The 72,089-nt window shown below is 36.7% G+C and overlaps 2 protein-coding genes across 2 annotated transcripts; one reads left to right on the top strand and one right to left on the bottom strand.

The window, feature by feature from the left end:
* The first annotated feature begins 32,914 nt into the window (after window positions 1-32,914).
* Window positions 32,915-36,034, top strand: LOC143582521 (multiple C2 domain and transmembrane region protein 10-like). The gene is given in 2 exon segments (XM_077065061.1): window positions 32,915-33,382; window positions 33,384-36,034. Coding segments are annotated over 2 exon segments (2,985 nt in total). The 3' UTR covers window positions 35,901-36,034.
* Window positions 36,035-57,077: 21,043 nt separating this feature from the next.
* Window positions 57,078-59,862, bottom strand: LOC143582523 (protein FAR1-RELATED SEQUENCE 5-like). Its single transcript, XM_077065063.1, has 6 exons — window positions 59,144-59,862; window positions 58,800-59,058; window positions 58,497-58,696; window positions 58,315-58,396; window positions 57,555-57,596; window positions 57,078-57,434 (listed from the first exon to the last, which is right to left on the bottom strand). Exons 1-6 carry the CDS (start codon window positions 59,860-59,862, stop codon window positions 57,078-57,080), a joined length of 1,659 nt encoding a protein of 552 aa, XP_076921178.1.
* Between the last annotated feature and the right edge of the window lie 12,227 nt (window positions 59,863-72,089).

The raw sequence follows: 72,089 nt of genomic DNA, 5'->3' as shown, positions 1-72,089 counted from the left end.
ATCAATCCATCACACCCCAACCTAAGGAGGAAATGCGGGGATGCGAACCGTGGTTTACAGCTCACAAGGTACTATATTAAATTATACAATATGACAATATCTATTTAATTTATTTATTTCAAATTTCAAAGTGCACAAGTTCCAAACAATATAATGATAATCCAAAACAAAATAACATTTAAATATTATTTATTTTTAATGTCTAAAGTCTCTCTATGTGTTCCTCACCTTAGCTTCAAATCAACTGACAACCTTCATGTGCGTAAAAAATTAACAGAGATTTGTCAACAACACCTGTTGAGTGAGATGATCACCAGTTTTGACTCTAATAATAATATATATAATAAATGATAAATAATAAGTGCATAAAAAAAATAATGTGAGTAATAATCAATCAAATCGTGAGCAAATAATGTGTCAGTTTACCGTTGCCTAGCGAATTGGGCATTGGCTATTATGACTAGCATATAAATGTGATTGTCGGTTGACCATCGCCATGCGAATCGGGCTTTGGCTACTAAGACTAGCATATAAATGTGATTGTCGGTTGACCATCGACATGCGAACGGGCTTTGGATACTAAGACGGCGTATGATCATACTATAATGTGATTATAATGGACCTCTCCGAATGCGATAAAATAAACACCTAAACAAGTACCGACAAGCATTTCATTGAAATACACACAATATTTATGTTTGCGAGTGTGTGTATATATATGATATAAAAATATGAATTATATACGCATACATCCCCAAATGTTTGAAAACAGTAAAATAAAAGGGGGATGATATCTCACCTTATTGCTTAGGCGAGTGTGCGAGAAATTAGAATAAAAACACTATTAAACGATCGAACCGTCCTTTAACGTGCAGACCGAGATAAACAGAACACACCTAAAACTTATAGATAATAAACTATGATTAAAACCGAGAACATAGTCGCTAGAATCGATCCAAACAAATGTCTAGAACACCGGTTATGAGATATTTAACGTTTAAGTGAGCAGGTACTGGTCAGAATCCACACAGCAAGTTGGAAGTCGCCTTTTGGTCAGTAGCCTTAAAATCTTGTAACGAAAACAAAAGTCTTCTAGACCGAAAGTCGGTTCCGACCACAAGTGTTGGAAATCGATTGGTCAAAGTTTTTGACTAGTTTGCCCTTAAACGGGTCAGAGTCAAATCGACCCGTCAATTCCCCTCAATCTTAGAAATTGATTGAGGGTTATCGACAAGTGAGTAATAAGGAATCATTCTTTAGTTAACAACTTACCCGGAAAATGCTTGAGTTGATGGGAAATCGAAGTCAAAGGTCAGAATACCGTCAAAGTCAAACTGCAGCTTGTAAACTTTGAGTGATATAGCAAAAACAAGGGTGTAAACGTTAGTTTATTGGATGTAACGGCTGGGAAAGTAGTATTCAGTAACAGTCTAGGGTTGGGAGTTGTGGTTTGCTTATATAATTAGTAGATCAACTTGTTGAACAAGAAATCGACTCGTTAAGGAAACCGAATAATGCATTGATGATAGAATCGGGTCTAATGATCTCCAAAATCTTGATGGCAACACAAGGAATGAATCTAGACACTTCATAATATCAGATTAGTTAACTTGTAGCTTAATTTTCGTGATTTAAGGTCGTTTAGGGAAAGATTTAGCATTAAACGAGAAATGAACAGGATTTTGGCTTATTTATGCTTGCTTCGCGCTGCGCGAAGGATCAAGGCCTCCTACTTCACGCCACGTGAAGTGGGAATTTTATAAACTTTTTATTTTTGGCAGTTTAAGTCCCTGAAGTTCCAAAAATGAATTTTAAGCCTTCTTAAGCGATTTTAAGAGTTTCTAAGTGCTATTTAGCATATTTGAAAATTAAAAAATTATAAAATAAATTAAAAACAATTAATTACTAATAAATGTATGATTTTATTGATATGAAAGATTCGCATTATATTCAGGAATCGGGTAAACAAATACGAATACGAAAAATTCGAGATGTTACAACGACCCTATTGTTCCGATGGAGAGAGCTATGATTAGCTTTTCGGGAAAGTTCAAAACAAACAATTTCAATGAAATCTTTCAATTTCTTAATTTACTATGGTCTATGCATTCCTCTTATATGTTGATATTGTTAAAAAAAAGAAAAAAAAACTCATTGGTAACCTCGTCGGTATAGTACACATGTGTAATAGTGTGAATTACATATATGCTCGAGATAACCTTACTCGCATAAGATATCATGCTCGAGATAGTAAATACCTTGCTCGAAGATCCTGAGTTTACTCGAGTTCCATACTTAGCTATTTCAGAGGATGTTGAGAAGATTCCAATCTTCTTGGTCAAACTTTTTGACCCAAATCTCCCCCTAGATTGGAACAAACTCAAATGCACCAAAACACATTTGGATTACATACACTTTGTTTAAAATACACATCAAATCTTTGAAAGCAATAAATTACATTACTTCAAAAGAAAGATTACACATGAGAATTCTGCCTCAAGGGCATTACACATCAAAACACAAAACATAAAGTACAAAGAAAAATAAAATTACAAGCAATACAAATCATAGTCTTTGAAGCTTGATTATTGCATTTTCAGCTTTGATTTTGTCTTTTGGCCCTGTTTGTCTTCCTGTTTCTCACGGCTGCTGCTCTTTGTTGGAACATGTCTATTTCTACATGAAATGGGTGATCAACACACAAATCCTGTTCCATGATGTCAGTTAAATCACTTACATGCAAGCATTCCAACTCAGAGTCAAAATTCAATTATACCAAGAAGCATACCATCAAATTTTTAACCCAACAAAAGAGAAAATTATCTTTTGTGCCCCTTTGCTGGATGGCCGTTGGCACTATACAAGTCTCATTCATAATATACCATGCTTCGAGATGTTATTATACAAAAAGATTCAACAGCAATCGGGACATTAATATTAAATTTAAACATGTCATGACCCAAATACTGAAATCCAACAAAATTCCATGTCGAGATAGGATAAACTTATACGACTCATTGACATGTTTAAAACTATAATTATTTAACACAATCCAGACAAGAGATTCATTAAAATCTTTAAAACATACAACACGTAATCTAAACAAATATTTTCCAGAAGTAAATACAAGTCTAACTTTTACATTTTCCATCCTAAGTACAGATCTATCATTAGCTGGTTCAGGTTATTCAAACGATTCTATATCCTTGCATAGTTGCATACTTGACTCGTATCACCCGAGTCTACACACCATGCAAGCATGTTAACCCGTACATAAAAGGATTCAGAAATAAACAATACATAATTCTTAACTGAATTATATTTAGAACATGTTGAAGAAATTTAATCATTTAAATTGTTCTTCTATACACAATATATACAACAAAGATAAACCTATTTAAATAATTATGGTTTTAAATAGGTTTATCTTTGTTGTATATATTGTGTAGTCTATAACCCAAATCAATTAATTAAATGAATAAACAAACTTGGTAATCTTATATGCGACTATAGATGAAGAAAATGCATCATGGATTATTCTCTGAATCGTGAAGCACTTTCAGATAACCTATTTGTAGGTTATCCACAATTATTTATCGAACAAGACACAAAATTCTGAGCATGGAATTGAATTTTTATTGCTATTGATGAAGATCTAGAGAGAACCTAGTAACCGTGGTTCTCCTCTATTTGCTTGCGATCAAGAGATTGATACTCAGATTGGAATAAAATATTGGTCAATTATAAAATCGATTCCACATCTCACATGAGCCCAAATAAAATTAAGCCAGGCCCACTTCACATATCACTTAAGCCCAAGTGAATAAATATTAAAGCCAATGCTATTATAAAGCCCAAATAACATTTAGAATTAAATCAAGCCCGCACTCCCCGCGTCGCCTAACTCGTTTAATATCAAAGGAAAATTGGAAATAAATAATTCCACTTTTTTGTGTATTGGCCGATAATAATCCCACCTTTAAAAATCACTAGCAATGGTCCCACCTTCTAACTATTTTTATCTTATTGGTCCTCCGTTAAAAAATACTTAACATCGTTATGTTTTTTCCCTAGTTTCAAACCGATGTTTTAGGGCTTTTTATCGGAAGAACGATATGAGTCGACTGATGTAAAACTTATTTCGAAAGGTGATTCAAATGGCTTGATTTTTGTTAATTTGAAATTCAAGCACCCTAATTGAAACATTGTTTCATTGTTTGGATCACCATTTCGAGATAAGTTTTACATCGGTCGACTCGTATCGTTCTTCCGATCAAAAGCCCTAAAACATCGGTTTGAAACTAGTGAAAAAACATAACGACGTTAAGTATTTTTTAACGGAGGACTAGTGAGACAAAAATAGTTAAAAGGTGGGACCATTGCTAGTGATTTTTAAAGGTGGGATTATTATCGGCCAATACACAAAAGGTGGGATTATTTATTTCCAATTTTCCAATATCAAAATGTTATTTACTCAATCAACAAGTTAATCCAATAACACTAAGACCTACTGGTATACTCTAACGCCTAACATAAATTAAGATGACTTGACACTTTAGAGATGGATAAACCACTCCTCACTTGTGTTAAATTTGTTAAAAAGGACCATGGATTATGCTTTTCACGGGTTAAAAAACAAAGAATAATATATTAAATTAACAATTAATATGAGTGAGCTGGAGTTAAATGGATTATTCTATTTTCTTTGAGTGAGATGGAGTGAAAGATAGAAAAATGAGTGATGTGATGTTTGTGTGGAGTTAAGAAGGATTAAAGTATACCACATGGCCTAAAATAACCAACAAAAAACACCATTCAAAAAAATGTAACTTACATGGTCTTAATTTGTTAAATTTGACCGTATTAAAGCAACTAAACGAAATGCTAATAAAACTTTCAAGGGTTAGAATTATTAAATCGATCAATAGCTTAAGTTGTGAATTAATTGAAAAAAAAAAAACAGTCATACTAAGATTAGTATCGTTGGTAGAATGTTTTGAAAACCATTACATACCGGTTAAACCGGAAACCATGCAAATGGCCTGTACGTTTTAACCTGCTAAATTGGGCAAACGGTTTATAATTTAAACTGTTAGTATTACGGGTTTATACCATTGTATTAGTATAAGTAAAAGGGAAATGTTATTGTTTAAACTTTAGACCAAAGACTTTTAGTGGCTCTTATGTACCTCCGATTAAAATTTTAACTTATCAGCCTTTACTATACCATCGAACCGATCAGTTTAAACCAAGTGGTTTTTCATATGCATTGGAATGATGTACATTTATATTATTTTTTGAGGTGAAGTATTTTTATGGAATTATAACTAGTCAAGTCAATAGAACCAGTTGGTACAACCAGTTATATTATTTCTGGGCACAATCAGGATCAAAAAACCAGTTTTACAACATGTTTGGTGATAATGCAATTCTTTTTTATTGTTGTTAACAAACACCATACGTGAAGAAGCACAGATTGAACTGGATATTCCGAATCTATATTTCCCCAAGTGTGAATATACTAACCACTTGATGAGATCAGATTCTAGCTAATTCCCTGCAAAACAAACACCGCGAGTCTCGTCACGGGAAGGACAGGATGGGGGGTCTTCCCGGAACCACCCTTCGGCGTGAGAATAAGTATTGTACAATGGATAATAAAGTACGAGATACCAGTAATTGCTCTGATCGTGTGAGAGTGAATGAATACCTCATGGAGATGATTCGAGTATTTATAGCGGAGGGTAGAGGGAAGGTGATTGATGGCGTTTTCACTATCAAGATATTCCATATCTACCTGAATGGACATGTGTCTCACGTCTATAGGACACGACAGCCTGGCTCCGTTTAGGACGGTTATCGGGTTGTCCAGCTATCATCCTTTTATTGGTTGATGTTGCTGTCAGGGAATGTTGGAATAATCTTTTAGAAATAGTTTGTTACAAATGCTCTTCCACATCACGTGAGGCCCTTGAACGTGTGGGTCCCTTGTGTGATCCGTGGGTTCTTTCCGCGGATGCTCAATGGTAATCCATGGATTGTGTTGGAGACCCGCGAGGTGTATTCCTTAGTTTGCGGGTAGTTTTACTACCTTACATCTATAAGCCCCCCAGTCCATTGTTTCTTCCGTGACGTGATGTCGCAGATGGAATTATGGACTCACTGCTCTGTTCCTTGTCATCAGGTGATTCTTTGACCCGCGGCTTTCGGATTTTTCCATGGACTAGGGTTACTGTTCAATAATTTGAGATGTGACGATTCCAGTCTGAGCCTTGTCTGGCGTAACTTTCGAGATATCTGCACGTGTATTTAGGCGGCTGATTCAAAATCATTTTGTTTTTTGTTTGTTCCCGTCTAACATGTCACTCTCCGGCTGGACAATGACTTTATGGTGAGCTATTCCCCTTCATATCGCATTAATTGTGATGGGTATATAAAAGGGGGAGCGTTTCCATTGTCTCTTTACTTGCAAAAATTTTCCTTAGATTTTCATCGGCTTTCTCTGCAATTTCTTTATTGATACCATCATAGCTCGTTGTGAAGTTTTCATCTTTGCTTTAATGACTGGTGGTAAACAAGACGGTCCTCCGTCCATAGTCGAGAATATTTCGATTAACTTGAAAGAAAAAGATTTCCAGGACATCATTAACCTTTATGGGTTGCCGCCGAAATGGGGTCGGAGCTCCCTGCCGCTGGTTCTACTGCCAACAAGCCCCCTCCGTGCAAGATTGCCCTCTACGGCGAGTTCTTCACCACCGGAAATTTTTGGTTACCGATTACGAAGTTTCTAAGCCGCTTTCTCACGCTGACAGGGTTCACATTTCCCAGATGCACCCCTTCGGGCTTATGTTGCTATGTCACTTTGAGTTTTGCCGCCAAGCCTTACGGGAGGTGCCTTCCGTGGAGCATTTCTGCACTTTTTGCCACGACAGTTGGTTCAGCTACGCCGTTTTAAAGAAGGCCATTTGGACTGAGCCACGTTGGAGCGCTCATGAGTGGAAGACCAAGTTCTTCTAGATTAACAAGGATGTTATACCAGAAGCTATGGTATACCGTTCGTTAACCACGAAGTTCTCTGACCTTTCCATGGCTAATTCCCACAATCAACCGTGGTATGATACTTTGATGCGTACACCAACTCCAATGGGTTTGATCCCGAAGTCCGCGCTCGTGTTGGTAGGAATGAACTGAATGTGGCCATTCCCATACAAGATTCCTTACTATTCCATGGATGATGGAGGTAACTTGTCTTTTCTTCTCTCTCTTTTTTATAACTCGCTTTTATTTCAGCAGATTGTGCTGTCTTTGTTGTCCTCATTCCCACCATCTCTTAAAGTATATTCCGCCATCCACTTGAGATTGCGCAATTGCCTATCCTTGAGCAGACAAAGGAGAATTTTAATTTTCCGACCCGTGGACGCCTTGAACCTGTGGTCAGCGAGGCTGTTTATGCCCACGGTGTGAACATACTAAACCCTCACCCACTTACCGTTATGCATCCCAGGGGACGATTATCCTATCTTCTGGTGAAGATTCTTCTGCTAATGAAGGTTCATCGTCCCCAGATACAGATTATTCACCGTTTAATTACGCGGGAGTTCTGCTTGTTATTACAGATCTCACCCGCAAACGCAAGCGGAAGGCTGATATAGCTAGCGGGTCTGGCCAGGGCGGGGCTTCTGATTCCTAGGATCCCGCTGGTGGGGAGGCGTTAGAGGTCATAGAGAAAGCCCCCAAGGCTCCCAAGAAGTCCAAGAAGATTCGCCTTCACGAACGCATCGTTCAAAACACCACCGAGGAAACCTTAGGTATGTGAATCGCGTTTGTTGATTTTTCTCCTACTTCTTTGATTTACCATTCTTTAGTTTTACATGTTCCGCTGAGCTAGTGTTTACTGCACTGCCTCCTTCTACTCCACCTCATCCGCAGCTTGAGGTACAGGTTACTGAAGATACAAGAGAGGCCCCAGAAAGGGTAGTGGCAGGGACACAGGATGCAACTCACGTGGAGATTGTTACTGAAAATCTCTCCATCTCCGTTAGGAGGAAAGATGGGGGGCCTACACAGGCGTCCATCTCCAACCCTCAACAGAAGGGTTCCTTTACTTTCCTCCCCTCCTTGACTCTTGGCCCTGACACGCTTTTCTCATATCTCAATGCGTGCCAAGAGTTCTTCGAGCACTGCCTCCCCCCCCTGGCGAACATGAACGTAATCATGATCGCACCCGGGAAAACTTGGCACAGAGCTTTAACTTCCATCCAGCCAATGTTGTGTCTACTGGGCGCGAGATGTTTGAGGGGTGGATTATAGGAGGGGGAGAGCTAACCCGAGCCGCCGTGAGGTTGAAGGAGGCAGAAGAGGCAAGAGACGCCGCCCGAGCGGATGCTCGGGAGAAAGACGCTGGCATCCAGACTGTCTAAAGAGACAAATTCCAGAAAGACGCTGGTCTCCTTTCCACCCAGGATGAAGAAATTCGGCATCTAAAAGCCGAGCTCTCGGAGAGGGATGGGCGGATCTCCAATGTTGAAATTAACACGGCCCTCCTCTCTGAGGAAAATAAGAAGTTGAAGGAGGCGCATGAAAAGGTCGTCACCAAGAATCATTGGCTTCTCAAATATGGCTTCCCCATGGTAACTTATCTTCCATGTTCCCTTTGTGATCCTGTTTTGTAATATGCTAACCCTGTTGTTGCTTAGTACAGGTCATCGACTACATCAAGGATGGTTCTAAGCTTGGTGATTGCCTGGCGAAGCTCCTTCATGGGTTGGCCGTAAAGCTGGATTTGAAGAGTGCTTATCCATGGCCCACGAAGGTCGTCCGTCCTAAGAATTTTCGCTTCACGAGAAAGAAGTCGACAGCAAGTATAATGCTAGTCTTGATGCCTTCGAAAATCTGACCTTTAAAATTAAGGACTTTGTAGAGACGCACCGTCGTGATGAGTACTGCGTGGCCGATCTGTGGGTGCACCTCACGGCCCTCTACGGCAAGGCAGAAGATCAAGGGGAAGCTTAGCTTATAGGATTTTGTTTTTGTTTTTGTTTTTGTTTTTTTTCTTGAAATGTATGATCTTTAAAGCAATGAATTTTAATTTTCCTTTATTTACATATCGCGTTGTTTACTTCTTCAGCTCTGTATGTCAGGATAGTTTTTTGTAGAATAATACTTCCCCCGCCTTGCTCGTTCGCGGATATGTATAGTTTTTCCTTCTTATTTGTTTAATCATTCAGTTCGTCCTTAACAGCCTGTAACTAGGAATACGCCTAGTTTTTAGGAGGTGATGGGACATGACTGTTTTGATCAGAACGAGGATTTGACAGTGTAAGGCCCCGAACCCGGTGACCCTACTTTAGCGTCGGATTTACTCATAAACACAGTTCTTCAAATCAGAGTTTATTAAAACTTTTTGCGGAATATAAAACATCAATCATTTGTTACAAAACATTAAATCTTTTCTTTGATACCATAACACAAAACTTTATATTTAAAACATCTTTACTTCTTCCTTCAGATGCCAGCCGTTCAATCCATGCCATGTGTCATCCTCATGCTAACGCTATAATCAGCTCACCTGCGTGCATACTAAAAGTCAGCTACGCTGAGTGAGTTCTAGTTAATCGAACGCCATACAATACATACACATACATACATATCCGTAGATACATATCCATACTTCACTAGTTACCCTTCTGTTCTACTTACATACTTGCTACCATACATACATACATATCTACAATCACTAACCTCAGTCTACCGAGAGTACGTTCATAGTTCACCGTCTATACCTGTACTCAAGGTCGTGAACACGTACAAAGGTCCGCAGTCCTTACCTATGTTCACCCTTTATGGTACGTGCAAGGTCCGCAGTCCTTCCCTATACCATCCTACATCCACAACACGTACAAGGTCCACAGTCCTCCCCTATGTTGCAACCTAAATCATAGCACGTACGAGGTCCGCAGTCCTCCCCTATGCTACCACAATACAACTACAGCACGTATAAGGTCCACAGTCCTTTCCTATGCTGATGCCTATCTATAATACGTATAAGGTCCGCAGTCCTTAACTACGTTGTCGTCTATTATCTGTAACACGTATAAGGCCCACCGTCCCTATCTACGTTTACATCTATCATCTACTTTACGTATAAGGCCCGCAGTCCTTAACTACGTTTACATCTATCATCTACTTTACGTATAAGGCCCGCAGTCCTTAACTACGCCATCACCAGCCGAGTCGATGTCCGACAAAAGCTAGAGGGATTTGCCATCCTAACTTACTATGTCGAACGTAGAACTCACATACCATTCGTGTACCTATATACACATACTTCACATATACAATAATTACATTATAGCATAAGAACACTCTAGGCGTTCTTTACATCATTCATTTAACAACCCTACCCCTTGTCGATATGTGCAATATCCGAAGATCGTTCACGCCCCGACAAGTATTCATTTGTAATGTTCATACATCTTCGATATATAATATTCGTATCTTTATTTTTAACCTGACTGTACGCGCAATATCCGAAGATCGTTCGCGTACCGACAAGTAATCATTCATATCCATCACATATATCACATATGGCATACACTTATCACTTAGGATAAATGTATTAACAACACATCGAGTATGCACACAGCCCCGAAAACATAACAAGGAATGGGGCTAGAAACTCACCTGAATACTGTTACGCTCTCCGTTAATAGTCATTCCCCTCTTGAGCTGTGCACGGCTAACTGTATAATATTTACACGTATCAATTAGCTACTACTACTTATGTTGCGTTTCTATCTTTATATGACCCACAACGAACGGGGGTCCGGGGGCAGCGCCCCTGGTAGCGGGGTTCTAGGGGCGGCAGCCCCTAGCGGGGTCCAAGGGGCAGAGCCCCTGGCTGGGGTTAAGCTGCCAGGTTAGCTTGGAAAAATTTTATTTTCGATAACTGCCTTAACACATTTTCCATTAGGTTTTTAATTTATTTTCTAAACGAACCTCACTTCAGGCGAAGTTAAACCTCGGGCGAACTTGGCTTCAGGCGAAGTTAAACCTTAGGCGAACTTGGCTTCAGGCGAAGTTATCCTTAGGCGAACTTGGCTTCAGGCGAAGTTATCCTTAGGCGAACTTGGCTTCATGCGAAGTTATCCTTAGGCGAACTTGGCTTCATGCGAAGTTATCCTTGGGCGAACTTGGCTTCAGGCGAAGTTATCCTTAGGCGAACTTGGCTTCAGGCGAAGTTAAACCTTAGGCGAACTTGGCTTCAGGCGAAGTTAAACCTTAGGCGAACTTGGCTTCAGGCGAAGTTATCCTTAGGCGAACTTGGCTTCAGGCGAAGTTATCCTTAGGCGAACTTGGCCGTAGGCGAAGTTATCCTTAGGCGAAGTTACGCTTGAAGGCGAAGTTCATCAGGCGAACTTAATCTTGCAGGCGAAGTTGTCGCGCTGCAGATCTGTTTGCCTATAACTCCTTTGTTTCTTAGCCAAATAACTCGATTTTGGTACCCACGGAACCGTATGATCGGCGCCTACAAACCCCAACCATCAAATCGGCCTAAAATCGACGTTTTAGGGGTCCGATTTGGGCAGTTGGGTTTCGGGTCCGGTTAACCCATCCAATCCTAACCATTTTCAGTAATAATAGCTTTGTTAGATTAGTTCTTACCTTACCAACTCAGATCTATCAACAAATCTCGGGTCTCGGCTTCGAATCTAGATCGGTTAGAATGTGTGTGTTTTGAGGGTGTAAGGAGTGTGTGTTAGGGAGTTTGGTGAGAAATGAGATATTTTGGGATTTTGGGGGTATTTATATCCCTGAAATCCCATTCTCATTTAACCTATCTCAATTAACCCAAGTCCATAACCCACTTCCATTACCCGACACTAGCCCGACCCATACCAACTCCTATTCTTTTATTTATTTCCTGATAACCCGAGTAAACTTCCCATCTATTAATAAGTAATATAATTAATATTACCTTTGAAATTTCGGGATGTTACAGACAGGTGTATCATTTTGACGGCTATCATTGGGAATTGTTTTGAAACTTTTCAGTTTCCCGCCTGACGTGTCACGTTACCATTAGCTCTTAATTTACTTTTACTTTTAATCGCATTAATTGCCATCAGTATAAATACCAATTGATCTTTCACTTCTTTTACACCTTCTTCGTCTTCTTGATTCTGATATTTATTCATCCAAACCCTAATCGTCGTCATTGCTCGTTGTAATTGATTTTTAGCATACTACATGATGTCTACGAAATCTGGGTTTCTTACTATCGACCATATCCCAATTGACTCGGGAGAAAAGGAATTTCGAGATGTCGTAAATGCATATGTGATTGCTCCAGAGTGGGAACCAGAATTCCCAGCTCCTGGATCTATGGCTAATAAACCACCTCGGGAGAAGATGGCTGTATATGCTGAATACTTTTCATACTGGAATCTCAGATTTCCGATTACCAGATTCATGGGGAACCTGATTACCGGAAATATGATTCATTTATCCCAATTACATGCGTCTGGGTTGATGCGCATGCGACATTTCGAGTTTTGTTACATGGCGCATGGCATCATCCCGAAGGTAGAAAAACTTACAGTTTTCTACAAGATGCACTGTAAAGGTGGATAGTACAATTGCCTGCTTACTGACAAGAATGCAATTGGACTTGAAACATCCTCTGGGGACCCTTACTGGCAGAGCAAATTCTTTTGGATGTGGGAGGACGTGGTCTCGCTATCCATGTCTCGCCGTCCAACTGATCGACCGCTTCCCTTGATTCTAGGTATTGAACGTCCTAAAGGGCAAGGCTGGTAAAATCTGTTAACCGGCAGCCCCACACCTATACATCCTATCCCTAAAGCCGCCTTAGTGTGAGCTTGGATGAGTCGCTTGTGGCCATATCCGGGTACTATCCCCTTCTTTTGTAAACCCAATGGATGTAGGTATTCCTTGGTGACCAAACGATTGTATGGGACCTAAGGGCCCTGAAACCGTTAGTCGATGTACACACACATAGCGCTCATACGGTCCAAGATACATGGGGAAAGCAGCGGGATATGTAGTGCAAGTAGCTGGTTAGTAGCCCTGCTCCTAGCAATCTGCTTGATCCACCCAGCAATGATCCTCACCCTGATATCGCAGGTAAGACGCGATGTAGTCGGCAAAGTTGCAGTGCTCGGTCCCTGCTCCTCGCAAAGCATGATGGAAGACTATGTCACACACTTTAACAGGACCAGGTCCCTATCTGTGACGATCACATGCGGCTCCATACAATCTTAGAGCAATCCTTTAACTTTCTCAACGGCTCATGTGAAGTTCTACTGTCATTACCTTGATATAACTGCATTTGCAATATCGTGCGACTTCAATGTAGACGTCACACCAATAAACTAAGCAAATGGCCACCTGTACATGTTGGTGTTGTACGTCTTGTCAATCAACATCACATGGTGGAATGCCCGGCACATTGTATATGACTCAGAATGATAGAAAAAAATATCCTTCGTCCTATTAATGGAAGGATTTTCCCACGTCTGGTACACAAACCCGGTAGTATAAAGAAAGTTTTCAATCACCTTAATTAGGGTTTAATAAAGCTTTAATAACTATTTTAAATATTCGTCTTAAAATCATAACATTTGGAAGGTTTTCATATACCTGCATCGGTCTCGCCATTTTTTTTTCATATTTAATCTTCCTTAGGGCATTGTATATGTCCTTCCTAATACATCTACTATCGTGAAACTGTTCTCATATGGCTGTATAAACTTTGTCCACCTTCAAACCCTTCCAGTGTAACGTCGCAACCAGATCAAGTTGCGCGTTAGACGTTTTCCTAAGATACGCGTGCCCCTCCTAAAAGACAACGAGGTCGTGGTTGTGTGTTTCGTCTTTTACATACAGCTTCCAAGAATCACTTTCCGCATCGTAACTCCCTATGAGTTTAAAGGGACAACACTTTTTTATACTCCCGATACGCTTGGCCGTGGCCTTTATTTTGTATTCTCCACCACTATTGCATCCAAGGTTCACACCATGATTCATGGACTGTTGGACCACAAAAACCCACATATGCTCCCGCCCTCTCTTCTTAGTCCATTCCTCCAACTCCTCGCGAGAACAAAAGTACTGAAACTATTACAAGGTCACACTAAATACGTTTTAAAAAAAAAAAATAATAAGTAAACAAGTTAAACAAAACAGATAGTGTCATACTTTATCCGTTTTCTACGAGACTGTGGCCTCGCGTGTCTAATCGTCATTAACTTCGTTTGTCCTCAAATGTATGGACGACTCGCTATTTGAGTTGTTAGTTTATTGAAAGGTGTCGTGAATGTAATTCAACCCTTTTACTAGAAATTGGTATGATGGCCAACTATTGTCAAACGTCATTTACGTAGGTAACTGGGTCAGGGGTGTCTATATGTATTCAACGTGCTGTCCCCCCCCCCCCCCCCCCACGAAGGTAACTACCGTATATGAAATACTCCTAATAAACATAATGTTAACATATCTTATTTAGAAACTAACTAACGACTGTTAAATTAAATGAGGATATCTTTACCAGGTTCAAATCCGATAAGGCTGACTGCTGGTTAAAATCTACAAACCCTGGCTCCTCATTCAAATATGGAATTTTTGACTCCTCGTTTGAACCCGGAAATCGATAGTCCCACAATGACATTTTTTTCTTCTAATATGAAAGTGATACATGAAAATAGCTTGATTATGGTGGTGTGTTAAAATACATGGCAAGCTGGTGGAGGTTAAACAATAAAAAATGGGGTGGAAGTAGTGTGTGATATAGAGGTAGAGCCAAGATTTATAGAAATCAAATTTTGCCCTTATACGTCGCAAATAGCACTATACGCGGTGCATTGGGTACACATGACAACCTGCGAGTAACATAACAACTGTCGTACCTATATGTCGTGTATAGCTATATACGTGACGCATAAGATACAAACATAAAAAAAAATAAAACCTCTTCCTATACGCGACGTATATAAGGGTGCACCGTAATTCTAGGTGAGTGTCACTGACACAACCCAAATAACCCTAGTATAAAGTTGAGTGACGATGTTTCACAATTAATATATACCAATTATAGTTGATGAGCAAAAGATTACTAAGATAAAATACATGGACAAAAAATGCCAGCCAAGAGTTGGAGAGGAGGTGAAGATTTAGGTTGGAAGTCACAAGATCTCAAGTTCGAATCTGATCCCAACCATGTTTTATTGCAGTGGGCATTCAGATGGTGGGTCCCCGAAAGAAGAGATGGCACTGTCTGCGTCAAAGAAGTATAAGGTCGTAGTTTTCCATTGAATTACCCTGGATATTTGGGCCTTTATTCATTGGCCGTTAAAAGAAGATATATACATATGGTAAGACTATGTGCTGTCGCTGAAGCCGGACTCCGAATTCATCTAATAATATTGTGTCATGCAGTTTTCACCGGATGTTAACTGCACACTCGCTAAATCCACTGCTAAAGCCGCCTGAGCCTGTTGTGGTTCAGGCGAACGGTGGCTTTAACGAATTATCTAATTTTTTTAATATAACACAATAATATAAATAAAAAACTAATTTATATAATAAGAAAACATTAAACATCCTAAAAACATAAAAAAAAATACAAATTAAAAAAAATTAAGCATCCTAAAAATACAAAAAAAATTACAAATTTAATAATAAAATTATAAATTTATTCCCCATATTCACCGCCTCCTGCTCTTCTCCTTGGTTCTTAATTTGTGTTGATTTCCTCAAGAAAAAGAAGCACTTGTTCTTGTTCGAATACCTCTTGGCGCATGGGATTAAGGTTGCTAAAGTCCTTGGTAAGAAAGTCTAACTTTCTAAATCTGCCTTTTGAAACTTTCACCATGGCTGTAGCTTTGATACTACTCGATATTTTGTGGAAGTCTTCGACAAATTCCGAATCGGTCTCGGTACTTGTAGTTGATCTATATCCCCAGTCCTTTCTGGGTGGTCGATGTAGGATTTGTGGTTGATATTCTTGCCCGGGCACGTTTAGGTCGATCCCTACATGAGCATCCGAGCTGCGATGTGAGACATATTGTAACACCCTGGCTTAAGCGGAAACACCCGAGTGTGACGTATAGATTGTTCAAAACACATGCAGCACTATTAAGTGACAATATTATCATTAATTTATTCATTTCAGGTACACAAGTTCAAAGCAAACTAATTATATTTAATATAAAGAAACATTCAAATCAACTTGTCCATTTATTTAAATTATCTTAACTCTAGTGTCTTAGTCATGGCATCATCCTCTAATAATGATACTTGTAGCATATATATAAAATAATGTAAGGCCCCGAACCCGGTGGCCCTACTTTCGTGTCGGATTTACTCATAAACACAGTCCTTCAAATCAGAGTTTATTAAAACTTTTCGCGGAATATATAACATCAATCATTTGTTACAAAACATTAAATCTTTTCTTTGATACCATAACACAAAACTTTATTTTCAAAACATATTTACTTCTTTCTTCAGGTGCCAGCCGTTCAATCCATGTCATGCGTCATCCTCTTGCTAGCTCTGTAATCGGCTCACCTGCGTGCATACTAAAAGTCAGCTACGCTGAGTGAGTTCTAGTTAATCAGGTATCATACAATTTATTCCCATATATTACTTCCCGTATCCGAAGACACATATTACTACCTTAACCTTGTATAAATATCCATAGGAGGATCGTCACGTAATATTCATTAAAAGAACCATTACCATTACCCTACCATATATAATTTCCATAGAAGGAACACTATACTATCCATAGAAGGAACACTTTACTATCCATAAAAGGAACACTATACCTTCCATAAAAGGAACACTATACCTTCCATAAAAAAAACACTATACTTTATTATTTAATATCCATGTAAGGAGCTAGTCACTTCCCTTGACGATACGTGCAATATCCGAAGATCGTTCACGTACCGTCAAGCAATCAATCATATCGATCACATATACCATACACGGCATACACATAAAATTATATCCTTTCGTTCATACTTTCTTACTTTCTTTTGTATTATCTTACTTTCATATCTTACGTTATAAAGAGCATTACGCCCTACATTCCTCGAGTATTACTAGGGCTCGGAACCCTCTTCTTAACCATACAACCATACGTTATCATTTCTTTCTTCTATTATCTCTATCATTTTCATACACATGAACATACATAACATACTTACCTTATTCTTAGCGCTGCAACCTGACAGTACGTGCAATATCCGAAGATCGTTCACGTACCATCAAGCAATCATTCATATATTTCACATTATCCATATAAGGCATACACTTATCTCTTAGGATAAGTGTATTAACAAACATATTGAGTATGCACACAGCCCCGAAAACGTAACACATAAATGGGGCTAGAAACTCACCTGAATTCTGCTTCTTTTTCTGATAGCTGTAAATCCCTTCTCTATCTGAGCTCGGCTGACTGTACAAGTTACACGTATCAATACTCGCCTGATCTAATCTGGTGGCCTAGTAGTAGCTTACTTAACTTATCGCTTTTTAATTTATTTTCTAATCAAACTTAGCTCTAGGCGAAGTTAACCTTAGGCGAACTTAGCTGTAGGCGAAGTTACCAGCCAGGCGAACTTAGCTTTACAGCGAAATTGCCATCAGGCGAACTTGGCTTCAGGCGAAGTTGTAATCAGGCGAACTTGGCCTCAGGCGAAGTTACCAGTTAGGCGAACTTAACTTTACAGCGAAGTTGCCATTAGGCGAACTTAGCTTGCAGGCGAAGTTCATCAGGCGAACTTAGCTTGCAGGCAAAGTTCATCGCGTTGAAGGCGAAGTTGCCCAGATGCAGGCGAAGTTACCCAGACAGCCGCTGTTCGGTTTCTTTCCAGCATTTTGAGCGTTTTTAACACCCTTTCTATGGTTCAATATCACCCACTACGCTTCCCGACCATCCTCGGTCGCTTATACACTAAAAAGCTTGGATCTTTAAACCTTAAAGGTCAAGAATCATACCTTTTTGAGCTTGTTTGGATCTTGTTTAACTTGCTAGCACACTAATCTCTCTCTCTCGGACCTGCCCGACTCTTCCCTTGGCTCGGCCGGCCGGCGGCGGTAGGTGTGTTGTGTGTGTGTGTGTGTGTGTGTGTTTGGTGAAAATGAAGATATTTTGGGATTTTAGGGGTATTTATATCCTGAAATCCCATTCTCATTTAACCAATCTCAATTAATCCACGTCCAAGACCCACGTCCATTACCCGACACTAGCCCGACCCATACCAACCTCTATTCTTTTATTTATTTCCTGATAACCCGAGTAACTTTCCCTCTATTATTAAGTAATATAATTAATATTATTTTGGAATTTTCGGGATGTTACAAGTCTTCCCTTCTTAAAGAGGTTTCGTCCCCGAAACCTAACTTATTCCCTATAAAAGGAAAACTTCTTATATTTACACGCTTTATTGAATCGCCTTCGTTTTCTGAGTTACCCCTCTTACTTCCGACTTTGCAGTCATCGAATGGTGGTTATGTGTAATAGCTATTTAAGGTAGCTTGTCCATGAGGCCCTCAATGTACCAAGTCTCGTTTCGATCTTTAAGAGGCTTTGTCTTATATCATATTAGTGCTAAAGCCTAAGTCGACACTCTATCACAACACGTCAATTTATCATGACTAACATGCATTCAGAGAATTCGTACCATAATTAATAAACACCAGTCTAAATTTCAACATAAATCAACACGCATCGAGTCATCAATAAGTTACACATAGATTTAATACTTATGGCTAGCATCTAGCCTTCTTGAATGGCTTCTCTAAGCATACGGAGGAATCTGTTAAACCTCAAGCACTCTTCTCTCCTTCATGTCCTCCCTTTGGCTTCTTGCAATCCCTTGCTAAGTGCCCACGTCCTCCACAGTTGTGACACCTATGGTAATCATTACATTCCCAAGAGGAATGTCCTGCTCTTCCACACCTGTAGCAAACACCTAATCCCTTTCTGCACTCTCCGGGGTGTCTCTTCCCACATTTTTCACAAGCAGTGAACCCCTCTTGCCTTGCCTTCTTTTTGCGTGGATCCACCTCATTGGCTTCCTCTGGTTCTGGGGTTGGGTTCTTTTTCTTCGGTTCCATCTTCTCCCCTTCACAGTTGGCAAGGTCCTCATAAATCATCTCGGCCAATTCCACGGCCGAGTCAAATGTTGCGGGCTTACTAGACTTAACCAAAGTGCGAACATTCCGTGGAAGTCCCCTTACGTAACACTTGATCCTTTTAGCTTCGGTGTTCACCATGTCAGGTACCAACCTAGACATGCGGTTGAATTCAGTAGTATACTCCCGTTGTGTCATCCCTCCCACTTTCAAATTCAGAAACTTCATCTCCACTCTTTCAACTTCTGTATCAGCGCAGAATCTCTTCATCACCATGTCCTTTAGGTCATTCCAACTCATCGCCTTGATCTCTTCACGGGTCTTCCTCTGCTCCACACTCTCCCACCAATACATAGCCTCATCTTCAAAAGATTGAGTGGCATAACCGACAGCTTGGTCAGGACGGCACTCGCTAATGCGGATAACCTTATCCATGGCGGTTATCCACTGAAGAGTAGCGATTGCGTCTCCTAAACCAGTCAGCTTAGGCGGGTCACAACCTTTGAAGGACTTATAGTTGCAACCGCCTCGGCCCCTCTTCCTATCATCATCTTTCACAGACTTTACCTCACTCGAGTCACCCCTTTCTCTCTCGTCATCCTTTCTATTATTACCACCTGCCCCTTCAACGGTTCGTTCACGGCTCCCAGCAGATCCTTCGGGATTCAGGTTCTTCACAGCAGCAACTACAGCTTGAACAATGGCTGCTTGAACTGCAAGGCTAAGTTGAACTTCTTCGTTGTTGTTCTGGTCTCCTCCAGCGGCGCTCCCTTCATCTTCGGTGTGGGAAGCTTCTTCTACCGAGGGTTGCCGGACAAGACGAGGCCTGCCACGACGTCCAGTGCGACCCCAGTTCCCACAACTTCTCCAGCTCCAGCCATCAGTATTCCTAAAGGGACAACACAAACATCATCACTCAAGGAACTATTTAGTACAAGGATAGCAAGGCTAACAGGTAATAACAGTGGCCAGCTGTGACTAGCTGATCACGTTGCTTTCCGTGTCCTATTCGCTTCCCTTTATGAGTCTATTTGTGCTGGTTCTCCTTAAGCAGTTAGTCAAATCAAACAATCAATTACTTCTATCCTTATCGTTCACGTATCTTTTCTTTCTCATTAACATATATCATTTAATCATACACCTTACCTTTACTGATTTTTGCTTGAGCGACACATGGCATTCTTGAACTGGCATCTTCTTTCTTTTCTTACTTAAATCCCATTCTCTGTTCGAGTCTAAGCATGTAGGATGCTTAAATCTCTCGAACTTATGCTCTGATACCAACTTGTAAGGCCCCGAACCCGGTGGCCCTACTTTCGTGTCGGATTTACTCATAAACACAGTCCTTCAAATCAGAGTTTATTAAAACTTTTCGCGGAATATAAAACATCAATCATTTGTTACAAAACATTAAATCTTTTCTTTGATACCATAACACAAAACTTTATTTTCAAAACATCTTTACTTCTTTCTTCAGATGCCAGCCGTTCAATCCATGTCATGCGTCATCCTCTTGCTAGCTCTGTAATCGGCTCACCTGCGTGCATACTAAAAGTCAGCTACGCTGAGTGAGTTCTAGTTAATCAGGTATCATACAATTTATTCCCATATATTACTTCCCGTATCCGAAGACACATATTACTACCTTAACCTTGTATAAATATCCATAGGAGGATCGTCACGTAATATTCATTAAAAGAACCATTACCATTACCCTACCATATATAATTTCCATAGAAGGAACACTATACTATCCATAGAAGGAACACTTTACTATCCATAAAAAGAACACTATACCTTCCATAAAAGGAACACTATACCTTCCATAAAAGGAACACTATACGTTATTATTTAATATCCATGTAAGGTGCTAGTCACTTCCCTTGACGATAAGTGCAATATCCGAAGATCGTTCACGTACCGTCAAGCAGTCAATCATATCGATCACATATACCATACACGGCATACACATAAAATTATATCCTTTCGTTCATACTTTCTTACTTTCTTTTGTATTATCTTACTTTCATATCTTACGTTATAAAGAGCATTACGCCCTACATTCCTCGAGTATTACTAGGGCTCGGAACCCTCTTCTTAACCATACAACCATACGTTATCATTTCTTTCTTCTATTATCTCTATCATGTTCATACACATGAACATACATAACATACTTACCTTATTCTTAGCGCTGCAACCTGACAGTACGTGCAATATCCGAAGATCGTTCACGTACCATCAAGCAATCATTCATATATTTCACATTATCCATATAAGGCATACACTTATCTCTTAGGATAAGTGTATTAACAAACATATTGAGTATGCACACAGCCCCGAAAACGTAACACATAAATGGGGCTAGAAACTCACCTGAATTCTGCTTCTTTTTCTGATAGCTGTAAATCCCTTCTCTATCTGAGCTCGGCTGACTGTACAAGTTACACGTATCATTACTCGCCTGATCTAATCTGGTGGCCTAGTAGTAGCTTACTTAACTTATCGCTTTTTAATTTATTTTCTAATCAAACTTAGCTCTAGGCGAAGTTAACCTTAGGCGAACTTAGCTGTAGGCGAAGTTACCAGCCAGGCGAACTTGGCTTCAGGCGAAGTTGTCATCAGGCGAACTTGGCCGCAGGCGAAGTTACCAGTTAGGCGAACTTAACTTTACAGCGAAGTTGCCATTAGGCGAACTTAGCTTGCAGGCGAAGTTCATCAGGCGAACTTAGCTTGCAGGCGAAGTTCATCGCGTTGAAGGCGAAGTTGCCCAGATGCAGGCGAAGTTACCCAGACAGCTGCTGTTCGGTTTCTTTCCAGCATTTTGAGCGTTTTTAACACCCTTGCTATGGTTCAATATCACCCACTACGCTTCCCGACCATCCTCGGTCGCTTATACACTAAAAAGCTTGGATCTTTAAACCTTAAAGGTCAAGAATCATACCTTTTTGAGCTTGTTTGGATCTTGTTTAACTTGCTAGCACACTAATCTCTCTCTCTCGGACCTGCCCGACTCTTCCCTTGGCTCGGCCGGCCGGCGGCGGTAGGTGTGTGGTGTGTGTGTGTGTGTGTGTGTGTGTGTTAGGGAGTTTGGTGAAAATGAAGATATTTTGGGATTTTAGGGGTATTTATATCCCTGAAATCCCATTCTCATTTAACCCATCTCAATTAATCCACGTCCAAGACCCACGTCCATTACCCAACACTAGCCCGACCCATACCAACCTCTATTCTTTTATTTATTTCCTGATAACCCGAGTAACTTTCCCTCTATTATTAAGTAATATAATTAATATTATTTTGGAATTTTCGGGATGTTACAAATAATGTCAAATAACTGAATAGTTGGTGAGTTCACACGGTTTGATATATGTACGTAAAAACCATACAATTCTATGAACAAGTGTAATAATCGCGCAAGTAAGGTCCTTTCCAGTTCGTAACAACCAACGTACTTAAATAATCGAGTATGACATTCGTCTCTTTTTTTTATATAATTGTATTTGTTTTATTTTTTCCGTCTTGTAACCGAATAATTTTTATTATGTCAAGGTATTAATTATGTCACGATTTTGTCTTTATTATTTCTGTTTGGAAGTGGGAGAACATTGTGATGGACTTCGTCACAAAACTTCCAACCAAAAAAAGGCAGCATGATAGCATTTGGGTAATCGTTGGTCGATTAACCAAGTCAGCCCATTTCATTCCCATTCGAGAAAAACTTCCAATCAATCAGCTTGCTCAAATCTATGTCAACAAGATTGTTTGTCGCCATGGTATACCTTTGAGTATCATCTCTGATCGTGATGGTCGCTTTGTGTCTCACTTTTGGAAATCGCTTCAAACTGCTTTGGGAACCCGCTTAGATCTTAGCACCGCTTATCATCCTCAAACGGATGGTCAATTGGAACGAACCATTCAAACCCTTGAGGATATGCTAAGAACTTGTGTACATGACTTTGGTGGTAATTGGGACACTCATCTTCCGTTGATTGAGTTTTCGTACAACAATAGTTACCACTCGAGCATCAAAATGGCTCCATTTAAAGCACTCTACGGCCGCAAATGTCGTTCTCCTATTTGTTGGAACGAGATCGGTGAATCCCAGCTCACCGGACCCGAAATGGTACAAGAGACCACCGACAAAATTGCACAAATCCGTAATAACATGCTCGCTGCTAGAAGTCGTCAAAATTCTCACGCTGATAAGCGACGACGACCCTTGGAATTCGAAGTTGGTGACCTTGTCCTCCTTAAGGTTTCACCTTGGAAAGGAGTGGTCCGTTTTGGTATAAAGGGTAAACTAGCACCTCATTTTGTTGGTCCATTTAAGATTCTTAAACGAATCGAAGATGTAGTCTATCGCCTAGAGCTTCCGCAAGAACTTTAAGGCATTCATCCCGTGTTTCATGTTTCAAACCTTCGAAAGTGTTTAGCCGATGAGAACCTTCATATCCCTCTCGATGAAGTGCATATCGATAATACAATGCACTTTGTTGAGAAATCAATAGAAATAATAGATCGAATAGATAAGGAAACCAAGCGTAGCCGAATCCCTTGGTCCATGTTCGTTGGGAATCTAAGCGCGGTGCGGAATTCACTTGGGAGCGTGAAGACCAAATGAAGACTAAGTATCTGCATCTTTTTGCTACGGATGTCAATTCCTAATTTCGGGACGAAATTTCCTAAAAGTTGGGAATACTGTGACATTCGTCTCTTTCTTTTTATAATTGTATTTGTTTTATTTTTTCCGTCTTGTAACCGAATATTGTTTATTACGTCAAGGTATTAATTATGTCACGATTTTGTCTTTATTATGTTTTACGCACTAACGCTTTCATATATCGTTAAAGTATCAATTATATGCACTTTTGACCCTAAACTTTAGTTTAATCAGTTTTTGGACCCAACCCAAACTACAAGGACTAAATTACAAATATTTTTGAAAAATATTTTTTTTTCTTTTCTCTTCCCTTCCCCCGTCACAGCCTGGCCCCCTTTCCATATTTTTGATTCAATTGACCCGCGAAATCCAGAGTTTATGAATGCTTAACCTCCACGCCAGTCGTTCATATGGAAATAACGAGTAATGGACAGCCAAGACGAATCAATTATAATCAAATTCATTAACTCGAGTCGCGGACTAAAATCGAACTCGTTAGCCTATAAATACTCAACCAAAACGCAATTAACTTGTCCCGCATACTGCGACCTTAACCCCTAAGGCAATTGCAAGTTATAAACATCCCAGGATCGTTTTCATGCTCATATTCCGGCCGCCAACCTTAGCTCTTGTTCTTTATCAATTCGTAATCGTTTCAGGTAATTAGGATATGGTTTAGGGTCGGATTTAATGGTTATTAAAACCCCTCTGTCAATTTTAATCGACAGAGGGTAAACGACCTTCAATTGGGGTTTAGTTTGATTAGGGTTTATATGATTTGGGGCTTTGTTTAAACGATTGGTTATACATTTTTTTTTTCTGTTCTACTAGCGAGTTAGACACTGGCCCAGATGGCCAGTGCACATTACATAAAACACCTGAACCGGCCAGGGGCGCGGGTTCGATTCCCCCTGGTCCGGTTTTGTTTATTTTTTTAGTTAAATAGTTTTATTGTTTTAATTAATATTATTAACTAAATTATATAAAAACCCTATATGGTTTACACTCGTTTAAGCAAACCGAACCTCAATAAATTTCTAAAATAAAAATTTCAAATTCATATATTTAAATATATAAATATATATAATCTTTTATATCTATATATTTTTTTACATTAAAAATAACAATGATAATAATAATAATAATAATAATAATAATAATAATAAAGGTGTATCTTATCTTTCTAAATGAAATCTCGTTAAAACTATCACCTAAATCGTTTCATAGAAAAGTCGGTATTCATATTTATAATGTTTTCCTTAATAAATAAATACAACTTTTCAACTATTTTTCTAATGATTAAAATTAATAAAAATTGAACTGCACATTTACCAATAATTTTATGGCATATAACTAATTCATTAATGACCCCAAAACCGTAAACCCATCTCCTGTTGTGTCTTGTTTGTTTATTTCATTCAAGTATTTATTTTAATTACGCTTTAACAATTAGGACAAGTTGTCGGGAATTCTCGCGAGACCAATTAGCTTACTCAAATCTTTATCGACTTCTCAGTACCGTATTCCTCATTCCAAGTGAGTTCTTCATAACCCCATTTTAACGTTTTATAATATTTTGGGGATAGCACGTTACAAGTTTTTCTTTCGTTAGTTATGTGATTGTTTACAAACCGATTCACTTACATCGTACATGTTAATATTATTCGTGCATATTGCTTATGATTATACGTGAACTTGCTTGCAATGTGTTTATTGCTTTTATGGTGGAAGTTACACAAACGCAAATGCATACACATAGTGAGGGGGTCCGACGGGGCGTACCCACGCCGTCTAACGTTACGACTCCGGTTGTTTACGTAAGGTGGTTCTCATTTCCCCGACTTCAACGGCTTCGGCTAAATGAACGGGAGGACGACATTACTTGCTTTCATTTACTTTACGCTTGAATAATTATTGCATTACGATTGTTGAATCGCGAGTTTCCTATATATATGTATACACAAAAACTTATGAAAACTCACCAACTTAATTGTTGACAAAATATATTATTTTCAACGTGTTACAGGTTGAACCGATGGTGTGCTAAGGACGAAGATCATTAGTTTGCCTTAGGATATTTGAAATAAAGATCTTGTTAACTTTTCGATGAAGTGTTATCTTTTGTTTTTATTTATGAACAATATGTGTACTTTTGATGATATGAAATGCATTAAATACAATTATTGTCGCTTTAATAGCGTTACGAGCTTTGAATGATCTGTACGTTACACCTGGGCGTATTCCGCTTAAAGCCGGGGTGTTACATCGAGCAAGTAAGGTACTTTCTAGTTGGTAACAACCAACGTACTCGGATAATGAGGCCCTTTTCCACTTATAACAAAATGGTCCTGAGTGCAAAGGGGGGCGTATGATCATACTTATTGAGTCTACCACGGGCAAGTAAGTTCGAGCAAGTAATTAAGTAAACACAGAAGTCCATGTAACGAATTGTAGTAAACAAAATAGTAAATACTTTGCGTTGTAGGATATATATGCTACCTCCAAAAATGTAAAAGCGTTAAAAAGTGGTGTGAGAAACTCACATGTTAAAGTAAGCGAGAAAAAGCGAACTATGCGTTTAAGCGAGCTGAACCGGACGAGTTCGGTTCGATGAGCGGTCTTAGAAAATATTTCTAGGTTCAATACACGATTCAAGAAAATAGACGAAAATAGAAGACTTAAAAGAATTCGGTTCATGGTTTAGTGTTTTAAACCTTTAAAAGAAAAAATACATATATTTACTCTATAATTGTCTTTTTAGACTTTCCGACGTAAACTTTATAAGTTGGTTACTTTTAATTGTTTTTATAAAAATTTGGGTTCTAAGATATCTTAGTCACATTAATAAGTCGCATACGTTTCGACAAAAATCCGAAACGGCCTAAAACGAGTTTAAGCGAGCGGTTCATTTCCGGTCGGGCTCGAACTCAACTTTAGGTTGGGTTCGTTTCCGACATGGTAAAAATATATATTTCAAAGAGTGAGATGAAAAGAATTAGTTTTAGATGTTGGCTAAAGAAAATAACTAAACCGAACCGAATAAATACATAAGCGAGTCAAGTTCGTTTTTTGTGAACTAACACTAATGTTAAATAAATTTTAATATAACATTAAGTTCTAAATGGCTCGAACAAGCAAAAAAACTACAAACATGACATACCCGGAAGAAGAACGTAAATAATAAAAGAAGAAATATTGAACTTCACGGTTTGACTCATAAATCAAAGTTGGTGAAAATCACCAAAATTAGAGAATAACAATCATCTTTTGTGAATTAAGTTGTGAGAAAATGAGAAGGAATGGAGCTTTGTTTATAAGTGAATTGAGCTAGAAGTGTTTCAATTGGATTAAATTGGTCAAAATAGTTAATGGATCATGAATACCATTCAAAGCTTGTAATTGGTCATAAAAATTAAGTTGTAGCATACAAATTATATTCAAACAAATTTATTATAATCGTAAAGAATTTTTGACCAAAATTTTAATGTAGTAGGAATACATTTTTCTTCATTTTTTAAAACTAAGTAAAATAAAATGTGACATAATTAAATTAAAAAATGTACATTGATTATACATAAGTAATGTTATATACGTGACATTTGAATAAAGAAAAATAATGAGTGATACAAATTATATATATTAGTTACAATTAATATATTTAAAAAACTTTAGGAAAAACTATTACATACGAAATATGTAACATATGATTGTATGTATAATCAAATGGATCACATCGACTAATAAAAAGGATTAGTTTTCGGGTTTAAAAATTAACGAATGTTACACATATGCACCGGACGAAGTAGTTTCCTATGCTTTGGTATTGCTCCACCATCATGGTCCGGTGTAATTATAACATTTCGGATCTTTTGTAAGCATATTTGTATTTTTTTTATCGATTTGGGAACGTGATTCGAATCTTTATCATTAATAAAGTCATGTATTTATAAGTATTCAATGATTTATTTTCATTTAATATCCTTTGTGTTATTTAAACTTGCCATTTCTTGCTTAAAACTTCAAAAGAATCAAGAAAAGTAATTTTGTGAAGCACAAGGACTAAATTTGCCATGTTAGAAACCTCCTACCCCCACTTGACCACACCGCGTCATGCGGCCAAGGAGGGCAGGGTTGGTCGCGTGGTGCAACCAGCCCCATGTAGCTGCTAGTTCGTTTTTTATTGTTTGATTCATTTAAATACGTTAGCTTTACCATTTTTGAATCAAATCTCATGAATTATGCTCCAAGACATCCCTATTACTTATAAAAATAAGTTTACATTCCTTGCTCCATCAATATAAACCATTTTGGTTGATTTATTTGCTTTTAATTCTTCATTAAAGCTTATTTAGTTATCTAAAACGATTCGATTGACCAAGGAAACCTTTTAGTACTAAATATATTAAGTTATCTGACCTGAAACTTCATATTACTCTGCATTCCTTCTGCCTCCATCGATTTCCCATCCTCCATTAGCGATTCAATTGATTTTCTTCTTCAAGAACAAGTTACCGGTTTGACTTTTACGCATTCTCAACCTTTGACTCCGTTTCCTCATCAATCTAAGCATTTTCCAGGTAAGTTGTCTTCTGTAAAGATATTCTTTGTTTTTCAGCAGTCAATAACCCTTAATCAATTTATGTTATTGAGGGGAATTTACGGGTCAATTGGACTCCGACCCGTTTAAGGGCGGTCAACAAGTTATCACTTCTGGTCGGAACTGACTTTCGGTCCAGAAGACTTTTATTTTTATCTGGATATTTTGAGTGTACTGACCAAAACCGGACTTCCAACTCGCTGTTCAGATTCTGGTCAGTACCAACTCGCTTATTTATTAAAAATCTCATAACTGGAGTTCTAGACATCCATTTGGATAGATTCCAGAGGCTATGTTCTCAGTTTTGATTATAGTTTATTATCTCTAAGTTTCAGGTCTGTTCGGATTATCTCAGTCAGCGCATTAAAGGACAATTCACTCGTTTTATATTATTTTTATTCTTATTATCTTGCAAACTCACCTAAGTAATAAAGTGAGAGATAATTCATCTCTTATTTTACTGTTTTCAAATGTTTTGGGGACATATGCGTATTATCTCATATTTTTATATATTATATATACACAACTAGCAAACTTAAATATTGTGTGTTGATCAGTTAAATGCTGCTTGCTTAATTGTTTAATTGTTTACTTTATCGCATTCGAAGATGTCCATCATAATCACATTATAGTATGATCACACGACTGCCATAGTAGTCAACGTCTGATTCGCTAGGCAATTGATAACTGCCACCACTATTTGCTCATAGTTAGATTGATTTATACTCACATTATTTTGTTTGCTCATTTATTATATATTATTATCATATCAAGAAAACTGGTGATTATCTCACTCAAGCTCGTGTTGACAAACCTATGTTTATTTTGTACGCATATGCAGGTTATCAGTTGGTTTGAAGCTAAGGTGAATACACATAGAGAGACCTTAGACATTTAAATAAATGATATTTACATTTTATTTTATTTTGGGATTATTTGTTAAATTTGGATTATTGTTGTCATGTTTGGAACTTGTGCAGTTATTTGAAAGTTTAAAATAAATAAATTAATTAATTATTGTCATATTTTGTATTGTATGATAGTACCTTGTGAGCTGTGAACCAACGGTTCGCACCCCGACGTTTCTACCGTAAGTTGGGGTGTGACAGTAACTAACTTGACCTATTTCGAGCACGACTTGAGTATTTGCCACAAGTAGTCCTCGTCCCATGTTTTTACGTTTCGTACTTGTTGAACACTTTAGCTTTCCATTCGTCGCATATGAATTTGTAGACTTGAAGATCATCGCACCCGCTCGCTCGCATTCGACAATTTTTTCTGTTATGTAAATTTGTAAAAAGTCCGACAAAGCCTTTTCCTCCTCTTTTGTCTAAGGAGTTGTTTTTTTTGGAACTACTTCCTCGGTCGCTCGGCTCGAGCCTCCCGCTCCTCCTTGGTTCTTTTTTTGGGCTCGTTTGCCCTTGACGACCTCTTTACGAACCTCTTGTGGCTATGGAACAAAAAAGTCGGCCGATGGTGGTGGCATTTGACTCAAGTTATGCTCCATCTCGGTGGTGCCAAACACGTTGTTCTCGTCTTGAACAAAAGGCATTTCCGGTCGTAACACCCGCCCTATTGATCCATACTTTTTAAAATAGGTGGATGAGTAATATATATAGTGTGTGTGTGTGTGTGTGTATTTGAAGTAGTGTAAAGAGAATTGAGAGCGTTGTTAAATTTATAAAGTTAATTGGGTTTTATATAGGTAAGAAAATGAATTTTTTTATTCAACCAAAGCCCAACGATAATATCACCCATCCCAAAGCCCAACGGTAACCTTAACCACCACGAGCCGGCTCGCGACCTCTCACTTGCAGGACCGGTCACGTCAGGCTGTTGTGGTGTTCATGGCCGACATAGCTTGCATCAGGCCACTCACAACTGTGATGGTGGACCACAACGGACAGCCTAAATAGAAAGATGGAGAGCCAAATCTACCATAATTAATGGTTTGATGATTATAAACTATTAACATATTTTTAGATAAGATCTTAATGTTATTTAATCCTTTACCAATTAATGACGATTATAAAGTATCCAAAAGTCATCTGCTTTCCTCAACACCAATTTATAATTTTTCTTAATGATGGTGTATGATCAGATAACAATTAGGCCATGTATAATAGAGAGGTTACATTGGGGATGATTTTTTACACGTCACGTTAGCTGGATCGATGTTCATCTAAGGGTGAAGTGATTTTTAACCCAAGATCACCCAATAATAATAAAATATTATTATTTTTCAAACCTTTACCCGTGACAAATACATGTCATCACCCCACACCCAAAAAAAAAACCCTAAGGGTGAGGGTGTGAGGGGCGACGCTGGATCGATTTTTGCCCAAAATTGTCCTTTACACGGCCTTAAAATCGTTTATAGTTTACTAGCTTTTGAACTCGTATATTATATGGGATTTGTCAAATGATAAAAATAAATTAGATCCATTATTTCAATTCTGATTCTCAAAATACTTATAAATTAATTTAATGTACAAAATAAAACTTATGAATTATATTTGTTTTCAATTCACGACTTATGAAATGTATCTTTTTCATGTTTCACCCATGTATTACACATGATGAAAAATATGAACTTAATGGTAGTTCGGTTTGTTTATTCATTTTTTTTGTTTTTAAATGGCTCGGCTCATTTATTTTTGCTAAGAAAAGTGGCTGAGTTCATTTATTATTGTTAAAAATAGTGGTTCGGTTTGTTTGATTTTTAAAGTAGTTCAGTTCGTTTATTGTTGTTAAAAAAAATGTGTTACGGTTTGTTTCTTTTGTTAAAAAAATAGTTCGGTACATTTATTTTTGTTAAAAAAACGGGTTCAGATCATTTACTTTTGTAAAAAAAAAAGGTAGTTCGTTAAGTTTATTTTGCTAAAAAAAGGTTGTTCGACTCATTTATTTTTATCATAGGGTTAAGTAAATGAGAAATGGAAAAATTTACTATTTTATCCTCGACTTAATGGAAAAAAACAAGCGTGGTTAACAAAAAGTATTAAAATAGCATGATTTGGAAACGTCATGTATTGATTTGCAAGAAATTTAAAAAAAATACTAAAGTTGTATAGTTGGTCAAACCTTAGACATGAAAATAACATTTAACTTAATAATAGATAAAATCCAAACTATACTAAAAACCAACAGACTAAATAGTTTTGACTCATGACCTTAAATAACTATAATGAAAGAGATTAGAAATAAAAATTAAAAGAAATATACACAAGAACATTTTCTTATATTTATAAAGTAAAAAGTAAGATCACATAATAAATAATGTTAAATGATGTCTATGTTTAATATAAAAAGAAACTAGAAGTAAAAAAGAATAATGATTAAATATATACCCAATAAATATTGTACCATATTGCATTAAAAGGATTGCAAGGAAATAAAAAGCTGCAAATAATGGCGTGTAGTAAAGACACGAATAGAAGCGCGAGTGGATTATAAATCCCTTCCCCAAAATCCAACTCTCTTTACCTGTCTTGTCTAGTTCCCAGACATCACCCTATCTTCCCCTGTGCAACTCAAATCCATTGTAACCATCTCTCTTTCTCTCTCTCTCTATAGATATAGATATCTACACACACGTCATATAAAACAATTAAATTATAACAAAACTTTACCTTTTATAAATGTTTTGTTATTTTTTTATGCTATAACCAAATCAATGTTTTAAAAATCAGAGCGGATGATTTGTAACTTGAACCACTAGTATTACTAGTAATGCTGGTATAATTTTTTATCCCTTTGCATAAGATAAATTTTATTGCTTAGACTGTATTTCAAAAATTTTTAGCCGTTAATGTTTACCTTTAATTAAAAGTTTTAACTTAGCGGTACTTCCTATACAATCGATTGATCAGTGTTAACCTAGCGTTATTTCCTTTACAATTGAATTATGTACTTTTGAATTATTTTTTAAATTAAGCTTTTATTTTAAGTTATATACATAAAAATCGTTAAACTAATTTATAATGACATTTAATTCAATACTGTCCTGAGATTAATGCCCCAGTCTCTTTAACATTCAAACTTCCTCTATTTGTTTTCCAAAAAAACAAAATATTTCTTTAAATATTAATTATTTACAAATATTATGTAGTAAACAAAGATTGTTTAATTATAAACTTTTGAAACATAAAAGGAAATAAAGTAATTGAATATTCAAATGTGTTTTATATTTCAAAAAACTTTAAACTTACAAAAATCAAAATATATTTTGTTTTCCATATTTTTAAACTATCAATATATGCACACAAGAGACACCAGTGTCTCTCTACTTGTTCTCTCTCTCTATACCGTTGCTTTCATATCTCTCTCTCTGCATACACGCCATTCTCTCTCAACAATAATTCTCTGTGAGACACTCACCTGTTGCTTTCATCTCTTCTTTTCATATTCTTCTTGAGCCACTCCATTGTTTCTTCTGTCTCTCTAATAACCACACCACTTGAAAATTTCTTCAATCTTTCAACATGAGTAAAGAGAAGCTTGTAGTAGAAATCCTGGGTGCCCACAACTTGATGCCTAAAGACGGCGAAGGCTCATCTTCCGCATTCGTTGAAGTTGAGTTCGAAGGCCAACGACAAAGAACACAAGTCAAATACAAAGACTTAAACCCTGTGTGGAACGAGAAGCTCGTGTTCCCTGTAAACGACGTCGCAGACCTTCCCTACAGAACCATCGAAGTCAGCGTGTTTAACGAGAAACGGTCCAACAACAGTCGGAACTTCCTAGGGAAAGTCAGGGTTTCTGGCACCAGCATTGGCCGGGAAGGACACGACGACGTCGTCCCTCAGCTTCACACGCTTGACAAAAGAAGCCTCTTTTCGCACGTGCGTGGGGAGATCACGTTTAAGCTTTTCCTTTCTCTTAAGGGTAAGCATGTACATTACGACGCAAAGGTGGGTAGTGTTACAAACAAAAACAAGTTACAAAATACCCACAAACGACGTCGTTCAGCAACAGCAAGTTACAACTGCTGCTGCCGTTGAGGAAAACAAAAGGATGATCCATTTGAACTCGGTGACCAACAAGCCCGACCCGACTAAAGGTGAGGCAAAGCCAGTTGTCATCACCTCTGTGACGGGCCCACCAGCCGGCAGCCGGGTCGGGTTGTTTTCCGGTGGGGGGAATGAGTATGCGTTGAAAGAAACAAACCCTCATCTTGGTGGGGGCCACATGAATAAGGACAAGACTAGTGCGACTTATGACCTGGTGGAGCAAATGCAGTATCTTTACATTCGGGTGGTCAAAGGCCGTGATATCCCGGTGGTCAACGGCGGAGAGGTGGTGGCGGAGGTCAAACTTGGGAACTATAGAGGGATAACGAAGAGGGCTTCTTTGAATAATGCTGAATGGGACCAAGTGTTTGCGTTTTCTAAGGATACGATACAGTCGTCAATGGTGGAGATTTTTGTTAAAGAGAGGGATAAGGATGATTTTTTGGGTCGGGTTTGGTTTGACTTGAACGAGGTCCCGAAGCGGGTCCCGCCCGATAGTCAACTCGCTCCGCAATGGTACCGAATGAATGAAAAGCGCGGCGACCGGTCCAAAAGCGGGGAGGTTATGTTGGCCATTTGGTTCGGGACTCAAGCGGATGAAGCGTTTTCGGAGGCGTGGCATTCGAAGGCGGCGAATGTGCATCTCGACGGGCTTTGTTCGATTCAGTCGAAGGTATATTTGTCACCTAAGTTATGGTATTTAAGGGTTTCGGTAATCGAAGCACAAGATGTTGTGTGGGGTGATAAAGGGACGTCTTTGATGCGGTATCCCGAGCTTAATATTAAAGTGCAAGTTGGAAACCAGGTTTTGAAAACCCGAGTGGCTCCAGCTATGGCGGGCCGGAGCCTCTCGAACCCGTTTTGGAACGAGGATTTGATGTTTGTCGTGGCTGAGCCGTTTGAGGATTATGTTATGTTGAGTGTTGAGGATCGGGTTGGGCCGGCACGTGAGGAGGTTGTGGGTCGGGTAATGCTGCCGGTTTCAATGATTCCCCGAAGGTTGGATTCGAAAGAAGTGGCTTCAAGATGGTATAATCTTGACGGGCATATGGGTTCGGGTAACCCGAACGAGGGGAAAGCGGTTGTGAGATTCGCGTCTCGGATCCATATTCGTGCCACGTTGGATGGCGGGTATCATGTGCTGGATGAGGCTACAATGTATAGTAGTGACGTTAGACCGACGGCTAAGCAGTTATGGAAGCCTCATATCGGTGTTCTTGAAGTGGGTATTTTGGGTGCTTCAAATCTTATGCCTATGAAAATCAAAGAAGGTAAAGGTGGGTCGACTGACGCGTATTGTGTCGCTAAATACGGTCAAAAATGGGTCCGCACCCGAACTGTTGTGGATAGTTTAGCCCCAAAATGGAACGAGCAGTACACGTGGGAAGTTTTTGATCCGTGCACGGTTATCACAATTGGTATGTTTGACAATTCACGGGTCGATAAAAACCCGACTGGTGGTGGAAACGGTGCGCGTGACTCGCGTATCGGGAAAGTGCGTATTCGGTTATCGACCCTTGAATCGGACCGAGTGTACACGCACGCATACCCACTCTTAATGTTGCATCCTTCGGGTATGAAGAAAATGGGTGAGCTTCATTTGGCAGTTAGATTCTCATGTGCTAATATGGCCAACATGCTTCATATGTACACAATGCCGTTACTACCTAAGATGCACTATGTACTACCCTTGTCTGTTAACCAGCTAGACAGTTTAAGGTACCAAGCCTTGAATGTGGTGGCCGCTCGGCTCAGCCGAGCCGAGCCATCACTTGGTCGGGAGGTGGTTGAGTACATGCTCGATCACGATTCCCATATGTGGAGCATGAGGAAGAGTAAAGCCAACTTCTTCCGGCTCACGAACGTGCTGGCTTGGCTCATGTTTATTAACCGAGTGGTCGAGGGTATGCGTAACTGGACCATGCCGGTTTACTCGAGCATGTTTGTAATAATGTTCTTGATCATGGTACTAATGCCCGAGCTGATTATCCCGTCCATACTACTCGGGCTCGCGGTTATCGGGCTATGGAAATACCGATTGCGCCCCAGGTACCCGCCTCACATGGACACAAGACTCTCGCATGCGGAAAGCATGCACCCTGATGAACTAGATGAAGAGTTTGACTCGTTCCCGACGAGCCGAAGTGCGGAGGTTGTGAGGGTCCGGTATGACCGGTTGAGGAGTGTGGCTGGGCGGATTCAGACCGTGGTCGGGGATATGGCGACTCAAGGGGAACGGTTTCAAGCGTTGCTTAGCTGGCGGGACCCGAGGGCCTCGTTTTTGTTTGTGGTGGTTTGTTTCTTGGCGGCTATCGGGTTCTATTTGGTGCCGATTCGGTGGGTGGTGGCTGTTTACGGGTTGTGGTTCTTGAGGCCGCCGCGGTTCAGGAATAAGCTGCCGTCGAGTGCGGTTTGTTTTTTTAAGAGGTTGCCTACTATGGCTGATAGTATGCTGTAGAGTGGATGTGTTTTAGTCTGGAGTTTAACGTTGTTGCTATGTTTTGGGTTGTTTAGCAGGACTCCTAGGTAGTGTTTGTTTTAATCATCAGCTAGATCTTTTGAAACATTCTTGTTGACTGTTAATGTTGCTAATGCTTATGGTACAACTTAAATCCGCATTGGTTACAAGAATTTTAAGATTAAGCTTCATAATTTTAACTTACTGGTTGGACGATTATACTCCTGGTGACATTTTCATAATGTTGGGGGGTGTTTGGGATTCCTTATTTTACCTCTTTATAACTTTTCATTAAGTTAATAAGTTATAAAAGTGTAACTTATTAACTTTTTTCTCTCGTATCAAAAGCAATATCAAACACATTATTCTTTTTCAAAAAGTTAATAAGGTATAAGTTAAGAAAAATAAGCAATCCCAAACACCCCCTTAATATGCAAAATGGATAGATATATTGTTACAAAGTTCCTATAAATATTGTTACAAAGTTCCCAAAGTTCTGAGTTTTCTTTCATATTCACAATAATTGATATTCAGGCATTGCGTTGGGAAAAAAAAGGGTGGTTAAATGCTATTTGCCTTACCATGATATGGATTATATGAAAAGCTAATGGGAGGCCGGCTAATTATCAAGTGTGGTGGGAAAATCAGATCGCTTGATTTTCTTTGGGTGAAGAATCGTTGTGTGGGAAAATTTCATAAGGGAATTTGGAGAGATTTCTCTTTTGTAATTACGTTTAGTTTGGTGAGTTGGTGGATGTAAGGTCATGTTTTTAACTATATTGTTTATTGGGAAAATTCCTAAATTGCCTTGTTAATGGGAAAAGATTTTATTTTTGTCTCTATAAATAAAAGATTCAAGAAATGTCCTCTACACGTCTTTGATGACGTGTTAGGCCTTAACATGTTTTTTCATGACCTGTTTGACCACCAAGCGTGTCTTTCACGAGCTGTTAGTCTTCAATGCGCATCTTTCACGACCTGTTAGCCTCCAACATGCATCTTTCACGGCCTGTTAGCTTCTAACGCGCCTTTCACGACATGTTTGGCCTATTAATTGTTTATTTAATATTACATTATTATAATTAATTTTATACATATTTGTCTTTTCTTTTATAACTTGTAATATATCTCAATTATATATACTATCGAATATGTCACTAAGACGTGTTATTTTTCTACATGCTGTCATAAATTTTACTCAAAACCGAGTGTCAAATTGATATCGAACTGTTAAATAAATGTTTACTAAAATTTAACCAGACTCGTTTTAAGTAAAATTTATACCAACACGTAGATAAAAATAAGTACGTCTCAAAAGTATATTTGGAACTTCATAAAACTTTATGCGTTACAAGTTATTGAAAAACCAAATATGATTAAACGTAATTATAATAATGCAATATTAAAAAAACAATTAATATGGCTAACATATCATGAAAGACGCGTTAGAGCCTAACAGGTCGTGAAAAACATGTGTTGGAGGCTAACACATCATGAAAGACGCGTTGAGGCCTAACATGTCGTCAAAGATGTGTTTTTAAGGGACATTTCTATAAACTTTTATTTAAGGGGACAAAAATGGAATCTCTATGCATTAACGAGACGCTTTGGGAATTTTCCCTTGTTTATTTAGGTCCATAATGATGTGACATAGTATTTCTTATATTAGCAACCTGACATTTATTCTAGAAACTCTAATAATTACAATACATGTAACACCCCGGCTTAAGCCGAAACGCCTGAGTGTGATGTACATATTGTTCAAAACACATGTGACACTATTAAGCGACAATATTATCATTAATTCATTCATACTTCAATTACACAAGTTCAAACAAGAAAATACATTCAATAAAAGAAAAAAAAAACATAAGCAACCTGTCTATTATTTTTGTAACCTAATTCTAGTGTCTTCTTAGCAATTCAACCTCTAATAATTGTACCTATAGCATGTATATAAAATAAAAGATCAACTCACAAGTAGTTGGTGAGAATCACACAGTTTGATATAAATACGTAAAGAAATCATACAATTCTATGAGAATGTGTAACAACGCAAGCAGGGTCCTTTCCAGTTGGTAACAACCAACGTACTCGGATAAGCGCACAACTCAAGCAAGGTCCTTTCAAGTTGGGAACAACCAGCGTACTTGGATAAACGCACAACGCAAGCAAGGTCCTTTCTGGTTGGTAACAACCAACGTACTCGGATAAACGCATAACGCAAGCAAGCAAATAAACACACAAGTCCATAATACGAATTGTAGTTTGAATAAAGAATAACTAAGTAAACATTTGATTACGATATACATGCTACCCGCAAAAAGTAAAAGGGTTAAAAATGGGATGTGAGAAACTCACCTTTGAAGTTGATAATAAACGAAACCGAGGTGATCGAACTTCATGAACTATAAATAAAAGTAAATACGAAAATTTAAAAACTGACTAACGGGATTAATAAAGTTAATTATCTGTCGGGAAATATGTATTATTTTATTATAATCTTTTATTATTTTAATGCATGGATTATTTTAATATTATTTTTAAGCTAAATGGAATTTTAACGATTTATAATATTTTAATAATATAACTAACGCTAATATGAGAGTTATGGTATTTACAAAGCACAAACTTTATCTCAAAAATAATTATGTTACTGGATTAAAGTTAACGAATTTAAAGCTAACGGATTGAGATTAACGAATTATAAGCTAACAAGTTTAAAAGTTAACTGATTGAAAGTTAACGAATACAAGCTTAATGAATTAATTTAAAGTAACAGAATTATAAACTAATGTTAACGGCATGACAAATTATAAAGTTAATAAAGTAACGGAAATATAAATTAATTTCATTGGTTTAACGAATGTGGAAGTTCGGTTTCAGTTGGAAAAGATAATTATAATTCATAAAATTTTATTTAGGTTAAAAAATAATTATATTTGATTTAAAAAAATGATTTTTAATAATTTATATTAAAAAGAAAAATGATTAAAAAAGAAAACAAAAAAATAGATGTCTAGACCCGGGTTCGCTCTTGGAACACACACATATGTTTTAAACAGTAGCCCAGAATGCTAGTTTGATATAAGTATGGAAACAAATATATTTATAATATAACCTTCGAGTTCATCTTCCCCATACAAACCCTAGGTTCTAATCTGTTCAAATCGTTCCAAATTTGTTGTAATTAGGTTAGGGGTTTTAATTAACAATGAAAACCGATCATAATGCATAAATTAATTACTAGGAAATGCAATGATTTGATAATGAACGGAGCTCGAGCGAAAACAAACTTTGATGAATCAATTTCCTGTTTCGGTGAGCATATTAGGTTAAAACGATGATAAGAACGAGTTTAGACGAAGGTTTGTGGCCTTTTTATAGATTCAATCAGAGCGTTTAGTGATTGATGGACGTAAATGAAATTTTTAATATAATCCGGTCCTTCAACGAAGTTATTATGAAATTAACCGCTGTTATAACAAGTTATGATTGTTGTTTATGGTTTGCTGTTAAGGTCTAGTGTCGTTACAACTCGTTAATTGATTTAAATGGTGCGTTTTTTTTTATGTTTAAAGTTCGCCGGACTTGTTCCTCGGCTGCCAGAGTTGCGACGGAAAAGCGGTGAAAGCGACCGGGGGGGGGGGGTGCTGGTGGTTATTTTATAATATAATATAATTTAAAACAAATTTTCAGTTTTAACCCACCAAGTTTCAAATTGCTTTAAATCATGAATTAAAATATAAATACAATTGGGACTTGAACTTTAAAATGCTATAAAATGAAAACAAAATTGCATAACTTTTTATACCCGAATAGTTTGCAACGCGTTAAACTTTAATAAAAACTTTAAATCCCGGAGTTCCGTTAATTGATCAAAATGAAATAGAAATGAACAATCGATATCTTAAATCATCATGAACATCATATTATTGATGAACGACAAACAAGACACATTGAAACGACAAAACGGGTCGATTTAACGAATACAAATGCAAATTCAAAAACATTAACGAACGTCACATTAAATGAAACTTGAGAACATTATAACATAATATATACATAGGGAGAGAATCAAGAGAAAACTCACCTTTAGAGAGAAAACTAAAAAACTCCTAAAAACTTCTAAAGAATTATTTTTAATTAAAAATAAAAAAATATTTTTAAAATTCTATTTTAGCCATTATTCTTATATTTTTTTTATATTTCACTCGAAAAATATAATAAAAACAAAAAAAAAAACCGCTGTAACGCACATACGTATTACTGTGCGATACCGTTGTATTACACATGTGTATTACTATGTATTTTTGAGTTTAATAGTGTTTTATTGCATATATTTAATATTTGTGTATTGTATATGTGTAGTGCTTTTGTATTATATGAAAAAAAATAATAATAAAATAAAAGTCGATGTGGTACACATGTGCGTTAATGTTGTATTACACATACATAATAATGTGTATTCGATGTGTGTATTAGTCTTATATTGCATATATACAATAGTGTGTATCAAATATGTGCAATAGTGTTGTATTCTATGCAATACAAACACTTATGCATATATGCAATGCACACTATTACACATGCGCACTATACCGACGAGGTTACCGACAAGTTTTTTTTTTGAACCAATAACAACATATAAGAATAATGGGAAAAAAAGAAACTTCAAATTTTTTTTTTAAAAGTTAAAAATAGTTTTTTAGAAGTTTTTAGGAGTTTTTAAGTTTTCTCTTTAAGAGTAGTTTTCATTAGAACCCACCCCTATATACGTATATTTACATATATATTTATAAACAAAACCGAAAATTTAAAATGGGTTGGGTTTTCGGGTTTGAAAAGTAACGAATGTTACCATACATATTCAAAATAAACACAAGTGTAAAACAGGTATTCGAGTAAACTTTATCATTGTCAAGCAGACCTGGTAACCCTCGAGTGTGCTCGAAGTATTCCTTCACGCAGACTTTACTTAAAATTTTTTCCTAAGAAAATATTTTTTTCAAGCAAACTTCATTCTTCATGATTGATCCAAACTTTGCTCGGATAAATCCTATAAGCAAACAAGTTCTTCATTGATCTCTTCAATCTTCACTAAGGATTATTATGAGCAAATATAGTATATTCGGATACTGTAGCTTTGCTCGAGATTGAACTATGCTCGGAGTTTTACTTAGAACAATTCATTAACTCCCCATAAGCATACTCAAGATCTTCCTTTATTATATTCTTGCTCGACCCACCAAAATACTTGTAATCTTGGTTTAAGCTTAGATGTATCAAGTGTTTGCTCGTATGCAAACTGTGCTTGATAGAAGAACAACCTTGCTCGACGAAGTGTAGCTTGCTCGAAACTTTAACACTTAGAATAATTTCTGAAGACAACCCTACTCGCATAAGATATCATGCTCGAGATAGTAAATACCTTGCTTGGAGATCCTAAGCTTGCTTGTGTTCTATACTTAGCCTTTTCAAAGAGGGTTGAGAATATTCCAATCTTTCTGGTCAAACTTTTTGACCCAGCATATATTTTAGTTGTTCGTTCAAAAAAACACCAATGCTTCTTTTTCTTATACTAACAAACGTTAACAATTCAATAATTTATTTTAGATACATATTAAAACATAATCCTAAATCAAAGCACCCCTTCCTAAACATGCAACAATTTGATGAAATTTGAGTTAATAATAGCAAGTATTGAACTCAAAAGTATAAATAGGGTTTTGCTAGGAACACTTATTTAAAATTAGTGTGCACCTCGCTCAATGTCATATATAGCACCATATATATGGTATATAAAGGGTTTTTGTCTTATCTAGTATGTACCTTATACAACGCATATAGCCTTATGCGGCTTATAGGTACGGCTTATAGGTACAGACATTATAAAACAAAAACCCTATGTGCCACATATAATGTTATATGCGACATATAGAGGAGGTTTTTCTTTTTAATTATTAAACTTATAAAATAGATACATAAATATATTAATCAATTATTTTTTAAAATAAATAACTAAAAATACTAATTAGTCATTTTTTTCTTAATGCTTTTACAAAATAATAATTTTTAAAATCAATAACTAAAAATAATAATTAATCTCTTTTATGAATAATTTTGACATTGGGATTGACACGTCGGGCACCACATTCCAGCAAGAGCTTCGACCTGATGAACAAAACACAATCCGACTTGAGGAACAAACCGGTCCTACACGTTTCATCTCCACAACGAGGTAAATTTTATTATCGTGTTTCGTTTAAATTTCCTTTTTACATTTAGATTTCTTAGCTATTCTTATGGGTTCGGGTTTAGATTTCTTAGTTATTACGGGTTCAAGTTTAGATTTCTTTGTTACGTTTTATTATGGGTTCGGATTTTAATATGTGTTCTGGTTTAGAGTAGTTATTATGGATAAGGGTTTTATTATGGGTTCGGGTTTAGATTTCTTAGTTATTATGGGTTCAAGTTTAGATTTCTTTGTTACGTTTTATTATTGGTTTGGATTTTAATATGTGTTATGGTTTAGAGTAGTTATTATGGATAAGGGTTTTATTATGGGTTCAGGATTTTAATTATTTTTAACATGAAGAACTATATGCCACGTATAGACGTGGCATATAGTTCTTCAACTTGTTTTTAATAAAAACAATTATCTTTTTAAAAAATCACTAAAAATTATTAACCTTCTAAAAAATTCACTAAAATTACTAATTAATCTTTATTTTAATTAGTAACTTAAAAAAAAACACTAAAAATACTAACTAATATTTATTTTAATAAATATTTTTTTAAAAAAATCACTTAAAATACTAATTACTCTTCAAGGGCTTGTGCGCTGGCTTGTTTGGCGGGAGGTCGCCCGCTAACATAGTAAGGAATACAGACTATCGCCCTCACATTTTGACGATGGGGGTGGCCCGTCAGGAGCGGGACACGACGACCATGGAAATGCCGTCGCTTAGTTAGACTTGTTTTTGTTTTTTTTGTACGAACTCGTTGCATGGTTATATATATATAGGTGGCATCTAGAGAGAATTAGAGAACTAATAAAGAATTATTTTTAACTTTTTAAAAAAAATATTTTGTGATTTTTCTTTCTTTCCTTCTTCTAATAAGATGACATTGTTCCTTAAGAAAAAAAACCGTCGATGCGGTGCATATGTGCATTAATGTGTATTGCATATATACAATGGTGTTTTATTGCATATAATACAACACAATTGTATTATACAATACACACTATTGAATATATGCAAATACAACACTAATAATTTACAATACGCACTATTGAATATATGGAAATACAACACTAATTGTAACATGTGAAAAATTTGAAATAATAAAATATTATACATTGAACGTCAATTATTAAAATAGTTAATATCTTGTAGCACTAATAGAGTTAATAATCGAACACTTTAGATATGAATACTAGTTTATTAGCAAATAGTAATAATAATAAGTTGGGTTGCTTTATTTTAAAGGTTAGAGTCAACTAATGCAAACACCAAGTTTGAGGGTTTAAAGTGTATATTATGAAATTAATTAAGGAGCAAAGTAGAGGGGCCATTCTTGCCATTTGGTGAAACTTAATTTGAAAGCAACTATATCTCAACTTCATCACTATTTTCCATGGAAGAAAAATAGTAACGTGGATCAAATTTCAAACTATCAAGTGAAACTTGTGTGCATGATTCGTTTGTGTATATATATATATAATCTTTCATTCATCAAAATCTAATTGGTACCACCGTTCTTTTCCAATTTAAGCCGCCGCCTCCGTCACCGTTGGAACACCACCACCATAACTTCTTGTCGCCGGCCACATCCATCGCCGCAGCCGCCACCAGTCACAACCACTACGTGCAGCCTCCGTGTACCGCCGCCCCGCACCGTCACTGTTGTTTCTTACCGTTTGACGTTTCGCTGTTGCTCCTTACTGTCCGACCATCACGTATCCGTGTTCGCTTTAGATACGTTCGGTCTCGCGACTATTGAGGTAACAGCCTACTCTTTGATAAATCGTTCGTTTGGTTGAATACGGTTCTTAAAATTTTGATCGATTAGTTTCCGGTGACTAAGATGTTAAATTGGAATTCGATTTTGTTGAAGAAAATGTTTTTGTCGTTCAAGAGTTTTGTCAGTTTCCGTGCTTCACGGCATGCTTGCTTATAAGAATATACAAAATATGTTAAGTGTTTAAAAGTCAAGCTCTTGACGTAGGACTAAATGCTTCATAAATAAAATATAATATTTAAATATAAAAAGTATAAGGAAACTCTATGTTCATGATCAATTTGATAGTCTTGTATAACCATAAAAGTTTATTATTTAATAACTATAATAAATAAACAAAAAGGAAAGAAAATCCATGTTGTCGGAAACCTAATAGTCACCCAATCATACAACTGAATTTAGTTATGTATAGTTTATGTGAACCGTAATTAAGTTGTAGGTTCTCTTTGCTGTTAACGACAAATTGAGTTGTTTTCCCTTGCTAACTAAGGTATGGTTTCCGTCTTTGTTTCCTTTTAGTATTATTAATATTCCGTTACTTCGTAGTACAGTTTCTGTTTTCGTTTACTCGTAGTATTAATTAAATTCCATTTTATATTCGGTGTCCGTCACTTTGTAGTGCGGACTTTTCGTTAGCTTCTATTACAGTTTGAGTTTGGTTTATTTGTTATGTTTTACATTTATTTTTGTAACATGCAATAGATTATATATTTTGTACTCATTATTGCATGTCCCGTCAGTAGCATTTTGTTGCATATTTATATGAAATTAGCTTTTGTACTCTGTCACCCGAGCATGTCTGAAATGTCGTATGGGCGTCAACGGCATGCACTTATCGTGACAGTGCGTAATAAAAGTTCACGGCGTCTTTAGCTAGTACTTTGGTAGTACTTTGGTCCCTAGAGGCGTATAGATCGATCTTAGCTCTGAGTTTGCGTTTGTTGTGTGGAGATGGAATAATGGGTGTACGCCACGCTCACCATCTCATAGGTGCATGAACTAGCTAGCTGTGTACCAGTCTGTTCTGTTTAGGCTCGTGGGTGCTTCTGTTTCACGTGACTTGAGTTCTTGATATGTGTAGTCACGTGGTTTGATGTGTGTATATATTCTGATATGTTTCTGTATGTGTTTGATTTTGTTATGACCAAGTGTCGGATTATGCGTCAGTTTATGTACTAGTACAATTCAAAAATTTGCATATATGCTATTCAACACTATGACGTATATCAAAGTACACACTAGTGCACATGCATAATAAAAAAAAGTCGATGTATTGCATATGTGCACTACAACGAATTTTTTTTATTTATTTTTATATTTTTTCTAGTGAAGAATAACAAAATATAAGAAGGATGAAAGAAAAATAATTTAAAAATATATTTTTTTAATTAAATTAAAAATATTTTTTATTAGTTCTCTAGTTCTCTTTTTAAAAAAGAAGTTCCTTCTTGATCCCCTCTTTATATATATATATATATATATATATATATATATATATATATATATATATATAGGGGGGCGGTTAACGTACGCTAATAAACTATCGTACATTACGTACGCGAGTATCCAAAGCGTACAATTATACGCCATTAAATTTTTAAATACAATTATACGCAGTTATACGCCAGTTATCGAAAGGGTATTTCCATCCAGAACGTCCAAGTATATCTCCCCAAATCAATTATTCAATTCCCAAATCTCTGTTCTTAAAAATTCCCCCAAATCCGGCAATCAAAACCTAAACCCCCATTCCAAACGGCAATCAAAACCCCCATTACATACAAAATGGAGGTCAATCGACAGGCGAAAGCAAAACCTACATCAAACGTTCGGATTAATAAGGTGAACAAGGAACATAGGTCGAAAATTAACAACGACAGACCACAAAAAACGGAAAAATCAGGTAATTCTAAAAAGTTGTACTATTTTGTATTTTAAACCTTTGATTAAACGTATTAGATAAGTTTTCGGGTGTCGACGGCAGTGCATTATGAGATTCTTTAGTTGCATACGCCGATTTGATATTAACCGTACTTAATAGATAGAGGTTTATGTTGAAAGGAACGTATTATGATATACTTTAGTTGCGTACGGCAATTTGATTTTCGTTGTGTGTAGACGAGCATATTAGTTCAACTGAGATGAGGTAAAAATCAATTTTGTTGGGGTTTTCAAACAGAAACGTATTAGAAAAACGTTTTATCAAAAGAGTGTTGGATGATCCTAAACGTTTTATAGAACATATTAGCTTATATGCTTGTTGGAGTTGATCAAACAGAAACGTATTAGGGAAACGTTTTACCAAAACGTATTAGACAAAGAGTGTTAGATGATCCCAAACGTTTTACAGAACATGTTAGCTTATATACTTGTTTTTTGTTAGTTTGATGCTTATACCTTGTTGTAATATGTTTGACTAGTTGCTATTCAACTAAAAATGGATGCCAAACATAAGCAATCTGAAAAAACCTTTGCATCACCAACAAATAAACGTAAAAGAAATGAAGGTGAAGAAAGGGACTCATATTCAGACTTTGAAACACCACTAAAGATTCAAAAACATCAAACTGAAAAGAAAAAAATGGGAATTCAAGTTGATTATGCAACGATAGTTTCAGACTTTGAAGCACCAGCAAAGAGAGGTAAAAAATCAACCTCTATTAAATCATATACAAGAAAACCATTTCAAGAATACAGAGATACAAAAATTTGGATGAGGTGTTCACCGGTAAATATTTTCGAAGCAATAAAAGAAATGAATGAACAAGTAAATATCCATTCCCACTCGTCTAGGATATTGGTTGGTTGTGAACTATGATTATGAGAATGACGGGTTAAACATAGGTAACCATATTATTAAGATCACACTCCAATTAGTTCATGAGGTTTTTGGGATACCAGTTGGTGGGGAAACAGTTTTAGAAAAGAACAGACCAAGAATAGGGTCGAGTATCTCTACAGATAACTTCAGAAAGCAATTTGACCATTCAAGGATAACCGTTCCAAATGTGTTGGACAGAATAAAACACATAATGGGAAATGTGAAGAGTTTAAGTTGAATTTTCTTGTGTTATTCAACACATGCATTGGATTCATAACAAAATCAACAACAGTCAATCTAATGTTTACGTCCTCAATTGATGACTTTTCAAACTTATCAAAAATGAATTGGTGCGCGTACATGATTCATAATTTGAAGAAATAAAAAATGGAGTGGAAAGGTATAAAAGAAAATGGAAAACAAGAACAATTCAATGGTCCTGTAACCTTGCTTGCAGTACTATACACACACGAGTATCAGAGACGTCATGGGGCATTTAGGGACCCAATAAAAACACCAGCAATTAGCTACATAACAACAAAAACTCTTTTTAACATGGATAGCCACTTGTACAATAATGGTCCGTTAACTGATGATGAGGATGACGAAGATGAATCAAGTAAGTACTATAATATGCTTTACAAAATATTTATTCTTCAATAACTGTATGTTGCTGCAAAAAAACAGGGTAAAATGCTGAAGCACCTGAAAATGAAAGAGTGGGAGAAGAAAAGGGAAAGCACAAAAGATTGAAAACTCAGATGAAACAAGCATCTAATGCAGTTGAGAAATAGAAGAAACAAGCAACTGATGAGGTTGAGAAACAAAAGACACAAACAGTTGATGAGTTGGAGAAAAAGAAGAAACAAGCAGCTGATGAGTTGGAGAAAAAGAAGAAACATGCAGCTGATGTGTCAGAGAAAAAGAAGAAACATGCAGCAAATGAATTGGAGAAACAAAAGAAACAAGCAGCTGATGAGTTGGAGAAAAAGAAGAAGCAAGCAGCTGATGAGTTGGAGAAAATGAAGAAAGAAGAAGCTGATGATTTGGAGAAAAAGAAGAAACAAGCAGCTGATGATTTGGAGAAACATAAGAAACAAGCAGCTGATGAGTTGGAAAAACAGAAGAAAAGTGATATATTAGAGTTGACAAGTGATGACCAAAATGATAATATTTTTGAAGATTATAATTGTTTTGATAACAATTCACCATTGGATTTCCATATGCCTATAGGGACATTAACACAAGAAATAATAGACTACTATACGACCCTTCTACAGTTGTCTGGTTTGTCAGCATATTTGCCTTGAAAGCCGTTTACCGATGAGGAGAAGGTAAAACTTCCAAACAATAAAAACATTTTATATATTAACAAAAAAATTATAATTCGTTACACTAATATTTATTGTAGAAATGGAATGAAGAAATGGACAAAAAGTTCGAAGAGTTTGATAAAATTGTCTCTAAAATAAACGAGTGGTGATTAAAGAGAAGACAAAGCATGGATCAAATGTATGGCTATTTGATAAGTGTTGCGCTTGGGAAGCCAAGTTCAATAAAATATCATATGAAAGTCAAAGTCAAGCAGAAGGAGGTTTAAACGAATTAGGTATTATAATACGTTTACCTAATATGAATTAAATCCAATAAACTGACAGCTTTGTTATATAGTTGCAGTAGTTGATCTGTCACTGAACGAAGAAGATATTGATACATATGCTGAGAAAGGTATAATATGCTAATATGTTTTCTTTATACGTTTTCCTACTAAATACAAATCCTTATACGTTTTCGTAATACGTTTTTCAGAAAATGATGCTGTTGAAAATCAAGGAGTTGGAAAAAATGTTGTAACATAGTGCAAGGTATAATATCCTAATACGTTTTTGTAGCTACATATGCTTACATGTTTTCCTAATACGTTTTCCAGAAGAGGCTGCTGTAGACAATCAAGGAGTTGAAACAGATATGGGTAACATAGTACGAGGTACGAAATACGTATACGTTTTCTTAATACGTTTTTGTTAATACGTGTTTGTGAATGCACATGCTTATACAGTTTTCCTAATACGTTTTACAGAAAAGGAGGATACAGTTAACAATCAAGGAGTTGAAACAAATCTGGGTAACATAGTATGAGGTATAATATACTTATACGTTTTATGAATACGTTTTTGTTAATACGTTTTGTAAATACGTTTTTTGTTATTATGCATTCTTATACGTTTTTCTAATACGCTTTACAGAAAAGGAGGATACAGTTGACAAACAAGGAGTTGAAACAAATGTGTTTAACCTAGAATGAGGTATAATATGCTTATACGTTTTCCTTATACGTTCTGTTAATACATTTTTGTAAATGTATATGCTTATAAGTTTTCCTTATACGTTTTCCAGAAAAGGATGTTGTTGACAATCTAGTAGTTGAAAAAAATGTGGGTAACAAAGAGGTCTCAACCGAAGGAGTTGACAATGCTCAAGGTGACTAAATTCTTTCCACTTACACATTCTTATTAGTTCATAATAACAATGATTATCCAAATATGTACTTGAAAATCCAGGGGCCTCAATCGAAGGTGTCGAACAAGGAGATTGTGTTGCAGATCCAAAGGTGGATAACAAAGACCAAGGTATACATTCTGATTATTTAGTTCGTAATGGTAATGCTTATATATTATTATTCTTGTACGTTCTTGTGACATTTGAGCCAAAACAAGGTACACCTCAGTACGTATTTACCGATTAAGAAAATAAACGCCTTTTGCGTAACAAACGAACGATTAACCGAACGGGTCGGGTTATGACCCATATATCTCGGGGAGCCTTTTATAAGTGATATACGATCTATACAAGCTAAAATATTAGAAATATGGTCTTAGTTTGATAGCAAACAAGTTAAACGAAAACATGCTCGTTTAACTACCCGCTATAGATTTAAACGCGAAAGATAGTTACAAACCAAGCATTGTACCATCCGTTAAGCCGAAAAAGACTTACCAAACACTTATTTGGAACGTTTTAAGCGATCCGTGAAAATATTTTTGATTTTTACAAACATATAGTATGTTTTATAATTTTACACAAAACTAGCCGAAAAACACTTGTTTTCACGCTGTTTAACGCACCCGATAAGTTTTCCGCGCCAAAAACCGAACCCGAACTAAATTTGGACCGGGCTTTTCGTATTTGGGCTTGAGAAATCAGAAACTTGGGCCAAAATGGGCCCAAAGGGGGCCCATGATGGTCCGATCGCAGCCGCCACCCCCCCTTGTTTTTCTTTCACATTTAAACTAGATTCAAGCCATTTTTAACATCATTTCTTGGAAAACTCTGGACACCACTTCTGTTTCAGCCAGAAAACTTCCAAAACCCTAAGGTAAGAGCTTAAATAAGTAGCTTTTACACTTGTTTAATACCATAAAAACATGTCTTGGTTACTAAAAATCATTCCTAACCGTGTAAAAATCCTAAAAATGGTCCATAAACATGTTTTGATCATACACATGGTAAGGAACCTGTTTTGATAGTTTTTTTTTTGCCATAAACACGGATTAAAGGGTTGAAACGACGTTTTTACGGTTCAAAAGTTCGTTTTTGTACACTAGCCGAAACCCTAACTTAAGGGCTGTTATGTTGATGAAATATTGCTTGGTTTGTGATATAGGACTTGTACCTAGCTTTCTTAGAAGCACAAGAACCTGAAAACTTGATTAAAAGGTCGGAAACGAGCCAAACCCGCTAAGGTAATGCTGAAACACTCGCTTACGGGCTATTTAGGTTAAGGTTGTTATGTGCATATTTTTAGGACTTGAAATTTTTCAGGGACATCAGGGATCATGTCAGTGAGTCCCTGTTTAAATTTGGTAATTTTTCGACCGTTCGATAATATTTGGCAAATTTATTACCGAATTGGGACGTTTATTTGGGAAAAATAGCTAAAATACTTCAAAAATTATGAAATTTTTCTGGGAACTCAGATTTGATGTATTTTGATCACATATGAATTTTTGAATAATTTGGAGAAGTTTAAAGGTGTTTTGTTTATTTACGTTCGTGTGAATTTTTACAGCCGAATTTGGGCCGAAAAGAATATCACACGAACTTTTTACATTCTGGAATTGATACAGGTTGTTTTGGGACATGAATTGAGCATTCAGGAATTTTTGTGGATATTTGGAAATTGTTTGGGGTAAACGGACGATTTTCAGGCGAAATATAGCTGATAAAATGAATTTTTATAAATTAATAAATGTGTAAATAAATTCCAGAAATATTTTTATTAAAATCTAAATATTTTAATTGATAAGTGGTTAAATTTTCATAATTTAATGATTAACGGTTAATTAATTATGCTAATCTGAATATTAAACAAATTCAGTTTTTATAAAAACCGGCAAGTTCGCGACTAGTGAACCTGCGGGAAAATCAAAACACCAAGAGTGATCAAAAATCATATTTTTGGACTAATTAAGTAAAAACGAACTTTTCTATGAAAAACCTGGACAATCCGGATGGATTGTGCGCGTTTCTTCTTAAATCAAACTGTATAAACGGAAATGGGCCCCGTGGCTAATCCGGAACCCCAGTATGTGATCATTCTTTATAATTTAATCATTTTATTAACCAATACATTTACTCAAGCTTATTTTCCCATAAGTGTTTTCTGAACGCGCAAACGAGCAACTTGGCCCAGCTGAGAAATCGGGAGTCTGAGCCAAGTTCGATTTTAAGTATTAGACATTGAACAACATCACAACCTAAGCCTATTGCCACTTTCTGGGCGTTCCAGCTACACCCAGATTAGTTATACAGCCCAGTTTAGTATTGAGATTATAATAATATTAAAATATTAATATTATTATAATATTGATTATAGGAAATACTGATAGCGGACCGAAGAAACCACGAGCCGATACAGTTCGGAATATCTACAAAACCGTGAGTTTCATGACCCCACTTTTAAACTGTTTTACGAACTTTTGGTGTGAAAAGCATGTTTGATTACATATATACCTGAAACATGTACTGATGTGAATTATCTAAGTGCTAACACACGAAAGTCCCCACAATCACAGTGATTAACTTCGAGCCGGTGGCTTGTGAATAGTACTATTGGTTTGACAAACCCAAACGGAATCGTCCTGGTTGCCGTGTTACATAGCGCCGTTTGCACATGACCATATTTAAACAAATAGGCTATGTAGTGTTAGACATAGCTACCGGGGCATGTTGTGGGCGGAAGGGGAGCCACAGTGGTTGATTGAGCGTGGGAAATGGAGGCACGCAGCACGAACAGTCCAGGCTTCACTGTGGCTTAGCATAATTACATCACATACATCATTTACATACATACATACTTGTTTCATGATTACAAGTATTGACTTGTGAATACTCATTACTGATTTCTTGAAACTCGTGAAACTCACCAACTCTAGTAGTTGACCCGTTTTAAACTGCTTTTTAGGTGTACCTAAATCGGAGTAATTTGATGATCTGTTACTTACCTGAAGTGTGTGGTTGATGCTATGTGAATAGAGGCAAGGATGTTAGTAGTAAGAATGTATAATTAACGAACTAGTTTTGTTTGTATCGCCTAGACTGTTAAACAATGATAGAACAAAGAAATGTAATATATTGTAATTTAGTTTGTAATGTTTCTTTATAAACAATGTGTTGATATCAGAGGTGTCTGTTATATTCCCGTTTTACGCTTCCGCATTGTGCTAGTCGGGGTGTGACAGTTCTGCTTATACGTTCTGCCTAAGGTGCATTTCAAAATCCAGAGATCTCAATCGAATGTGATGAGCAAAGAGATTGTGTTGCTGATCCAAAGGTGGATAACAAAGAGCAAGGTATAAACATAAAAAAAATTCTTACTTATACAATCTGATTATTTAGTTCATAATGGTAATGCTAATATATTCTTATACGTTTTGCTTATATGCTCAAAAGAAGGTGACAGAGATGATGGTGAAACAGATGATGATGAGATCATTCCAGGTTGTTGACTAAAATATTATTTTTATATAAATAAAAACAAATTAAAAACACACAAATTATGTTGACCAACAAAATGATTTTTGTAGTTACAGAGATTGAAGAGTTAAATAAAGAAGTTGGAGACAATGATGTTGCCAAGTGTACTAATTCAAGTGTTAAAGATGATGTTCAAACACATCAAAACGATTTCGTTCAAGGTTAGTCAAATTAAAAATGGTATTTCATAATACATTATAAAATTATTTTTCTTATTAAAAAAAATATGCAGTTACAAAAATGGAAGAATTAAATAAAGTTTTTGAGAAGAATATTGGAAATACAGATAATGAAGGTATTGAAAGATTTATTCGTTTTGAAAAAAGTTTATACCCTCATGTAAAAATATAACTAAATTTATTGTAGGACTTGTTAATGTTGAAATTGAAAAAAATTATGATTATGACAATCAAGTTTTGGATTCAGTGATAATGATTTGTCCATTTTTAAATCAATCACCAACATTTGCAACACCAACATCAAAATCGAAGATTATACCGCTTAAAGCTACATCTCCTACACCACCACGTGACATTAATTTGGAAGTAGTACAAAGAGAAGCAAGAGAGAAAAAACTACCTCCTGCATTGAAATCACCTTACCTACATAGGCAAATCGCAATGGCTGAAAAGTAACAACTGATGAGAGGATTCTTGTGCCTTACATTTTTTCTGAACTCTCAGAGAAAAACAAGATGGGGATCATTTACATGTCAAAATTCACAGAATGTTTCAAGTTTGTCTTTGAATGCTTTGACCCTGATGTGTACATTTCAGCTGGTGCAATGGACATTTTTACTGAACTTTTAAACTATGAAGAAAGGAAGAGGGATGAAAAAGCATCACCTTTACGGTTTTTTGCATTATCTACGCTTATAGTAAGTATTACCTATTGAATTCTATATCTATTTTTAAAAATATTCAACCTTAATAATTTTTTTTTGTTTGTGTAGCCGATTCACTACTATGACGAAGAAGGTATTGCCAACGACTTTCAAATGTTGGAAATTTTCACTGATAACCTTGAGAAGTTAATGCGGAACAATAATTACAAGTCTCTTCAAGCTTTTACCTTGTTTATTGTGCCAGTATTATTCGAATACCATTTCTATTTGGTAGTTTTCAATTTGAAAACAGGAACAATCGAGCTGATAGACAACATGATGAACGGGGAAATACCAGAAACCATTAAGTTTGACACGGTTGAGGAGAAAACAACAGCTATTAAATATTCTTTTCATGAAAGATACAAAGGGATACCGGATAAACTGGTAAATATTTTTTTTCCGATTAAAAATGTTGCTGATTTAATATTCTTTAATCCCTCCTTAGAGTGCAACTAATATTATTTAATCCCCCTTAGAGGCCTATTTTTTGCATGTACTTAAAGAAAAACAAGTACCCTATTGGATAAAGGTTGGAAATTGCTGTTATAAAAAGATTGGAAATGGAATGAAGGACAAAAAACAATGTGAAGGATTGCGGGATCTTTGCTATAAGACACATGGAAACATACAAGGGTACGCATCCGTGGTCATCTGGTTTTTGTAAAGAGTCACCAAGACAAAAAAAAACTAAACGATTTAAGGGTCAAATACTTGTCTAAAATATTACTCTCGGAAATCAACACTGTCAGAGATGAGTTAATCAAGTCAGCAAAAAAGTATAATGAACGGGATAGAGAAGGTGACCGTGACAAGTTGAAATTGAAGAATATATACAATTTAATCGAGAAGAGACAGGAAGAATAGAAGTTTTTTGCTTTTTTAAATCTTGATTGTGTTTAAGTAGTTTATGTAATATGTTCGAGTAATACGTTTTTAAGTTTTATAATTTTGTTAGATTTGATTTGAAAAATCTTCTAAACTTTACAGTCTGTATTGTCAGAGGAACATTTATATGTTCCTCTAATACATTCTAACTTTTAATCCAAGAAGAGACAGGAAGAATAGAAGTTTTTTTGTTTTTTTAAATCTTGATTGTGTTTAAGTAGTTTATGTAATACATTCGACTAATACGTTTTTAAGTTTCATAATTTTGTTTGTTGGATTTGATTTGAAAATCTTCTAAACTTTACTGTCTGTATTGTCAGAGGAACATTTATACGTTCCTCTAATACGTTCTAACTTTTTATATTTTTTATACAAACATCAGAAAAAAGGTTCAAATATGAACATGCTCAACACAAACACAAAATTAGATCATAAAACCTAATCAAAAAACTTAAATACAATAACTTATATATGAAAATCATAGCAATACGTTGTAGATAAAAATACATAAACACAATAGACAAAACCTCAAAAACAAACACTTGGAAAACATAACATAGAACCTGCTACCATAAAGTACAACTCGATTCGTTACATGACAACTTTGAGAAAGTCAAGCTTCAATTGAATAGAGCAGTTTAGAAGCTTTATTGCCTTGCACAACTCCTTCAGCTCATCAACTTCTTTTTTACCTACGTCAACCAAAAACAAAGCACAAAGATAATTAATAGTACTAGCAGGCATGTTTACCAGCAATTTTGTTATTTCATCCCTCGATTCCATGTTAACACCGGCATCTTTGATAAACTGATCCTTCAAAGCATCACGGCTTTTTGAATCTTCACGGATCTGGTCTTTATCCTTTTTAGCAACAAGTCTTTAACAGATGAAGAAGAAGATGATGAAGACGACGAACCTTCGCACTCCATTTTTGTTGATAAGGTTTGTGATTTGGTGAAATTGTGTGGTGCAAATGTCTGACGCATGTTCTTATTGTTTTATTGTGTTAGAAAAAATGTGTGGTGAAAATTGATTAACATTTCAAAAGCATCCAAAACGTGTAGATCTTTCAAAACAGTAATAAAATAAAAATTGGAAAACGTGAAGATCCTTTAATAAAACGTTATATTAAATGTAAATTAGTTATAGGGAAAGTAAAAAGGTTTGAAGTCTTTTAAATTCCAGACAAATATAAATTAATTAAACGTTTTATTAATACTTTCAACTTACAAACGTATTAAAAAAATACAAATGTAATTATAGTGAAATGACACTCATATGTAATTATACTTACGTCATGTATTAAAAGTTCACATTATAAGAACTTACTTTCAACAACCAAGTTTGTAACTAAATGTTTAAAAATTAAAACTTTAAACAAGGGCAGACAACACAAACATACAGTAGAAATTTAATTTGATTAAACGTTCAATTAAACTTCAATATAAAATTAAACGTCAATTAACAACTAATAATCAATAATTTAAACTTAAATAGAAAATGAATTTTTATTAAACTTCAAAAAGAGTACGTATAAAATGATATGATTTAAACTTTATTAGAAAATGAATTTTTTAAACGTTCCTTTAATACGTTCCATTAATGTGATCATATACCAAGAATTAAAAAATAGAAAGAATATGATGCCTAGATGAAGAGACATATGTAGAGGTAATGATGCTTAATTCAGATATTAAAAGCTAAAGAACTACAATAACTTCATTCAAAAACCATTATAACTCAACTAGAAAATCAAATATAAAAACAGGGCCAGACACCTAAACAAAAGACACACAAAACAAAAACACATATTAAAAAATGGATTCAGTTAATTCTACCGTCAAAAGCATTCTAAGGGCGAGGATAAACCTGGAGTTAGAGAAAGATGAACATTGTCTAGGTGTTATTGAGCCAACCAAGGAGCGCTTATCGGAAAAAGAAACAAAGACCAACAACCTTCATCAAGAACTAAAGAACCAACACGATAGCTCCTTCAAGAACGAAGCCATGACCTACTTTGAGCACCAAGCCTCATGCTATGGACGACTTCAAGTCGTCCTAGAAAAAGCAGCTCACATGGTTTCGGTCAACAAGAAATCAAAGCTTGAGGGAGCAAAAGATATCCTCGACAACAAGTAGGGGATGGTTTGTTTGTTGGTTTGTTTGATAATGTATTTTGTGGTGTTGTTTTTGTTAACTCTTTGTTTGGTAAGGTGTTTGTTTTGTAAGGTGGGGTATCTTGTAAGGTGTTTATGGATCTAATATAAGGTATTTTGAAAAATGTTGTTATCTCTACAACCATAATAGAAATATTATGGTAATACGTTCTATATAAACTTAAAACGTTTTAAACAAACTAACATAAATATGATTAAAAAAATGCTAATCAATTCAAAACTTGGTAGGATAACTAGGCTAATCAGTTCAAAGCATATACAAACTATTTTTTTTAAAGTTCTGGACATGTTCTGCTGTTATGACCAGGCAAATTCCACACCTTGAATTCTCTATGTTTCTTCCCAGATCAACCTATGGTTATCTCTTTCTGAGATTTAATCCTTTTATGTGACCCACGACCCTTGTTTCTTATTCCACTCGGCACACGGACGGTCACCTCTGACGGTTGATCATATCTTAAAACTGCTGCAAATCTGTCCCTTTTTGACAAAGAAGTCCTTTGGTATCGTGTCTCATCTGCTTTTTGGATCATAATATTCATCTGATCCCTAACTTTTGTAAGTTCATCAATGTCTGTGACATAGCTGTTTATAAGATACTCACCCGCCAATGTTATTTCCCTTGGAATCTCCTTAAATTTCAAATTCTTCTCATTACCCAAATTAGAAATTGGAGTCGTTCTAATATTTACACCTGCATCTCTCTTCCAACGATCCAAAATGTACTTTTTAGGAAATCTTTTTACTCGAAACAAATTTAAAACGTAAAGAATGTGACGACACAATAACCCGTATTGTTAAAATCTTTTACAACTGCATAATACAATCGAATCTACTCCATCTTCACCATCCTTCTTAATCAACACCTTATCATTAAAAAAATCAAAAAACAAAACTTAGACATGTATAATACGTTTTGCTAATACGTTTTTGATTTTGTTTCTGGTAAAGGCCCGAATAAAATAGATAAATAAACAAAAAAAAGAAGATAACACCTGTTTAAAGTTTATACGTTCTTTCAATATGTTCTAAACATACCTATTAAAATTTAGCACTTCCAGTCGTTACACGTTTAATACGTTCTATTAACACATTCTATTCATACGTTCTAAGCAAACCCTACTTCACCATCCTTCTTAATAAACACCTTATCATTAAAAAAATCAAAAACAAAACTTAGACATGTATAATACGTTTTGCTAAGACGTTTTTGATTCATCAACATTCCGGATTTTTGATTTTGCCTCTAATACGTTTAGCTAAAACGTTTTTTTATAATTTCTTATTGAAATGTTTAAAGACAATTATACCCTTATGTTACTACGCTTTGCTAATACGGTCTTTTATCAGACAAACTTTAAAACAATAAAAATAATAAATTATGTATAAATTAATTAAATCTTACCTCCAAACATCCTGGTACATATGCATTAAAGTCGAAGATGAAAAACTTCAAATAATCTCCTTCAGTTGACTTAAGAGACACAACACCGCTTCGAATGTGAACATTTCGTCTTGAAAATCATTAAAAATTGCCCTTGTATACATCAGTTTTGCTTCTTGCTCAATAGGACTTTAGCTTACCAATTCAGGATGCGTATGCCTTGTATCATGATCATTTTTCCTACTGTTATGCCTTTGAATCTTCATACAATGATCAAAATGACTAAAAAAACTCAACAAGTGATAATTGTGAGTTAGAAAGTTGACAAAAAAAATGATTTTCACTCTCTAATCTTGATGTAGTACGCATGAGACCAGATAACGGTTCATCCCTATAATAAGCTGGTATCCAATCGTATCTCATATCAAAAATGTCAGTCAACCATTTATTAGACTCAAGATCATATTCCTTCATTATAAGCTGCCATTTTGTCTCAAATTCGAATTGAGAAATTGAATCAGTCCACACAATGTCACAAATTTTCCATTTAAAGTCTTCATTGTTGCAAAGGACAACACCAACCTACAGTAAAACAAAAAAAAATTAGTGTTAACAAAAAAACATATGCTAATACGGTCTATCATCGTTAATAAGTTCTTTCGCCGTTAACACGTTCTATCATTACCTTGTCAGCAAGTTTCTTCATAATATGCCACATACACAACCTATGTCGTGTGTTTGAGTAGACTGATGCAATTGCTTGCTTCATTGCCGGATCTTGATCGGTAACAACAACCTTTGGAGCGACACCAAATGAATCAAGAAAAAGTTTCAAAAGCCATGTATATGATTCAATAGATTCTGATGATAACAACCCAGCACCAACTGCTATATTCTGGCTATGGTTATCAATAGCAGTAAAAGGCACAAAAACCATCTTGTACCTATATAAAATAGCATAAAAAGTCAAATAATATATAAAACAACTATAAAAATTTGAAGAGTAAAAACAAAATTAAAATCACGCACTTATTGGTCTTGAAAGTAGCATCAAATGCGATGATATCTCCAAATGCCAAATAATTTTTCTTTGAAATCTCATCAGCCCAAAACAAACGAGTCAACTCACCATTATCATTAACAGTGTATTCAAAAGAAAAATCGTCATTGCATCTTTTCTTTCCACTTAATCTTTGGACAACCATTTCAGCATCAAACTCGCCAATAAAACAATTTAACCTTTGTTTAAAATTCTTACAATCATCTTTTAAAGCCCCAACTTCTTCAAAACCTTCATACTTTGTCCTGAGAATATTAAATGCCTTAACTGAGCCCAAATTTAATGTTGACAGCTCATATAAGATATTTTCTTGCACATGAGTTAACTTCCTATTAGATCGAACAAAATGCATATCTTCTTCTTCTACCATTGCATGATTATGTTCTTCCACAAACTCATTTATTTCAAACTTAATACCATCCATAGATTTCAAAAAATTTTGAGCTTTACAACCACACCGAATTGTTGGTCTCTTCCTCCTTTTATAATATGGTCTTTTTGAACTATCTTTATCATCCATTGAATCATAACTCTTTGGAGGTTTATGACCTTCTTTTGAACATGTGAAATACTTAGACTTTAATATACCATCATTCATGTATGAACCTCCCTTACGAACACAAAAACCAGCTTTCTTTGCATATTCACAATAAAAATCATATGCAAGATCAATAGACTCAAATGACATTCCTTAATAGGTTTAATAGAGGCATTCACTTGTGGTACGACATCCTCTGGTAAAGACCCTAATAAAATAGATAAATACACAAAAACAAAAAGAAGTTAGCATCTATTTAAAATTAATACGTTCTAAGCATACCTATTAAAATTTAGAACTTACAGTCAATACACGTTCAATACGTTCTATTAACAAGTTCTGTTTATACGTTCTTATAGTACGATCTTATAATTATTTCAACGACTTTAATACGTTCTTAATTAACTCTTTCAATTCTTATACGTTTTTCTAATACGTGCACTTAATACATTTTGAACTAAATTCCCAGTACACTCTATACAAACCTATTTTTAATTACCACGTTCAAAATTCATAAGTAAGTCGTTCAATTCTAATTTATACTATCGAACAAAACGGATTACCATAAAATACTTTACCGGTTACAGCTAATCAACTACCAACTCAACAAAAAATCGACTATCAATTCAGCTAATCAGCTCTAATCAAAATCTAAATAAACTTATGTTGATTATCGGAATACATCGCGTTCGATGGAAAAAGCAAACAAAAATCAGCAAATCGCAGAAATCGCCAAAATCGTAATCTCAATTACTCACACAAAAACGGTTTATGGAAACAGAGTATAATAGAAACCGTTTCCAAATTTAGTAGCGGTGTTGGCGTTGAATTTGTTGAATTTTTAAAGGATGTAAAAAGACAATCCTACCCTTATGTTATGTTACGATATCAGATTGTAAATTGTTAAGATCTACGTTCAACATAGTAGCATACGTAATGTACGATAAACTATTAGTGTATTATATCATTTATATATATATATATATAAAAAGTTTTATTTGATATTGTTTATAGTATATTTTTTATTTGCTTTGTTGTAATATTGAATTCGACCCGACCGTTCGAAGCGTTGATAACCACGTTTTATTAAAACAAAGTGATATTAAAAAAAAAAGTTGACAACACAAAAAAAAATAAAAATAAAAGACCTTTTTATTAAATTATCTAATAATATAAAAAAAACATGTTTATAAGCGAGATATAGATTTTATTAAACCTCTTTTGAGTGGACACCCACCTAATGACCAATATGCAGCATATAGGGTATGTTTGGCAAAGAGCTTTTAGAAACTTTTAGGCTATCCGCTATAGGCGTCGAATGAGAGGAAAAAGGGTGCCGAAGGAGGGGGGAACACCACCAGTGGGTGCAGAGGGCTGGGCGCCTAGAGGATGGCCGGCACGGAGGAGGGTGGGGGTGGACCCCCTCTTTCTCCATCTCTCACACGCATGCATATATGTGTGTTTATATATATATATATATATATATATATATATATATATATATATTGGGGCGCCCAAGGGGCTTTAAACTATAGCGGGGCGAGCTTCGAAGCCCCATGACATTGATGTGGCGATGACGTGGCACGGTGGAGGGGCTTCGATACCTCCACCATAGCGGATAGCCTTAGGAGGTTTAGCTATAAGCTTTAAAGAAAAAACTCATATGTAATAAAAAGTCTTGTTTGGTTGAAGTAGATTGAAGCTTTTAGGTTAGATAAAAAACTTGAAGCTAAAAGCTCTAACAAATAACGTTTAAAAAAGCTACAAGCTTTTTATTTAAAATTTTACAATTTTATTACTTGAACTTCCATCATCTTCTGTTAAGTTATATAATAGTTACAAATTAACAATTATTCAAAACCAACTACCCCATGACTTTTTAAAAGGCCATTACTTTTTTACACGCTAATATTTTTTTAAAAAAATTACTTCATAAAAATGAGCATTTTATTCTCTTTAATTTGAGTATGATATTGCTATACTTCTTTAACTTAAAAAAAATAACAAATTATGTGATTACCGGTTAGGATCAGCAACAAGTTGAGTCAGGCGAGCTCGGGTCATGTGTAAGACCAAATTTGAGTCAGAACGAGTCGATGCAAAAAGGGCCAATTTAGTTCGGTTCATGTTGGTACGGTTTTGAGTCGAAAGGGGTCAGATTAAAACAGGTTTCAGATTAAAACAGTGCACCGCGCGGGCACTCAACTAGTTTTATTAAAAGCTCCAATTACTCTGCAAAACACTTAAATATTTCTAAAAAACTACAGTTAACAGATACCAACCACCAGCTAGCAGCTAACAAACACCCGCTAGTTTTGCCAAACATACCCATAGATGAATATGCCAAAAGGGAGGGTGCCAGGAGAATCTCCCATAAAATATCTGGTCAACAATGCAACCACTTATAAACTCGAATGTACGAACCACTTGAACTGAGAAAAGGCAACATCTGGGGAGTTTGTTGGTGCCAATGGCTACAATAAGAGGTGTCAATTTCTTCAGCAGCTTGGTGAGAAGCTTTGTGTCCCATCTAAGTTCTCATTCCATTATTAAATTCTGTTTTTGACCACATCGTAAAACAAAACCTTATCCTTCATCACCATAACATAAATGTTCCTGTCTATTCAACATAATTGTCTTGGTTTTTTAATAAGGCTGAGGGGTGTGGGGCTTCAACGGGGGCGCTAGAGCCCCTCCGCTCGCGCCCCCAGGCGCTAACACCACACCACCGGGGCGCTAACGGGGCGCTAACGCGAAAAACAATGCAGGCGTGAGCTGGTTAGCGGGAGAAGAGAGAGAGGAACACACCTTTTGAGGTATTTTGGACCGTTGGGAGCCGAAAAAAATAAAAAAAAAATATATTTTCTATATAGGTTTACGGAAAAGAGCCGTTGAGCTCATATTAAATTAAAAAAAAATATTTTCTTAAACTATAAATATATCCCTTTATAAAATATACTTCATTTCACAATTATACACCTTTCCTCCTAAAATTCTCTCAAAACTAACACAAAAAAAATGTCGTTGTTTGAATATATTTATAAAAAAAATAAAAAAAAAAATTTTCGCTGGAGCCCCTGCTGGAGCCCCTCCACACCAGGGGCCAGGGCTCCGACGGGGGCTCCAACAACCCCCTTATCCAGTTTCTCTCTCTGCCACACGTCATAATATTATTGGTTGGAGCCCCCACTAAAGCCCTCATTAAATCCCCCCACACCCCTCAGCCTAATGAGTATCTATACTCTTGTGTTGCGTCAGAGTCAGAGCACGTTAAATGTGCTATCTTACATGTTGAAAGCATGAATGCAATAGGAACTCGGGTATCGATTTCAGTAGCTGATTTAGACATTAATCTCATTGGTAACGTTAATTTTTTTTTTTTACCGTGTTTCATACAATATAAACGAAGCAAAAATAGAAAGACGATAATAAATATATTTAAACACATATGATGCAGATTTATACTCTTCGATTTTTTAAAGCTTGAAATTGAATCATAATATCATTTTCTTTTATTTTTATCAAATGTTTCTCTTTCGACCGCACAAATTAAAGTATTATTCAAATACTCATCACCCATTCGATTGCGCAAGTCCATCTTGATAAGCTTCATTTTAGAAAAAATTATGTCTATAGTTGCGGTTGCAACTGATAAAACCAGCGCTGACTTCAATATTCGATAAACCAACAGAAAAGTGGCATGCTTTCCGATTTCCAACATTACACGAGCAATGTTACACATTCCACCCAATTTTGTAAATTTATCATCTTCCTTAAAGTGTGATAAAACGCCGTAACATCACCGGAAACACACCTTTTTTTCTTGATTACTAAAATCATTCAGATACATCTTCAAAAATGGTACTATCTTAAATATGTCAAACTTAGAAAATTAATCACATGGATTTAAACTAAACATATTTTCTAACAAAACCTCACTGAATCTATTTTCATGTTCTTGAATTTGCATATCCAAAACCATATTAAAAACTTCAACCTCAAAATGATTTCGATTAGTATTTATGCCATTCTTTCGGTTTCTTTAATTACCATAACTTTCCGTCTTATCTCACACTTAATTTTTTTTTTCACAAAAAGATGTCACTTTTGGCAACATCTTGTCAAACCCGTTTTGTTTTAGATTATTCAAAGCTCGTGTTGTTCTGTTTATCAACATAGACGCTTCTAACAAATCTTGACTCTTTTTCTAAAGATGTTTTCATAGAGCATTTGTAATGCCTAAAATATCGTCCAACAAATGTATATAAAACACAAATTCAAGACTCTTAAAATATGATAGAACACCTTTTGAATTAGATCATTGCTGCACGCTCTCTCAGATCATTGTTGCACGCTCTCTCTATCATTTTTAATAAAATTAAGTACCTCAACATCTTTGGAGAATAAAGGAAAAAAAGGTTAATGTGTTTTATTTGCTTGCGCTTTAAGCTTTGTTTGGCCTATAATTGATTTGAACTTCTAAATTTGTTGGGCTTTAAACAAACAGGGGTAACGCAATATTTTTTTCAGAAGTCACGAAATACGAAAACCGACTAAAAATAATTTTGCACTACACTGATGACAAATTGAGGGGTAGCGAAGGCTAAAACTGGTTGTGAATCAGACCCGCCCCTGACCGGTTCAATTCGTTACAATAAAAGTCTTATGGCCAAAGTTGAAACTTTAAAAGTTTTGCCATAAAAGTGTAAAATTATTGTTGCTAAATTTAATGGCTAAAAGTTTGGTGGCCAGAACAAACATTTAGTCGCTAAAGTTGATGGGAAAAAGTAAATGCCTATAACTTAGGAGCCAAACTCTAGGTGCCAAAAGGTAAATTTTTTAAACTTAGGTGTCAAAATTGTAATAGACTGAACTAAAACTACATGACCCAAAAGATAAATATTTAAAACTTTAGTGGTAAAACTATTAACGAACTTTTAAAGTCGGTTTTTAATCATATACTAGTAAATTCCTCCCACGATGCGACGTGGCTCGAAAACGACTTCTTTTTAAGAGATTAAGAAAAAAGAAAATTTGTATCTCCATTATCTAATTCAATTGTTGGTATGAAAGTAAAAAATAATACATGGAACTTGTTTATATATAATAATATGCCCGAGAAAACACAAAGGGATGTACACATTTAAAAGGGGTGTATGCCTGTATTTGGCATTTGTAGAAAGCATTCACTTTCTAAGATTCAGTTTCACTCTTCCTGCTATTCTCCTTTACCTGCTTAAAAGTAAGAAAAAGAAATTAGTTAGGTCCTTAGAAACAGCTAAGTTTAGAAAACAAATTGAACATACCGAATATAAAAAGTTTAAAATACCATCTCAACAGCTTTTTCTCTCGCTCGTTTATATAACATGAGCGTTTTGATCTCAATTTGTAATTCACCCAATTCTTGATCCTCATCTACAGAAATTTCGAAAGAGTCGGTAAAACCTAGCTGGTTAACAAGGAAAAAGAAAAAAATGATTGTAATGTTTGTGGGTCAACCTATAAATAACACTAATAATTAGTAAAGTTTCAAAATATTGTTATGAGAAGTGCCCAAATCTTTCAAATTGCAATATCAAAAATGCCATATCATCACATAAGCATAACTTACATTTTTCAAATGAATTTGATAGATGCAACAGGTAAACTTCTACCAAACTATTTCTTGTGAAGATTTTACCTAAATTGTTTAAAAGTTGGTTTTTATTACTAGTTTTGTTTTCTTTATAAAAGAATCAAAATTAGGGGTGGCAATCTTAACCAAAACCATTTCAAATTGGTCAATTTGGGTTGTTTTAAAATTCAAATGCGTTGGTTTGGGTCAGGGATTTTATTAAATGGGTCATTTAAAATATTATCTTGTTATTTTCGGGTTAAAATGGGTCGACATATTCAAAGAAATGTGGCAGGTTTCGGATTGAAACGGGTTTCCGCACGAGACAGCTTTCGACACGAAACAGGTTTGCGATTGGAACGGGTTCGGTTCAGGTTTCAGGTCAACACGAGTTTTCAAACAGGAGGGGTCAGGTTTTGGTTTCTTTTTGGTTGATTCGGGGCTCGTTTTTGGTTTTTTGTTTCGTTTTTGTCCGTTTTTTTAGTTTCGTTTATGTTCGGTTCCAATTTTTTAGTTTCGTTTTGATCGATTTTTTTGATTTCGATTAATTTGGTTCGGTTTTGGGTTTTTGTTTCATTTCCGTTAATTTTTTGGTTTCGGTTCGATTTCTCGATTTTTTTTTTGTGGAACGAGTACAACGGAGGAAACATTTTAGTTTTTTTACTTTGGGGTTTCGAGATAGACGCTTCCCAAATCATGTGTGCTCTCTTAAAAAGTCTCTCTACGGGCTTAAGCAAGCCCCTCGTGTAACACCCCGACCAAAGGCGGATTATACATCGGGGCGCCACATATTGTTTCATTACTCGTGACACTATTGGGTGTCAATATTTAATAAATATATTCATTCACGCACGCGCAGCGTAGACACAGGATAACATAAATCAACATAAATCAATATATTATAAGGCAAAATATTCGAACAACAATAACTTGTCTTGATAGATTTTAATCTAGGTCCAAAAGTAAAAACGTCCTACGTGTCCACAAGCTCCAAATGTAGCTACAGCAAACCTGAACATGTGTTAAAATAAACGTCAAACACTTGCGTGTTGGTGAGAAATCAAGTTTAATACAATACATAGATAACAATAAATCTGCGCGCAACACGTGTATGTCTGGTGTTTAACAAGGGTGTAATCAGATTGTGATCAAGCCTAAATAGATCATAGTTCATAGTTCAATCCGTGCTCCCAAATGAGCACAAAAACAAGAAAACATCTGTGCAAGTGTAAACAAAGAAAACCGTAAACGATAGGTCTCCCGTGTTCATCCAATGGATCCATGAAAACTTCGGAATAGGCCGAACAAAGCGGTTAATGATACACACATACAAATAAACAGCCAAGTAAACGTCCTCAACACATGGGATACTGCGCGACTAAAGTTCATAAACAAGTTTAAGACTCTAAGTTTGTATGAACACATGAACATCCCAAAACATTAAAAATAAAAAGGGATTAGGTACGAGATTACTCACTTGATAAACGGTGCGGTGAAAGATAAAGCAAGAACCAACTTTAAACAAGCACAAGTTAACCTATAATTAAAGATTATTGTTTTAATGGTTTGATTTAAGTCTTGACTATAAGTTAGCATAATTAATAAGTAACTTAAACAAATTATTATATATTATATATTACCGGAAAACAGGGCAGGACAGGAGAGAGGACGGAGGCAGAGAGAGAAGGCGGCAGAGGGAGAACAACGGCAAGGAGCAAAGGAAGAGAGAACAGGAGAGTTTAAGTGTTTGTGTGTATAGTGTTAGGAAAATAACATTATTATTTATAGGGAAACCCTAGGAAACACAATCCCTAGAAAAGGGGAAAAGATCTCAAAAAGCAAAAGATTCCAAAAGCAAAAGATATCAAAAGATATGGCAGCTGCAGGGGGCAAAGGAAAAGCTGACAGGTAACAGTAAACAGGCATGGGAGGGTCAGATAAAGGTACTGGTCAAGCATGGAAAAAGCAGATCTCAAAAGATAATGTCAGTCACTTTTTCTGCCAACCAATGGGGTTGGTGCGCATGCTGCGCCGAAAGTAACTTTTCAGACATAAGATAGGTCAGGTCAACAGCACAGAAGATAATACATCACAAAAGTAAACGGCTGGATTAAACAGAAGAAAAGACTCAAGACATAGCGCGAGAAAGCTTGAGCGCACGCGCGAGGGCGAAGGCAGACAGAGAACAGTCCACAGCGCGCCGCGGGAAGAACTAGAATCCTTAGCGCGTCGCGGGAAGAACTACCATTCTTAGCGCGCTGCGAGAAGAACTACAATTCTTAGCGCGTCGCGGGAAGAACTTCCGTTCTTAGCGCGCTGCGAGAAGAATTACAATTCTTAGCGCGCTGCGAGAACAGTTCTCCTCGCGTATCGCAGGAACAACTGGTCTTCGCGCAGGCTTCCTTGTAAGGAGTCTGGCGCGTGGAGCTGCGCAGACAACCTTAGGCGGGAAGGAACAAAGGACAAGCAAAGAGTTAAGAGAAAAAGGAGGTTCAAGGCGTAAGGGCGGAACGACGACAAGAGAGAGAAAGAGGCGGGACGGCAACAAGAGGGAAAAGAAGGCGGAGAGAAGAAGAGGGACGGGACGGCGGGAAGGAAGAGAGAGAAAAAGGAAGGAAAATATATTATTATTATTAAAAGTAAAGTATAAGTATAAATAAATATTAAATCATAAAAGAAAGAGATCGGATCGGAGAAACGGGTACCTGGGTCGGGTCGGATCGGGGCAGATGTCACAGTCTCTCCTACTTTAAGAAATTTCGTCCCGAAATTTATCTCGAAGTAGGTTGCGCAGAGAACAGGTGCGGGTACTTGATCTTCATTTGATCTTCCCTTTCCCATGTAAACTCGGCTCCGCGCTTGGACTCCCAGCGACTTTCATGATAGGGATGCGACTGCGCTTGGTTTGCTTTACCTCGCGATCCATAATCTCAACAGGCTTCTCAACGAAATGCATGGATTCGTCAACTTGAACTTCATCAAGTGGGATGTGAAGGTTCTCGTCGGCTAAACACTTCTTGAGATTGGATACATGGAACGTTGGATGTACATTGCTGAGCGCGGGCGGCAGGTCAAGTCTGTAGGCAACTTTTCCCACACGCGCGAGAATCTTAAATGGTCCAACATATCGAGGAGCAAGCTTACCTTTCTTCCCAAAGCGGACAACACCTTTCCAGGGCGACACTTTGAGGAGAACAAGATCACCAACTTGAAATTCGAGAGGCTTTTGCCTGCGATCTGCGTAACTCTTCTGTCGGCTTCTGGCAGTCAGCAGATGATCACGGATCTTGGCGATTTTATCGGTTGTCTCTTGAACAAGTTCGGGTCCTGTGATTTGAGCTTCACCCACTTCGCTCCAACAAATCGGGGAGCGGCACTTATGACCGTAAAGTGCTTCAAATGGGGCCATACCAATACTGGAATGATAGCTGTTATTATAAGAGAACTCGATCAAAGGCAGGTGCGAATCCCAATTACCTCCAAAATCAAGAACACAAGATCGGAGCATATCCTCAAGAGTTTGAATAGTTCGCTCAGACTGTCCGTCAGTCTGAGGATGATATGCAGTACTCATGTCCAAGCGAGTTCCTAGCGCAGATTGGAGAGATTTCCAAAAGCGAGATATAAAACGGCCATCGCGATCGGATATGATGCTCAAAGGAGTACCATGGCGGCAGACAATTTCCTTGACATAAAGCTGCGCGAGTTGCTCAACACGGTAGTTTTCACGAATGGGCAGAAAGTGAGCAGACTTAGTCAAACGATCCACTATTACCCAAATGCTATCATGTTTGCTTGCTGTCAAAGGTAACTTGGTAATAAAGTCCATTGCTATACCTTCCCATTTCCACATAGGAATTTCTGGTTGTTCGAGCAAACCAGATGGGCGCTGGTGTTCAGCTTTTACCTTAGAACAAGTCAGGCATTTAGCTACGAACACAGCAATATCCTTTTTCATACCGGGCCACCAATAAGTAATGCGCAAATCCTTGTACATCTTATCAGCGCCGGGATGAATAGAATACCGAGATTTATGCGCTTCACTCAGGATATCAGCGCGAAGATTTTCATCAAAGGGAATCCAGATGCGATTGAGATAGCAGAGAATTCCACTCAGATTAGGGACAAAGTGCGCTTCCGCGCCACACGCTAACTCGGCGCGAAGGTTACCATTACTGATGGATGCGCGCTGCGCGTCGCGAATGCGTGATTCAAGATTGCTCTGAATCGGCGCAAAGTGAAGCTGCGTGCGCGGCAAAATACAGTTAAGCTGGCAGGGTTTACGGCTGAGCGCATCAGCTACCACATTAGCCTTACCAGGATGATATCGGATCTCACAATCGTAATCGCTGATGAGTTCGTTCCATCGGCGTTTGCCTCATGTTGAGTTCCTTTTGATCAAAGATATGCTGAAGGCTTTTATGGTCAGTGTAGAGAATACACTTAGTACCATAAAGGTAGTGTCTCCAGATCTTCAAGGCAAATACAACTGCGCCTAGTTCGAGGTCGTGAGTTGTATAATTCTTTTCATGAATTTTGAGTTGCCTTGATGCGTAAGCGATAACCTTGCCTCGTTGCATAAGAACACAACCGAGACCTTGGTTGGATGCATCGCAATACACAACAAAATCTTCATTACCCTCAGGTAGCGCAAGAACAGGAGCTTCACACAACAAACGCTTGAGCGTCAGAAAGGCTTCTTCTTGCTTCGAGCCCCAAATATACGGTTTACCTTTGTGCGTTAGAGCTGTTAAAGGCAAAGCGATCTTTGAGAAGTTCGAAATAAATCGCCGGTAGTAACCAGCTAAGCCTAAGAAGGAACGGATTTCGGTAGGAGTGGATGGCGTGATCCAGTTCTTGATTGCTTCAATTTTGGATGGGTCGACATGAATACCCATCTTGTTAACAACATGGCCAAGAAACTGTACTTCATCGACCAAAATTCACACTTGAAGAGTTTGGCAAAGAGCTGCTCGGCTCTAAGCTTTTGCAACACCAACCGAAGATGTTGCTCATGCTCGGCCTTGGTTTTGGAATAAATCAGAATGTCATCGATAAACACAATCACGAATTTATCCAAGAAAGGCCTACACACCCGATTCATTAGATCCATGAAAACGGCGGGTGCGTTGGTTAAACCGAAGGACATGACCAAGAATTCAAAATGGCCATAGCGAGTTCGAAAGGCAGTCTTCGGAACATCTTCATCGCAGATGCGCAACTGGTGATAGCCAGAGCGGAGATCAATCTTGGAGAAACAAGAGGCACCTTGGAGTTGATCAAAGAGGTCGTCAATACGCTGGTAAGGGATACCGGTTCTTAATGGTGAGTTTGTTCAACTCGCGGTAATCAATACACATGCGAAACGTACCATCTTTCTTTTTAACGAACAACACCGGAGCACCCCAGGGCGAAGAGCTAGGGCGAATGAATCCTTTAGCGGTCAACTCTTGAAGTTGACTTGCCAATTCTTGCATTTCAGCGGGCGCAAGACGGTAAGGAGATTTGGCTACGGGGGAGGCACCAGGGACAAGATCAATACGGAACTCGACTTCACGAGCGGGGGGGATACCAGGAAGATCATCAGGAAAAACTTCAGGGAAATCACACACAACAGGGATATCGCGAAGCTTCTTCTTTCCTTCATCGGGTTTAACCACATGGGCTAAAAATGCAATACACTTCTTCCGCATGAGTCTTTGGGCTTCGGCGCAAGACATAAGCTTAAGACCACTGGAGGGTTTCTCGCCGTAGATATGAAGATCACCATTTTCTCGAGGAATGCGAATCAACTTCTTGGCGCAAATAACTTCGGCGCGATTCTTCGAGAGCCAGTCCATACCAATAATTAACATCAAAGCTTCCAAGAGGCTTGGGGATGAGGTCGATTAGAAATCGTTTTCGTTAAGGTTAAGCGTGCAATTTTTAATCACTGAGCTAATTAAAACAGTTTCACCATTTGCCAATTCAACTGAAAAATTTTCTTTTAAATCGCTGCGCGGTTCGCGCAAGCTTCTGCTCAAACGCGCGAGAAATAAAACTTCGATCGGCGCCAGTATCAAAAAGTACAGAAGCATAAATCCGTTAAGCAAAAATGTACCATTAACTACGTCATTAATCGCTTGCGCTTGGTGCGCGGTTATGTTAAAAAGCTAGGCCACGCGCCACTTGGTTCGAAATTTGGTTCACCGGATTCGCTTGTGTGATTTGCACTTGTAGTCTCGGGCATGCGTTCCGGAAATGACTGGGATCACCGCAGTTAAAGCACGTCCTGGGTCGTGGATTAGGGTATGTTGGTTGTGGGTTCTGCGGGTAGACTGGTGGTGTTGGCGCCATTGGATTGGCGGAAGGGACTCTACAGAACTCGGCAGAGTGACCAACGCGGCCACATCGGTTACATTGTCGACACGGGGTTTGGGTTGGGTGGTGAAGTCTATAGGTTGGGCAGAAGGGTTGGTTCCTGTGTAAGGTTTCTTAGGTTGCGGGGCAGGGAGGTGCGGGATTGGTTAAGGCATAGTTGTGGACTACAGGAGGTGTTGGGTAATTTGACAGTGGGTTAGGCGCGTAAACTGGAGGTTGGTAGGCGGGTTGCTGGACAATGGGCGGGTTGGTAAGCGCATAGGCTTTGCGCCTGCACTTGAGGTTGTTATGGTTTGAGGGTTCTGGTTTGGTTTCTGTTGGTTCAGGGGCAGTCTTGGTGGGTTTGGTCTTCTCAGTTCCCCGCAGGAACAGGGTTCCTGCTCTGACATGGTTGTCGCTGAGC

This window comes from Bidens hawaiensis, unplaced genomic scaffold (genome assembly GCF_021521415.1).
Source record: "Bidens hawaiensis isolate Kalapana, Puna unplaced genomic scaffold, B.hawaiensis_p1.1 tig00031772_1, whole genome shotgun sequence".
Lineage (NCBI taxonomy): Eukaryota > Viridiplantae > Streptophyta > Magnoliopsida > Asterales > Asteraceae > Bidens > Bidens hawaiensis.
Note: the sequence above shows the minus strand (reverse complement) of the source record. Positions and strands in the feature narration are given on the sequence as shown.

Coding starts and splice junctions, on each gene's coding strand:
- LOC143582523 (XM_077065063.1), bottom strand. CDS start 59,862: ATGTCATTTGAGTCTATTGATCTTGCATATGATTTTTATTGTGAATAT. Junction 59,059..59,143: donor GCTACTTTCAAGACCAATAA/GTGCGTGATTTT, acceptor TATTTTATATAG/GTACAAGATGGTTTTTGTGC. Junction 58,697..58,799: donor TGAAGAAACTTGCTGACAAG/GTAATGATAGAA, acceptor GTTTTACTGTAG/GTTGGTGTTGTCCTTTGCAA.